This window comes from Mixophyes fleayi, chromosome 10, assembly GCF_038048845.1.
Source record: "Mixophyes fleayi isolate aMixFle1 chromosome 10, aMixFle1.hap1, whole genome shotgun sequence".
NCBI classification, from domain to species: domain Eukaryota; kingdom Metazoa; phylum Chordata; class Amphibia; order Anura; family Limnodynastidae; genus Mixophyes; species Mixophyes fleayi.
Genome location: NC_134411.1, coordinates 76,887,368 through 76,959,456, shown reverse-complemented (window position 1 = coordinate 76,959,456; position 72,089 = coordinate 76,887,368). Strand labels below are relative to the sequence as shown.

Sequence of the window (72,089 nt, the reverse complement as noted above, 5' to 3'; positions counted from 1 at the left end):
GCAATGTACGGCGCTGCAGAACCCTTGTGACGCCTAACATATAAAGTATAATAATAATAATAATAATTGGATGGAGTTTTAAAAATCAAACTGTTATTTATTAAGATGCGGTTTATGTAGCATCACATCAGATGTGTGGCGTTGTTAGCAAATGCAAAATTATTTGTTTACAGTAAACAATGGGTTTTAAAATCGTACCTGATGCCAAGACCGGTAGCGTCTGATGTAGGAGTTGAACATAAATGCATATGAGCCACGTAAAAATATGTCTCTTTCATACATTCTGGAAAATATATAGTTTTAAGGTCATGGAAAACAGATTAAACTTAAAAAAAAGTCTGGCTGGTGTTTGACACAATTATTTCATTTAAATGGATAGTATACCTACAGTAGTAGCTGAAACTAATCTAGACAGCTTTAAATTGATTGTATATATGTTGTAGTAGCTTCAGATTTATTGTTATAATAAGTCAACATTTTGCCTGCTATTGGTTTGCAATTCCCAAATCAATTATTTGCCGTTTCTCTCTTTTCTTTTCAGGATACCAGCCTGCAAAGCCTTACTTCCTATGTATGGTTCTACATGGTAAGGTCCACACCAAGACATGTCTGTCTTCGTCAACTATAGGCTATGTTCTTTTTCTTTGTTTTGTAGATAATGACATATTGTGCAATTAGTTATTATTGAAAAAGTTAATATGGGTTACCTATTCAAACCAATAGCTCATGCACAGAATATTCACAAGCCTCTTAGAAAGAAATATGCATTAAGTTTAGATGATTATAGATTTTAATCAAATATGAAATGTAGAGGAGAATATTTAAAATGACATCCCCTTAAGAGATAGAAATGCTTATGAAATGCTTGTAATTTTACTTCAGTATCCCATAGCAACATCTGACAAAATGGTCTAAAAACACTGAAGCAGCAAACTGTGAAAACCAATACTTGTGTCATTCTCAAAACTTTTGGCCATGACTGTACGCAAGTCAAGAGACGTCTGTGAGCTCTTCAGCTTTCGTGCTTCATGCTGTTTCCATCCCGTCTGAGAGTTGTAGCTGCAGACAGGACTTTTTTCCTACACCTCAAGATTTCATGGACCGGTTGGATTGCTGTTCCCCTGAGAGGACTTGCAATGGACAGTGAATCAACTTAACTGTGAGATGTTCCATGTGTAAAGTCTATATTGAGTAAAGTCAGTTAATGGGTACCTAGGTTGTTGAGTTGGGATGTAGGTGGTCTGGATATTTTCAAACACATAGTGCTGCCCCCCTTTGGAAGTCTAAGCATTATATTCTGTTCCTTATCTTGGGTGGACCAGTTGTTCCTAATGTGCTCTCCTGTTATGGACTTAATATCTAAATCCTATACTGGAGTTTCTTTAAATGAGGAGAGGCCTGTGCGTTAAGGCTTTTAAGGAGGTTCTCTTACGCCTCCTATTTCTTGTCTACTTACCACCGGGGATCTCTGTTCAGGGCCTCTGCAGTGTGTTCCTAATAGAGGTTCCTCCTGCATTTCCCCATAGGATTTATATTCCCCCCTTTTGTAAGATGTTTGGAGGTTAGGGGTTCTTAAAAGAGGTTAAAAGGTATAGGTATATCAAGTTGGGTATGAATATATGGGGTGGGTTGTGTGTTTATAGGAGGTAGTATTGTTTAATGTCTGAATAATTTTCTCTGATGGCAAATATATTTTTCATATTTGTACATGTATGGGTGTGTATTTGTACTTGGTCTCTATGGGCTGCAATATGCTACAATGGGTTTTCCATATTCAGATTTGTGTTTCTCTGCTAGGCAATGGACCGGGTGCCTGATGGGTGGGTGTATGCTAAGCCTACCTTCATATTAGTACTATTGTGTCTACAGTGTGATGGCTGGTGGCATTGTTGTAGCTGGTGGGCTTCATCTACTGATGTGGAATGTATGGGGACTTAATGATAAGATCAAGCAGTCTTTGGTTATGGCCCAAGTTAAAAAACATAATCCTGTTCCTGGTGGAAACTCACTTGGAAGGTTGTTGCAGTCTTGCTCTTAAGAGGCCATGGGTGAATTGGGCCTATCACTCCTCTCAATTTTCTAGCTCTAGAGGAATATCTATCTTAGTTAAGAAAAGCTAACACTTTCTTGTAGAACAGGTGCAGACTGACCCATATGGACGACTTCTCTTTCTGCATGCCACAACTGAAGCCTCACCCTTTAATATCCTTTATAGCCCTCTCTCCAGACACTCCAGTGTTCTGTGTGGGTGACTTTAATAATGTAATGGATACAAGGCTTGATAGGTGGCGGGAGATTGTTTCTGCTATGCCCACTTCCTCTGGGCCCATGGTATTTGCTAAATTGGTAGCTGATATTTTTCTGACTGATGTCTGAAGACTTAGATTTCCCCAGGCTTAACACATTTTCTGCCACTCAGCATCCCCATCATGCTCTGTCCCGGATTGATTTGGCCCTGGTCGCTCATACACTTCTTCCTTTAGTTGGGAAAGTCCAATATTTGTCTACGGGTATCTCAGATCATCCCCTCCCCCTTGTCTGTCACTCTCAGGCCCATTACTGGTACTAAGTTCTGGAAACTTAATCCTTTTTGGCTTACCCAGATGGACAAGGATAAGTCCAAAATGGATGTTACTTTTCTCCAGGCATTCTGTGTATGACTAGGGAGATAAGACTGGGAGTATGATGGCCTATTTAGCCAAACCTGATTTTGCTCCTAGGTTTATTACCAAAATATTTGATGGTCAGGGAGAGGCCCACACTCAAAGTGCAGGCATAGCCGAGGTGTTCCGCTTGTATTATGAACAATTATACTGCTCCCAGGTGTCTTGTTCCCCCCACCAGCATTGTGACTACATTTCCTGTGCTAATCTACCCAAGCTTTCTTTGGAGGCTGTAGATCTTTTGAAAGCTGCTATATCTTCTTTTCCCTTGGAAGTATATAAGACGTTTGGGTCCTTTTTCATTATGAAGCTCAAGGACACAAGGACACATTTGATAGTTTGTTTGAGGCAGGTGTTCTCCCACATCTATGTCTGAAGCCTTTGTTATACTTATTCCCAAATCAGGGAATAGACTCCTACTACTCTGCTCCAATGGCACGTAAGTGCTTTAATGGTTTCACCTCCGCTCCCTTTGCCCTGGGGAGAAGCACGAGACAGCGGTGTCCTCTTTCTCCTGCCAATTTTGCTCTTGCTATCAAGCCCTTGGCCTGTGTTGTTCACAGGCATCCATTGGTGTATGGTCTGCAGGTGGGGGATCCCATTGATGAAATTGGAGTATAGACGGATATTATTCTCCTTTTTCTGAGAGATGCTGATGCTTCTATCGGGAATTTGCTGGAGGTGGTGGATGACTTTTGGGCCTACTCTGGTCTCCAAATTAATTGGACCAAATCCAATGTATTCCCCGTTTGTTGCTGCTTACTTCGGGATGCTCATGCGCAATCCCTACTCCTTTGGATGGTGTATGCTATATATTAGCCCCATTATTGACTACATTAAATCTAAATTCCATACCTGGAAAAAATTGCCCTTGACTGTGACGGATTGGGTAAACTTAATAAAATTGGTTATTCAGCCTAAGCTCCTGTACATGTTACAACACACCTCTGTATGTATTCCAGGACAAGTTTTCTCCCAGATTAATAAATACCTTTCCTTTCTGGTCTGGGGGGACTAGAGGGCACATATACATTTGGATGCACTTTGCTGCTCCACTGCTTCCGGGGGCCTGGCCATCCCAAATTTTTCCTCATCCCCTTGATTAGAAAGATTGGAGCACTATGCTTGGTACTGCTAAGATTGCTACTTCATGCATCAGCTTCTGCCAGATCCAGCTGTATTTGTTGCATAGAGTTTATTACACTTCTGTGAGATTGTTGAACTTGGGTAGGAGACAAGTCTCCAGCTGCCCCAGATGTGGTGCAGTTCCAGATGATTTTTGGCGCCTCCGTTCATTCTGTCCAGGAGTTGGGGGCGGTGCTGGGCAGAGGTATGGGCGTGTTACAATTGTAACTTTTACAAGTACTCTGGGGAAGAGAGAAGTTAAGTACATTCGTTTAGACAAAATTTAGGAGAGCAATCTGAGTTGCTTCAAACACAGCTAGAAGAGTTGTGTGAATCAAATTTTCTTTCGGACCATAAATAAGCAACATAATGACAGTACTGCGAAAAAGGAGTAACATACTGGGCTTTTTTTCCAACTGGGCACAATGGGCATGTGCCCGGGGGCCCAGCGGACAAGGGGGCCCAAGCCAGGACTCCTATAAAAAAAAATAAAGAAAACAAAAACTGACCATTTAGGTCAGATGGCGATCCGGCTCACTTCCTGATCCCCTCTTCCGTGATGCGCTCGCAGTGAATGTCGGGCGTGATGACGCCCGACATTCACTGCGAGCACAGCACGGAGGAGTGCAGAACAGCGACAAAGAACAGAAGTTGATTCAACTCGAGAACAGGGCGATTGAAAAGCATGTTAAGGGGGATTTTAAAAAAAAAGTGATATATGTGTATATTTATATAATCACTTTTTCTTTCACACACACACACACACACACACACACACACACACACACACACACACACACACACACACACACACACACACACACACACACACACGAGCCCCGGTGCACTGATTTGCCCGGGGGCCCATAATGTTGTTAAGATGGCCCTGGTAACATACAACAGTTAAATGGAGACTCCACAAGTTTACATAATCAAATTGTACAGCTGAAAGCACAATTTGTGGGTGCAGAATGTAAGAGTGAAAATGATAAGCTGTTAATTGTGCATATGGCAAATTTAATGCAACTGACAGATAATGAAGTGAAGATAAAAGCAGCAGCAGGGCTGGAGACAACAGTTTCAAACATGACATTATCCAGGAAGAGAACAGACACCAACAAGACTATGTTAGGGAGTACTGTTCAAGTGTCAACAATTGAGTTACCTGGAACAGTTACAGACGTGCAAAATTCACAAGGTTCAAACAGAATAGAGACAACGGAATTTGGAGGATAATACCGCCAGATGGCAGAAGAATCACGATGTACTTGAAGACCCTGGTAAAGTTATGGATAAGGGACTTGGCATGGGTGACCTTGTCCCAGTGTCCCCAGAGGTTGTGAGCTGGGGAGGCTGTTTGGTGCTTGAAGGCTAAGTTGCTCTAATTTGCAACTTCTTTGTGCCCTGGAATTTGGGATTTGTCTTAACAAGATTTTAAAGATGTGCTATTAAACCCATCTGCAGCTCAGGAGGGAGCTCAGACTGCTCAAAGAGGAGCAGAGGAGGCAGCTCAGGAAGGAGCCAAGAAGATGGCTCAGCGAAGAGCTGAGAATACAGAGGGAACTCTGGAATCACTGTTGGAGCTGTGGTGTGCAGTGAAAGAGGTAGGAAAGCTGAGACAGAGGATAAGTTAGAGAAGTACCAGAGGCATGTCCAGGTGAACTTGATTCTGGCAGACAACAGCTCAGGAGAGTGCTGTGTTTCAGAAAGAGAGATCACAGTGACTGGCTGAGGAGGGGACCGTGGCAATACAAGAAGGACTGTGTATTTTGCCCCTTAAGTGAATGTGTTAAGCAGCCTATTTGTCCACTGGTCCTAGGAACAATTTTAGAGTAACTTGAGCCCTGGACTTATAGGTGAGTGAATTCATAGGAACATTTAGCAAGTTTCATAATGGAACAGATATCTAACGTTCCAGCGAAAAAATCTTCAAGTTTCCCATTTGCTTCACCATTTGTAAGTTCACTTTCTGCAAAATATGTAGTCTATGAATAGAATTGGTGCCAAGGAAGTAACAAATATGGTGGATGTTTCATGGTACTGTCCCATTCCTAGGTGCAGAATTAGGAAAGGGAGGCTCCCTCAAAATGTTGTGACCATGGGCCTAATTCATTAAGGAAAGTTAAGCAAAAAATTGAGTAAGTTTTCTTACTCAAGTTTTCTGGACAAAAGGGGTGCAAATTAGTTTCTTATTTTGCACATAAGGAAAATACTGTCTGTTTTTAATGTAGCACACAAATACTTGGTAGTTTATTTGTACACTGAAATTTAAAGTTTATCTAGGACATGCCCTACCCCAAATATAAATCTGCCAACGCATTTTAAATTTACACCCTCCTCCAATACAACATGGTTTTGCCTTATTTACTTACTTTTGCTTAACTTTCATTAATGAATCAAACCCATAGCCTTATTCAGGGGTATGTTTGATTGCAGTATTACAGTGGGGGAGGAATCTTATTGAAAAAGAGCAAAACTGCCTCCAGTCGAGTTAAAGGGGACTTAGACTCAGTGGCGGATCCAGGGGGGGGGGGCGATCGGGGCATTCGCCCCCCCTAGCAGCAAAAAGCTAGGTCCCAGCCGCCGATTAAAATGGGAGGGGCGGGGCTAAGCGCGAGCGGGGGGGGGGGGGCTAAATGGGGGTCAGCCAATCAGAGTGGTCCCAGCCGGCGACCACAACGGGAGGGGGCAGGGCCAATCGCGGTCGGAAGGCGGGGTTAATGCAGGCCAGCCAATCAGAGCAAAGGAGGGGCGTGATTATGCAAAATCTGCACCTACCACACCAGAAAAACCTTGACGATCCATTGTCACATGCAAATCACTACATGTTCATCTTAATACATGACAATCTCTTAGATCCAAGTTCACTTTATCTGTTCCAAGAATAATGTCAGGAAAACTTGCCAGCTAGTCCAATTTAACTCTGGGTTGCTGGTTTTAAGCAGTAGACCATTCATGATCAAACCATACCTGGAGTTTTTGTCCATTAATATATATATTGTGTATGTATTTGTACTAACTAATGCCATTCCTTACTGGTACACACCTATTTTAAATCATGAAACCACTGAAACCCAATTTTGCATTGTTCAGCTTCTCAGCTTGTCAGTCTCTCCATGTAAATTTTGACCAAATACTTTCCTCACTGCAGGAATGGAAAAACGAATTCATATCTTGGAATCCTGATAACTTTTGTGGAATTGAACAGGTATTTACAACAGCTGGAAATATTTGGAAACCAGACCTTTATATTTGGGAAATGTAAGTATAATATCCACATCAAATTTGAATTAATATGCAGTTAAAGGGCATCAATTAGAGTTATGAGCAGATCAAGCTAAAGGGTACAAAATTGCACCTTGGCAAAGCCACCTTGCACACCCAGGGGCAAATTTAATTAGACAGATTTTGAGTGGGGTGGGGGTATTTCCTAGCTGAAATCTAAATAACTCATTATATTGCAACATGGTTTTTGTAGAGGCCACAATAAAACTTAACTGTAAAAATGTAAAAACCTTGAATGTACTATAGGAAAAGAGGATCCTCTTTGCAGTTATGTCATACCTATTAACATGGTTAATAAATCCTCTTTGGCCATGCCACCTAGGGAGCATGATAAACTCGCATAGAGGTCATTATATAACATATTTGGCCCCCTGTAACACATTATTGCCCATCCCTCGCCTGTAATACCTCCTGCCTCCAACCATACCCTTCCTCTCCCCTTTCCTATCAGCTCTGTAGTAACATATTTCTTTCCTACTCCTCCCCTGTGACACCTCCCCATAGTAAAACATATCCCCCTCACCTCTGCTTAACACATTTCTTTCCCAGGTCCCCTGTAGCACATTACCCGCCTTGTAATAACACATTTCACTCCTCACCTTTGTATATATTACTTACCTGTTTTATGGTAAGTTGGCAGCCAGGCAGTGCAGCTTTGATTATGTTTTAGTCGGGAGATTAAGTACTGCAGTACAATAAAGTCTGGCAGTGAATCAGAGTGCATTCTGATTCACTGCCAGAGTTCACGGGTATTTGGTCAGGTCTCATGGCAGGTGTTGGAACTGGAAACATACCCAACCCCACAATGAGACCTGATACAAGAAAGATACAAGGGTTTTAGGACAAAAACAGAGAAAAAACAAGCCCGCTCTCGATATATCCCATATTATATATGGTACCAGCTGCTTGGCAATAAGCCCGCACTCGGTATATCCCATAGTGTATATGGTACCAGCTGCGTGCCAATATAAATGCCCATATATGGGCAGCACGGTGGCTAAGTGGTTAGTACCTCTGCCTTACAGCACTGGGGTCATGAGTTCAATTCCCAACCATGGCCTTATCTGTGAGGAGTTTGTATGTTCTCCCCCTGTTTGCGTGGGTTTTCTCCGGGTACTCCGGTTTCCTCCCACACTCCAAAAACATACTGGTAGGTTAATTGGCTGCTAACAAATTGACCCTAGTCTGTCTGTCTGTCTGTCTGTGTGTATGTGTGTTAGGGAATTTAGACTGTAGGCCCCAATGGGGCGGGGACTGATGTGAGTGAGTTCTCTGTACAGCGCTGCGGAATTAGTGGCGCTATATAAATGAATGGTGATCATGATGATGATGATATATGTATACAAAACAAAAAGACAGTTGTCAGCGTTTATCCTTAACACTGCATATCTGTGTGTCTAGTAAATGTAAAACATGAGGTATTAGTTCATATTTTGATCAAATACATTTAAGCCTGCATCCCAGCTTCAAAGGCACCTCATTATATGCAGGTCCTACACTGACCTATATGCTTTAAACACCATTAACATGCAGTTAAAATCAGATGCATTCACCTCCCAGGTATAGGGGTTTACATCTAGCAAGGGCTGGCTTGTAATCCACACCCAAATGTGCCTTAAATAGGCTTGATGGACAGCTGCTATGACAATATGGCAATATTTTAAAACAAAAACAGAGAAAAAACAAGCCCGCGCTCGGTATATCCCATATTGCAGTGTAAAGGATAAGCGCTTACAACTGTCTTTTTTGTTTTGTATACATATATGGACATTTATATTGCCACGCAGCTGATACAATATGGGATATACCGAGCATGGGCTTATTGCTATGCAGCTGGTATCATATATAATATGAGATATACCGATTGTTTTAGCTTTTCATTTAGATGTCTATTTATAAAATACAGAAAAATGGAGATTATCCTATTAATGTACGCTCATACCACCTACCAACTACAATATTAGAAGCAATTTGAAGCGGCGGAACTAACCTTCTTGGAGATAGGAGATATTATATATCAAAATGTAATCTGAACCATGGATATATCAATCAACAGTTATGTATTCTTATTAAGGGGTCAACAGGATCATAGTTTGAATGTATTCTCCTTAACAGTGTATCTACTTTATATTGTCTGTCTTATATTGTCTTATATTATCTTGGTCTGTCTACCCCTCCCTTTAGGTTGTACGCTCCTCTGAGCAGGGCCATCTCTCTTCCTGTTTTCACTACTTCTAACTCTGCTCTCCAGCTACCTAGCCCTCCTCCTCGAGGACCCTCTGCCCTCCGACCCCTCTCGCTTCTCTCCTCACCCCTCTGGGGGTCTTCCTGTCATCCGCGTCCTCAATAATGGGCTCCGGCATATGCGGATCTTCCCTCTCCCCCTCCCCCGCCCCTCTCTTTAGCTGTGCTTCGAGCTTACTGAGTTACTGTGCTTATTGTTTACCGTTCCGTGCCATCTCACCTCGTATTGTAATCGTTTGTCCCTGTACAGCGCTACGGACACCTAGTGGCACCCTATAAATAAATATTAATAATAATAATAATAATATTGATGAATTTATTTTGAAGTCTTAACAACATTGCAAGTTACCCCTATATATATATGTAACAAATCAGGGGTGGAATTAACCTGTTTTATCACATTGGTTATGATGTATTAAGGCATTATATATATGTAGAAACATACAAGTAAACATATGTTTTCTCTCTGTCAGGTAATAATTCTGATTATGGTTCAACTTCTCGTTTGAGAATCACTCCGATCATGGTCTAAATTAAATCCTCTGAACTAAGTGGATAAAGAGTACAGGTGGTCTATCCCCTGAAACACTATACCTTATACCGTTTAATATGAAATAGTTCCGGGTTACGATGTTTCATTTAATTACTTAACATCCTCTTATCCTATTGATGTTAATTACCCTGACGTTGAAATATAAACTATATAGAGATTACCTGGGAGTAGTGAGGGGGTTAGCAGTATTAGGCTGCTTTTTTAACTGTTTGATTTGTACTTTGGGAATCATATTCATTTTCAATTAGTTTTCTTTATATTTCGCTAGCTTTCTTCCTTATATTTTAATAGTATACCAATAAAATATTTAATTTTAAACCAACATTCACAAATATTGAGAATTGGTTCCTTGGAGTGCCCCATTTTGACATATTTCTTTGCTCTTCTTTTTCTCTTTGCTTCTTATTTCTCCCTCAGACTATGGGAGTCTATTTATGAAACGGTGAAAAGCCCAAAATCTGCATGTGCAGAGGAATCCTGTACTAGGTTGACAAGCGTAATGACTCCTTCTACTGCTGCCAGCCAGTATCACTGGTTAGCTGAGCACTGATTCTATGGGGCATATCTACTAAACTGCGGGTTTGAAAAAGTGGAGATGTTGTCTATAGCAACCAACCAGATTCTAGCTGTCATTTTGTAGAATGTACTAAATTAATGATAACTAGAATCTGGTTACAATAGGCAACATCTTCATTTTTTCAAACCCGGAGTTTAGGAAATATAACCCCATGTGTGTGCGCTGTACTAAAACTTTGGGTGCAAACATATGTGGACAAATTGTAGTGGAAACATTGTCTTGGGACTTACTCTACTAATAAAAATACCTTTCTGACCCAAACCCAGAAGCTAAGGTGGCTGCCCAATTCACCATTGCTTATATAGTCTGTACATAAATAACTTTTTGTGCCATATATATTTTATTATACAGGACAGAGACAGAAGATAAGAATCCTGTAATTCTCTACTACAATATTAACAGCAATGGAACCATCAAAGCTGCATACCCCATACGAATTGTTAGTTCTTGCAACCTAAATATGTTCATGTTCCCCTTTGACACCCAGCAATGCAATTTGACCTTTGATTCTTATATTCAACCAGGTATGTTTTTAAAATTCTAGCAATTCCAGAACCGGTTATTTATAAGTAAATAACATATATACATCCTTGAATTACTAGTTGATGTGGAATAACATGAAGCCCTCAGGCCCTTAACTGCAAAGCCCCTTCTATTCATTCCACATACAAGACACACAGCCCCCTTCAAACCCATCATTTTCCTAGCTGCAAGCTTCAATTTAAGCATACTTGCCTACTTTTGCCTGGCTCCCTCCAGGAGTTCCCTAAAGAGGGGTGTGGGGGAGTAGGGCGGAAGGGGGTGGGGCTTCACATACCTCGTCATTTTTGGCCCTGCCCCCAGTGACAAATGCCTGTTTTGGGTCTTTTTACAGTGGTAAAAAGACCCAAAACAGACATTACGTCATTGGGGCGGGGCCAAAATGCAGCGATTCGATAATCCCCGCCCCCTCCAACCATACACCCCTCCATGCCTGCTCTGAAGTGGGCAGATGCAGGAGAATTGTCAGCTCTCCCGGGATTCCGGGAGATCTACCCGGAATTCAAGTGTCTCACAGTCATTCCGGGCAGGGGCAGATCTAGAAATTTTTTGTACCCCGGGCGATATAGGGGGGGGCGATTTAAGCCTGCCCCCTTTCTAACTTCTACGGCTGCCGGCGGCTGCACAGTATGTGCAGGTCTGTTCGGCAGTGATAATGTGCTGTCCCGCTGCTCTGATTGTGTTTAAAACACAATCAGAGCAGCCGGGCAGCACATTATCACTGCCGAACGGACCTGCACAGTGTGCAGCCACCGGCAGTAAGCCCCGATCGTCCCCCCCCCCCCCATCCCCCCCCCCCGAATCCGCCACTGATTCCGGGGGAGAGTTGGCATGTATGATTATTCAAGTGATGTTTGAAAATATGTGTTTCTATGACTGGAAAGACAACAGGCAAGTAACTCACATGCTCATTACATGTCTGTGGTGGATGGCTCATGAGAAGTACTGGAAGTTGGGACTATCATGTGGTTAAGAGGAGCAAATGTTGGTTGTCTGTTATAGGTGAATTAGAGGTTTCTGTGGGCAGAGGAAATCTCACCCCTTAGAAGTAAAAAAATAAGGAGAAAGAAATTATATTCATCTTTTTCACTTTACCTATAAAACTTATAGTACATAATAAAGGGGGAATGAGATCTGGGTAACACAGGGATATATGAAAATCTATCTTCCTGCCAAGGGAGGAAACTGCAAAAAGTAGTAACAGAAATGTCATTGAAATAATTGCCATACATTTTTCAAATATTAAGTATTTGTAATAGGCACAAATTAAAAATAAAGCTTTGCCTAGTTAAAGGAAAGACATAGTATATTATTTATATACAGAAGGATTTAAATTGGATCAGAGCAGTTTACATCACATGTATGGACATGCATATTGGTTGTGATATGGATTCATTTTAAACTCTTAGGATTAGCAATGCAAATCTCCTAGAGAGTCGTTTAATTAACAATAATACCTTAAGTTCCATTTTAGGACTAACAAATTATTAATTTCCTGCACTAAAGGTATAATTTGCTACAGAGAGATACAAGTATGGTAAACCGTTGTCAACTATTAAATAAGAGATTTCATTGAAAATAAAATATATGTGGTCGTGAATGATACTTTACATTATGCTCTTTTACAGATTCAGACGTTTATATGACAACAAAAATCGATTCCGCTCAGGTGTATAGCAAATCGAAGAAACAATTTCTCAGCATAGGAGAATGGAAACTAGTAAACATCACTGTGGATAGACCGGACAAAGGAGTGACATACACGGTAAGAGCGGATATAGATATACAGGTTTATATCACTTACCAGTGTTGTGCTACCAATAGCATTTTCATCTATTCCAAGTTCTGTTTACCAAGATACAAAAATATATAAATAAGTTTGAGCACAAGTAAAGGAAATATGAAAGTATAAAAATAAACAAACATTCTAACAACAGAGCAAGAAAGATGAAGAAAACTAAGCATGAATGGAAGAGTAGGAAAGCTAGCTTTAGTAATGTGCTAACAAAATAGTTTAGGAATAGGAGCATAATTATCACTACAGCAACCCATTTCGGCAGCTATGGGGGCCCAGCAATGAGGGGGGACCTGGCGATGAGTGCTCAGCCTCTCTGGAGACCTTTGCTCCATGAAGGGGCCAGCGAATGTGAGAGATGGAGCCCTGTTTATGCTGTCAATTCCACTGAGCTGTAACTGAATGCCCAAACAGGCAGTACATACTTTCTATATTCCAACACAGTCCACTTACAAAGCACCACAATGTCCAATATGCATTGACTGCACCATTTGTACCCAACTTTACACCACAATAGAGTACCCAGGGTTATTGTGGGGCGATCCAGCATGTCCTCCTCATTTAGGGGTTGCAGGATCATGCCAAATACTTAAAAAAATTATTTTATCTCTCAGAGTAAACCAAGAACAACAGAAATTGAAGTTTAGTGGCAGAAAGCCCTTGGTCTATCATTATCTGTTAAATGTCTACTGATTCCTCTGCTGTCCATCTAATGAGCTCTGATACTGCTGTCCCTGTCCAATGCGTCACTGTTATCCCTGTCCAATGTGTCACTGGTGTCCCTGTCCAATGCATCACCAGTGTCCCTGTCCAATGCATCATTGGTGTCCCTCTCCAGTGCGTCGTTGGTGTCCCTCTCCAGTGCGTCGCTGGTGTCCCTTTCCAGTGCGTCGCTGGTGTCCCTCTCCAGTGCTTCGCTGGTGTCCCTCTCCAGTGTGTTGCTGGTGTCCCTCTCCAATGCGTTGCTGCTGTCCCTCTCCAGTGCATCGCTGGTGTCCCTTTCCAGTGCATCGCTGGTGTCCCTCTTCAGTGCGTCGCTGATGTCCCTCTCCAGTGCGTTGCTGGTGTCCCTCTCCAGTGCTTCGCTGGTGTCCCTCTCCAGTGCTTCGCTGGTGTCCCTCTCCAATGCGTTGCTGCTGTCCCTCTTCAATGCGTTGCTGCTGTCCCTCTCCAATATGTCACACATGCTGCCTTACAGTTACCTATTTAAAGTTTCTTCTTTTGTAAGACAAAAATTTAATTAATGTAGACCTCTTTTATGAGGATGATTATGAGGGTGATGCCATTGTCATTTGTCACCATTGAGGAAGATGTTCACTGTTAGCCAAATGCCCATACATTAGTAATTTGTTAAAATTCCTTTCAATTCACCAGTTCAACAACCAACAGACATAATGTTGGTTTTGTGGGGGCTCAAACAAACCAAGCACTTCAGTCACAAAAGTGGCACTCCCTGTCGCTGAAGTGCTTGGTTTGTTTAACTATGCGCATGTACTTTTCAACATATGGGTGGGTGATTGGTTTACACTACCTATTGAAAGGAAGTCAATTAGGAAGTGGGATACATGATCAAAACAATGGATGTCAGTGACCTGCATATCTTAAGCATGTCTCCTCAACCTAATTACCTCCTACTGGGCTAATTGTTTCTTTTTTACAAACATTTGGTCAAACATTTATCTGAGTTGAAAATCAGGTTTCCTTCTATGTATCAATGGATTAATTTGATATAACATATTTACACTGCAGTTATGATTTATCTCCTATAAATAACTGTAAGTTCTCTATGTTCACGACAGTCCAGCATCAAATTTTTTTTAATTTATTCGACTCCCAACAAGCATCCTTGAGTGCTACAGGCACTGCTGGGTGTGATACTTCTTTACATAAGGGGACCAAGAAGAGTAAGCAAGCATAGATTTAAACAACAACTGTCTGAGAATCAAGCATTTGCAGGAGGAACCAATTCTCTTGGGCTCTTTGGAGAGTAGGTTACCCTCCTGAATCCCATCTCTCTTTCTTGTAAAAAAGGACAGGGCTTTGATGACACGATTTGTATCATCACATCCCCCGCACTTGCCCTTTGGACTCTGGTAGATGCCAGAGGGGAGATCCAAAAAGCAGGCAAGTATGTCTTACACACTGTTTTTATACAACTTTTTTAATCCCCTTGGTGCTCTTTTTCACTGTCCCACCTTGTCCTCCTTAGTCAACTCTTTCCACAGGATGTTTAAAATCTCCATAAGAAATTCTGTCTTTAAAATAGTGTTGGAGTGCCATTTGCATCCAGTGGGTGGTTATTGGACATTGGCTTTTAGACTATTCATTTATACTATACAATTGTTATGTGTGATTTTAATCTGTATTTATGCATTTGAGAAGAATGTACAGTAATATGCATTTTTGTTTGCCAAAAGGCAAGGCCATCATTTCAATACAAAGACATGCTGCATATGTTATGTTCCAATTATCGTTCCTCTTATTGTTAATATTTATTATTGCTATTATTATTCATTTATTCATCCTATTTAAAACCCATTTTTATTTTCACATTCACATGTTGTGTATACTGATTCTATTTCTTATTTTATAGATTACCATACAAAGGAACCCTGTAATTCAGATTATTGCGTTTATCATCCCAATGTGCTTCTTGGTTCTCCTGGATATAATTGGTGTCTTCATATATCTTGAGAATAGACTTATGTTCAAAGTCTCTGTCGTTTTGGGCTTCTCTGTGCTTCTCATCGTTCTGAACCAAATACTCCCTACATCTGACATTGCTCCATTGTTAAGTAAGTTATCTATCAACTGTTATAGTTGAGATCTGATACAATCAGAAATTGACTTTGTCCATTCTTCCTGGACTTGTCACCCATTGTTCGACCTTAACAAACTTCTGTATTTCTGAAAATATTTACTAAGTATCTCCTAAGATCTAGTATTTAACAATGCCGTTCCTAATGTTTACAAGTGTTTGCACACTGCTTCGTTGCTGTGTCTTTGCAAAATGTATTCTTTTCTGCTACTGTAGATATCTTTTAAATGAATCTGTTTGAGGCACATCTGAAAGCATGCACAACATATATTAGCAAACACTGACATATCCATAGTATAAAATTAATGTTAGATGTGTTTAACACTATCTAGTAAAATTCAAAGCCATATTAAATTAATCAAGGCTGTCCCGTTCCTCTCTTATCTACCTCCACTTATCCACCATGTCTGCTTCTATCCCTTTATTTCTCCCAAGTCCTTACATTTCTCCCTTATGCTTCCTCTGTCATATATCATTCAACCAATCAAAATTTAACTGCATTGACATTGGGGTGTCTTAGAACCTCAAAAGCTTTAGATAATGTTAGCACTGTTTAAAATGAAGGCTTTTTTAACATGTCCTCATATTGATTGATTTAGCCTGGGGAATGAGACTCAGCAGCCTATTAGGGACATTTTAAAGAAAAAAAATGTAGGTAGCTCAGTTACCCAGCCTAATGTAGCCCACTATGGGGGGCAGTGCCTGTGCTTTGTCTGTGGTCCATTGTCTGCGGTCAGTGGTCCATTCTCCCCTCCTACAGGGGCTCATGCAGTGTTGGATGTAAGTTCAATGCTTTTCCAACGTATGTGTATAAAATGGTGTATGTCTGTATGCAGACATAGACGTATCGGCCCATAGTTCCTCAAGGATTAGAGAGGTGGAAAGGGATGGCTCTCATAGTCTGAGTACAGTAAGGGCATTACACGTACCTTACTACTTACAGTATGTAGTTGGCATATTTGTTGAAACTGCTTCCCCCGTGGTACAAGATCCAACTTTAGTGTATCAATTTATCATTTTTGCATATTGCACTACTGATCCCAAAATGCCCTGTCTGCCATAAAGTATATGGGTATGCTGGTTCTTATAGTACTACAAATGCCAGCATATCCAAGTCCCACTGGGACCTGTAGTGCACCTTGAAAAAAATGTAAATAAAAAGAGCCACAGATACTGTTAAAAAAACCTCTTCATTCTAAATAAAGACACCCCATTAACCACTTTACTTCCTCTCCTAAGTACCGGCTTCTAGGCTGGCACCTCCAGAATCTATTGATGGCAATCCCAGTCTTGGCAAAAAAATAAACACTCATGCCCTGACCTCAGAGCATCAGAATTTCCCCAGGTTGTACATATTACGGCACGGCTTCTGAGGGTTTATATTTTTGCCAAGTTCGGGATTGCCATCAGAAAATTCCAGAGGTGCCAGTCTTGAACCCTGTACTTAGATGAGGAATTAAAGTCGTTTAATATGGGATGTGTGTGTGGGGTTCTTTTTTACAATAAAGGTTTTTTTTTAATCTACAGTAAAAAAAAAATTGTGTTTATACATTTAAAGCATATCATATGCTTTTATCGTATGATGCGCTTTAATGGAAGGAATTTAAACCTACGCTTTCGTAAATTGTGTTCAACTCTGCATAAGCCCCATGATGTCTTTTCATTGCTTCTTTTCCTTTGTATTGTCCATTCTCTACCCCAGGGGTGTCCAACCTTTTAGCTTCCCTGGGCCACATTGGAAGATGACGAGTTGGTTTGGGCCGCACATAAAATACACTAACCCTAACGATAGCTGATCATCGAAAAAAACATAGAAAACATAGTTAACATATCAAACTTACTTGGAAATGAAGTTAGTAAGAGTTAGGAAACCTGTTGCAGAATCCTGATTAAAGCAGTATTCCCATTACCAGCTACAATTTAACTTACCTGCATCTGTCCCTTAGTGGGGTTCGGGGAATTAAATGCCAAAAACTTTTTTTTCCTCTCTTTCTGCACCCATGAATCATTTTTTTTATTGACCAGTTTGAAATGGTCACCGATATAGGTAGCATCAGGAGGACTAATAGAAATCTACAGAGATTTAAAGATAGGGTGGCGGGAAAAATGGCTCATGGAGCAGCCTCCGATGAGGGTAACAGTGGGTGATATTTTCACCCTACACAGCACTGCACATTTAAAATGGTTTAAAATACTAAAAATACAATCATCTCTTAATATTTATATTAGATACATACAGAGAACACAGCTAGTTCATAACTGCATGGTGCAGAAAGCCAAATTCAGAGTAACAACAATAAGATACTGGATAATCTTTCACTGCTGCTGATAGTTTGCGCGGGTGACTCCTCTGTGCTGCACTACGCAATGGATGTCGGGTGTGATGACGTCACCCCCGACATTCACTGCGAGCGCCACACGGAGGATGAGACCAGGGAGGGAGCCGGAGCGCCAGCTAACGTGACCGCAAGGTAAGTATTTTCTTTTTTTTTTTTTTTTTGCAGGATTTTTTTTTCAGTGCTGCCCCTTGCCACAACCAAAACTCCTGCTGGACCACATTTACAGGCATGCTGGGCCGCAGGTTGGACAACCATGCTCTACCCTCTCTTGCCATGGCTCCAATTCTGTTGTGACTTGTCTGCTGCTCACTTACCCCCTCTCCCTAGTTGTTCTTTGCATTAGCCCCCCTTTTCTTGTCCATTTTTAGTGGTCAATGATTCATTCTCCCCTTACAATGAGGCTGATTCACCTTCAGACGCAACCAGCACGCAACTTGCGTTTAAAAAAATGGGCGTGGAGCTTGAGCATAGTCCTATCAGGACACATGCTCAAAAAATATTTTATAAAATAAATAACCAACTCTTGATCTTATAATCATCAATAAAATATTTGTAAGAAATTTCATTTTTTTTAATAGTAAATACATAAATCAGGATTTTCTTAATGCATACGGTATAAGCAATGCGTTTTTACAGTCTACCTTACTTGCATACACAGGTTCTGTGCTAGCTAGTGACACACATTATTTAGTTTTTAAAACAAAAACTATGCCGTGCTAGCCATCACTATCAGTCGGCACCTACACCTGCCCTGTAGCTGGTGCAAGTGATACAGCTGAAATCTGGTGTACTTATAAGAAACCCAGGACTTGATCAGCTGAATCTGTGTTGACACACCCTTACTATACATTGCCAACGTTCATCCGTCCCTTCTCTCCACCGTTCTGCCCTTCAAGTCGTAGGCAGATATAAGTGTTATTTGCGTTCATTGGTGTAAGTTCCACTTCTCAGCATATGCAGAGCTATTTCATGTAAGATATGGCACCCAAAGTGACTTACATGCGAAGATGATCAGGCCTAGAGTGTCTTTTCATTGCTCACCTTTCCTGTACTTTGTCCATTCTTCAATTCTACCGTCTGGGTCTGGTCCCCATTCCTGCTTGTGCCTGCTGCTCACTCACCCCATCTCTTTTGTTGGTTCAGAGTAGAGATGCTCAGGCTCGGTTTTCAGAAAACCGAGCCCACCCGAACTTAGGGGATCCAAGTAGGCTCACGAGCCGGCTCGTTACTTGTGCGCGTCCCCGGATCTGAATTGAGGTAAAACATCATAGTTGCGTTGTCGGATGTCGCTGGTTTTGGATTCCATAAGTACCTCCCTCCCCAGGAGATCCAGCACCATTGCCCACACAGAACCAGGGGTAGCAGTGCTCTTGTCATTCTCCAGTCTCCAGTGCCATTGCTCAGTGCCATTGCTTACACAGAACCAGGGGTAGCAGTGTTCTTATCATTCTCCAGTCTACAGTGACATTGCTCAGTGCCTTTGCTTACACAGAAATAGGGGTAGCAGTGTTCTTGTCACTCTCCAGTCTCAAGTGACATTGCTCAGTGCCATTGCTCATACAGAATCAGGGGTAGCAGTGTTCTTGTCACTCTCCAGTCTCAAGTGACATTGCTCAGTGCCATTGCTCATACAGAATCAGGGGTAGCAGTGTTCTTGTCACTCTCCAGTCGACAGTGACATTGCTCAGTGCCATTGCCCATACAGAATCAGGGGTAGCAGTGTTCTTGTCACTCTCCAGTCTCCAGTGCCATTGCTCAGTGCCATTGCTTACACAGAAATAGGGGTAGCAGTGTTCTTGTCACTCTCCAGTCTCAAGTGACATTGCTCTGTGCCATTGCTCATACAGAATCAGGGGTAGCAGTGTTCTTGTCACTCTCCAGTCTCAAGTGACATTGCTCAGTGCCATTGCTCATACAGAATCAGGGGTAGCAGTGTTCTTGTCACTCTCCATTCTCCAGTGACATTGCTCAGTGCCATTGCTCATACAGAAACAGGAAGTGTAGCAGTGTTCTTGTCACTTGATAAAAATTGACTGGAAATGATTGGAAATTAATGTTATTGAGGTTAATAATAATGTAGGGATTAAAAAAAGAGCCAAATTATGTGATATTAGCAAAAAAAAAGAAGGGAATTTTAGAAAAAACATCGGGATCCGAAACCAAAACACGCGAGGGTGGTTTTGCCAAAACCAAAAGACGAAGTAAATCCAGATCCAAAACCAAAACCAACACACGGGGGTCAGTGAACATTTTCTAGTTCAGAGTAGGTAACAGGAAGGGCACCTTTATTTTTCTGGTTTAGGTATAACTGTATTTTTACAGTAATTAAGTATCACCAATAAGCACACATTCATGTCATTTATTTTATAGGTATATTCTGTTGTGCAATTATGGCCAATATGGTGGTCAGTATATTGGGTACCATCACAGCCTCCTACATGTTAACACTTTCCGAAACAAACTCGGAGGTCCCACATTGGATAAAAGTCTTGGTTATAAAGTGTTTGGCACGTGTGTTGTGCTTCAAATTACATTCCTCGAAACAAGATCTGAGCAACGTGATGGTAGCAGAAAACGGTGAGTACCCACAATGATGCAAGTTAAAAGGAAACAAGCAGGAAAAGTGTGTCTAAGGATCACAAATGGTAAGGTGGCCTCACATGGCACATGTTCATTGTTCATAGGGCAACATATTCAGTAAATAAAAATGTTTCCAGCCATGGCTAAGTAAGATGTGTATATAAATATGATGTGTGAGATCATCATCATCATCTTTTTTGTAATGTGCCACTAATTCCACAGCGCTGTACAGAGAACTCACTCACATCAGTCCCTGCCCCATTGGAGCTTACAGTCTAAATTCCCTAACACACACATACAGACTACTAATGATTTTTGCCCCGCATATTCTGGATTTCCTATAACTATTTTGTCTGGAAATATTTTACTTGCAATGCTAATTGTCCTAGAATTCAGGCTGATTTTTTTTTTTATTTAAAGCGATTCATAAATTAAATGTACTGCATATAATGTATCTTGCAAAAGGAAATAAAGAATGAATTTTATAGACTTGGTAAACTTTCAGCCTCAAGAATGTCTTGGTTGAATAATGGAAATCCTAAAATGGCATAATCATCCCTCTTTATCTGCCATCTTTTATTCAATCTTTAGGGGCTACTAATAAAACAAAAACCAGATTGAATGCTAAGGGGAAAGGTACCGTCCTATCTACAGGCGTCAGAAATGCCACAGAGACACATTTGTTGAAGATGCTTTTGTTTGAAGTTCAAAAGATCCACCGGAATATCATCCACTCTAAGAATCAAGATGAAGACAAAGCAGATTGGCACATTGTGGCTCTGGTGGTTGATCGACTATTCCTGATTTTGTACCTTATTGTTGTAATCATTTTATTTGGTTATGTGTTTGCTGCTTGGGCTAGTGATTACTAATCAAATACCAGTAGTGAAGATCCATAATTATGCAATGTAATGCATGTAGGATAAGGTGATTTTTTTAAATAGTAGGACATTAACAGACAAGGAAACATTTGACATGGTTGTTTGGTGGGGGGGTGGATGTTATCTATACTGTTGCGCTTTCTTATGGGATCTAATCATAATAGGACTGTTTAAAAAATTTAAACTTTAAATTAAATAACTCTAGGGTCTCAGTAATTAATACCCTATCTGAATGACGGCTACCCCAAACACAGATATTGCCCAGATGTGTTGACCAAAAACAGCCAGTGATCCAAATTATAATCTGAGTGGGATCAATTAGATTCTGATTGGGTATCCTATATAATGTAGTGGGCTGGTGATGGCTTTGATTATGTGCGTATGGTCTTTGGACAACCACACAAATCGGGATCTATTTGATCCTGTAGTTTGGTCTGATCTCCTACATTGATCAGGATCTGACTACTCATATTCTGAGTGCCAAACTACTGTATATGCCCCAGTCAAAGGATAAGTACATAGGGTCTGATTCATTAAAGATCTTAACTTGAGAAACTTCTTATTTCAGTCTCCTGGACAAAACCATGTTACAATGCAAGGGGTGCAAATTAGTATTCTGTTTTGCACATAAGTTAAATACTGACTGTTTTTCATGTAGCACACAAATATCAACTTTAAATTTCAGTGTACAATTAAGCTATCAAGTATTTGTGTGCTACATGAAAAAACAGTCAGTATTTAACTTATGTGCAAAACAGAATACTAATTTGCACCCCTTGCATTGTTACATGGTTTTATCCAGGAGACTGAAATTAGAAGTTTCTCAAGTTAAGATCCTTAATGAATCAGGCCCATAGTCCTTAACCTTTGCATGCATAGGATCATTAAAGAAGGGTATGTCTGTGCAGACTATTAATTTAAACTGTGTATTGGGGAAACCTGAAGAAGACGGGCTAACATTTCGCAATTATTCATACCGACATAGTTTGGACTACAAAAAAGACATTTGAGGAAAACCATGACATCAGTGCTATCAAAATGAAGTATAGCTATTAAATGTTATTCTTCTAATAAACTAATAATAACAATGGACCTAAAAGTAGACCTTTCCTGTGAGATGCCTTATTAAAATCAAGCCCACCAATATATTCGCTGATATCTTTAACCCTTTTGAGTATAATTTGAGATCATTTTGATAAAAGGTTATTATTTGTAACTAAATCGTAGTATAGTTAAATTTTGATGTGTCAGTTATTAAATATTTTCTCCTTCATTGTTATGTGTTCAGGTGCTATGGATGCAAGCCTCTGTTAGAGCACTTTATCAGTGGGAGAGATTTGTGTTTTTTTACACAATATAATGTTACAAGTCACAAATCGCAGAAATCCGCAAAAAATGTTGTGAAGTTATGATATAATATCAATATATAATTGAAAGCATTAATTACGCAATAGTGTGATGCCTAAATAGAATCGATAGACACCCTTGTAGTAATAAATGACATCCAAATGAATTAGCTACAAAGAAATAGACTAAAAAACTTAAATACTCAAATCAAGCATTCTGTTGAGGCCTCTAGATATACAACATTAATGCTGTCACACATATTGCTTTCCAAATACAGAAATAATGTACCCATACTAGGACGTTGAATAGTTTCACCTTTAATAATTTAATAACAACAAGGGCATAATAATATTGGCAATGCACATTTTTTACTAGTTGCTAATAAAGTTTGTTTTCTTTAACATCAGCCTTAGCAACAATTGTTGATATTTTTAGCACTTTTAAATGCAATTCAAGGCTTCTTGGTGAAAACTTTGCCATGAATTGAATCATTAATCTTTTCGCTGGTAGAGTTGTTTGTTAAAATACAAGTGTAACACCCTGGAGGAATAGATTGACTACAATGCAGTTACTTAATTATTTTTCTTCAATGCTGTTATTCCTCCTTCCTCACAATTCAGATTCAGTTGATGGGTGACAGAGGGGCAATGGTAGTAGTAGGCGTTACTTGCTCCCAACTCAATAACTGACAGCAGAACCTTTAACCTTTTATTTCTGGATCAAAGCGGTCAAGGTGGAAAAAGGGAACTTGGAAATAATACATTCGATACACATTGGTTAGACATTGAATTTAGCATAGACAATTCCCTAAGCAGTTTGTTGGATAATTAGACACTTCAAATAACAGGTAAACAATTACTTCAATAAACAGATAGCATACCGATCAAACTACATAAATCACTGAGCGTAATAGCAATGTGTAAATCTTGTTTCTAGTGCGTCTAATAGTACTGCATTACTGCTTGTGCGGTTGTTTCTCTTGTGAGGTATATAAAAAGCTTAATTACTAGGTGCTTTTATATCCTGAAGCTGGCTGTGACTTGTAGTGCTACACTGTTGCACAGACTCTATAATACTGAGACTCACTCTCTCTTCCTCTGATTAATATTACAAGTGTTCCAACTATAGTCTGGGGATTTGTACTTAGAGCTGTACTCTTGTTTCTCACTACTGTTATGTCTCAAGTGGTAAACAAGTCCCACACTTACAGGGTATTGTCTATAGACTTACTCCAGCACACTGGGCTGCTGATGTCTCTGTTGCTGCCTTGACTTTCAGAGAAAACTTGTCAGTATAGCTGCTATTAAACCCCAACTAGACTTTTTCTTGCCTGTTATTCTTTTTCAGTTTTCTTCACACAGCACCTCACACCACACTTTACCACCTTTCCTTTTAGCAAAAGTTTCTTGGAAAACACCCACCCCCAAATCTTGCAGGATTTTGGCTGTGATCTCTCTCTCAGTCTGTCCCTCCTTGGTTTACAGCTGCACTAACCAGTGAGCAGCAGGAGCAGCAAAACTCCTAAGTACTATGCTTCTTGAGCTTGCACAGACCATACACATATATCAAACTCTGGGGTTCTACACAAGGAATGCATACTTTATTTTTCTTACTAATTCTAAGATGTTCCTTAATTCAGATCATTTATCATGTCATAATGTATTTAGGCGGTTGTCACAAAGTGACTGTGGGTGTCATGATGTTTCTTGGAGGTGTCATAATGTTTTGGAGGGTGTCATAATATGTCTGGAGGAGAAATTATGTGTCTGGGGGGTGTCATGATGTGTCTGGGGGGTGTCATCAGAGCCAGATTAAGGGCCACATAAAGGGCCTTGTGTGAGAAGTGCCATCCCACCAGAGGTGTGGCCACTGATGTGTGGGTGTGTCCAGCTGTGTGTGGGCATGACCAGCAGTATGGGAGGGCATAGCTTGCACTTTCCTCCTACCACCCAGATCCCCTTTCTTCTTCCCTTATACAAAGAGTGCTATACTAACTGGTTCATACAGCATGTATGTAAAATGAAGAGTGGAAATACGTTCCACCTGTCCCTCATGCCATGACAAGCTCCTGGTTAATCAGGATAGTCCCTTAAATAAGGACTATCCTGATGGACAGTTGACAGATAAAATATATTATAAAGTATATTATTTTATTGACCACTGAAGACAAAAATACAAACAATGGTTGATTATTTTTATTTATACAGTGCTTTAACAGAATCATACATGCAAATTGATCATTATCAGGTTTTTCACATTGAACAAAGTACAAGGTGCTGAAAATTTGAGATAAATAAATATATATATATATATATATATATATATATATATATATATATATACACTGTCTATTGTATGTATCTATATTGATTCTAATATATAAACATTCACTGTCCACTTTATTAGGTATATCTGAACACCAACTAGTTAATGCAAATATCTAATCAGCCAATCATATGGCAGAAACTCAATGCATAAAAGCATGCAGACATCAGGGGCTGACTGGGTTGGGGGCAGGGGGGGCACCTGCCCCCCGGGCCGGTTCCATCGTGGGCTGCCTTGTGCTGGGTCACCTGCATTTTTTCCCTTTAAAATGTTCCTAAAAGGTTGCTGAGTCGAGTCTTGCCCCCCAGGCTAAAATTTGACATGGTCAAAAACTGCAGTTGTAATTCAAACCAAACACCAGAATGGAGAAGAAATGTGATCTATGTGACTATTACTGTGGAATGTCATACGGGTTGTTTGAGTATCTCAGAAACTACTGATTTCTTGGGATTTTTAGTCTCTAGAGTTTACATAAAACTGTGCTCAAAACCAGAGTGGTAATTCTGTGGGTTGAAATGCCTTGTTAATGAGAGATGTCAGAAGAGAATGGTCAGCCTGATTCAAGCTGACAGGAAGGTGACAGTAACTCAATTAACCATGGATGGTATGCAGAAGAGCATCTCTGAATGTACAGCACATCCACCCTTGAAATGGATGTGGATATGAATAAACATTTGGATATGAATAAAAAAGACCATGTAATAAAGGATATACAAAGAATAAATGCAATACAGTTATAAAAACAAATGGGATGAAATTACAGAAAATAAAACTTACGTATCACAATCTGTATGCCAGGGGCTAAGGCAAAAATAAATGGACAGTCCTTCAATTAGATTGAGATCCCAAGAGCTGACAATCTGCTCGTTCACACATGGTATTTAAGCAGGATTAACTGGGACGCCATTCAGCGGGGCAGTGTATATGCTAATGTGGTGGAGGAAATGTCTCATGAGTGCCAATTACACTTTTTCCAAAAATAGTCCAAATCTTTACACCTTTCATAACTTTTCTCATACATATTCCAAAAACATAATTCCCCCTTCAATAAACCCATCCTAACCTCCCACACATTTACATATCAAATATGATGAACTACAACAATATCAAATATCATTTCAAAAGATATGTGACTACTGTGATTTTCCTCTACAGTTGATATTTATACTTCTCAACCCTTCTGCGGTGATTACCCCTAAGTACAGAGTGACGCACTGATTTCCCAAAATATGAAATATGAAGGCATGTTCTTTGAAGTTAATATTTCTTATACACAGGCATAGGAAGCTTTTATCTTTTTGCATTTGCCTAAAACATTTCACTGACAGATGCCTTAATTATACAGTCCATTCTAAGTAGGAAGAGGGCATGCATGATCAAAGGGGGTGCATGGCTGTAATCTGCATATGTTAAGTTAGCTTCTTGAAAGAATGTCCAAACTTAACCTATTTACCTCCCGCTGGGCTTACTGATCAAATCTTTTTAAAACACTTTTGTCTAAGGGGAAATCATGTACTATTACGATCTGCCTCCAGCTGCACTGTATCATCTTCCATGGGTATGCAGCTTGCATCCTGCAGCTCCTGTCTGCTAAGAACTATGCTTGCACTTTGCCTTTATGTGAGTCTGGCCTGCAGTACCTCCCAACCACCAGAGGTGCTGCTGTCCTACCATTCTACATTCCACCTCAATAGCAAGAGTTAACCTCCCTCCTTAATCAGCACCCACACCTGTTCACTGCCTTTATAAGACTGACCCTCCTAGTAATCTGTGGCAGTTCATTGTTGTTTTTACCTGCTGCTGCAGATTCTCCAGAGTATCCTCTGTCCCGTTCCAGTCTGACCGGTATTGACCCCTGCTTGTTCTTCAGCTTCACAGTTTATCTTCTGACCCAGACCCAGTCTCCGTTCTCGACTATGCTCCAGCTCATTCCTTGGTACCTTCATGGCTCTCCTGGCTTTTGCCGTTATCATTTACTGCACCATTCTCTGCCTGTGAATCTCTGCCTAATTAAGAAACTTTACTCTTAAATTATCAATCTCTCTGGAGTTCATGCTAGGAATCCTGACATATACATTTTTATTTATCAATTAAATATTTAATTAGTGCCCTCTCCCTGACATTCAATATTTTACTTAGGCCATCACCCTGACATGGAGGCCAAGAAAGCACAAGCAAACCATCAGTTCCAGCCAAAACAACAAATAAACCATTGGGGGCAGCCCTACACCCCTGGTGCTACCAGAAACTGAAGAACCCACTCTCATTGGCTCAGTTCTGGACACCCCACAAGAGTGGGTCACAACACAAAGGTGGTGTCACAACCAAATTAGTATTCCGTTTTGCACATAAGTTAAATACTGACTGTTTTTTCATGTAACACACAAATATCCACTTTAAATTTCAGTGTACAAATAAGCTATCAAGTATTTGTGTGCTACATGAAAAAACAGTCAGTATTTAACTTATGTGCAAAACAGAATACTAATTTGCACCCCTTGCATTGTAACATGGTTTTGTCCAGGAGACTTAAATAAGAAGTTTCTCAAGTTATGATCCTTAATGAATCAGGCCCCTTGTTATTAAGTGCATGGTGCCATGAATGTTCGTAAGATGGTCATGATTGCAATTGAAAAAAGTCTGCCTGGGTGGTTTGAGGTAGTTGTGGACAAAGCCGGTTCTTTTCTAAACCAGATAAGGCGAAAATCTGCATTTATGAACCTTGCGTATAAGCCTTCTTCAGTACATTTTTACATAGATGCGGGGTTCCATGGATACAGAGCCGGTGCTAGCATGTCGGGTGCCCCCCTTTAAAAAATAAATTTGCATCCTCCTCGTTTATAAATTATTTGTTCATTCAATAATGCTTTTTCTTTTAATACAAATCATATAATACACTTTATTAAAGAGAGTAATAGAAATAAATACATTAAACAGCAAACATGAATTGCAATATGAATAATATAAATGTACAGTATTATTTGTAACAAGATTTAACATTTTTGGCTAATTAGTTTGGTTGTGCCACCTTCTTGATCACACTGTGCCCTCTTTTAACCCCACTGTGCCCTTCGTCATCACACTGGGCACCCTTATCACACTATGCCTTCTCCTACATCACACTGTGCCCTCTCTTCCTCCATCACCACTGCTGCTCTCTGCTCCTCCATCATCACTGCTGCCCTCTCCGTTATTTGCTTACCTTTCCATGATCTTCTTTTCTTCTGTTCTTCTGTCTTCTTATCTTCAGTCTTTTCATGTTCTCGTCCTCTTCTGTTGGTGTGCTGCTCCTCACTGAGTGTCATTCAGTGTGAACGAAGCAGAGGGGTAGAGAGCGCCGCACCGCATACAGGTTTTTTTTTTGCCCCGTCGGACAAGTGGGGATAGCAGGCGGATGGGAGCGCCCCTCAGTCTTGGCGCTCCCCCTGATTTGCTTACCCTGCTTATCGCGTTCCACCAGCCGTGTGTGGATACTGGTCTGGTTTATAGGTGTGGGAACCTAGCACTTTTTTCATCATAAGTGGATAAGGTGGACGGTATTTGAACCCGATGGTTATATAGATTAGAGCTCCGTACGTATGAAACATTCATCATCATGTATATATGCCCACTTAGGATGATACAGTATAAACACCACTGAAACTGATTGGTGCTTTTTCATTGCTTGAGCATATATTATCATTTTGTCAGAATGTGATTTTAGCAAGATTTTCTTTTGGTTCGTACACAAGGAAAAAGGTGATACTGGCTGTATTTTAAAGTTCTTTTTAATTCTATGCCAACCCTAGAGTGAATGCATACTTCGCTATCAAAACAAATGTTGTAAGTGTATCTGGTGTATGCCTGGTGTAAACCTTGTGCATATTCTACTAGAGCACACATCTTGCAATTTTTTTTCAACTTTGCATATGGACACAGTTGCATTTTGTGGATGCATTTTACATCTGCCAATTTGGATGCAATTGCATTCAAACTCAGCATGAGCCCTGTAATATATTTGGGTATGTCACAGTAACAAATAAAAGAAACTCTTTATCTTACTCCGGTAGACAGATTCCGATGGCTGGAAGCAGACTGACCATCATCATCACCATTTATTTATATAGCGCTACTAATTCCGCAGCACTGAACAGAGAACTCATTCACATCAGTCCCTGCTCCATTGGGGCGTACAGTCTAAAATCCCTAACTCACAAATACAGACAGAGAGAGAGACACAGACAGACACAGACTAGGGTCAATTTGTTAGCAGCCAATTAACCTACCAGTATGGTTTTTGGAGTGTGGGAGGGAACCGGAGCACCCGGAGGAAACCCACGCAAACACGGGGAAGAACATACAAACTCCTCACAGATAAGGCCATGGTCGGGAATTGAACTCATCACCCCAGTGCTGCAAGGCAGAAGTGCTAACCACTACGCCACCATGCTGCCCCTGACCAGAGAGGAGTTCCTGATGAAACTGGCTGGGAAGTGATCCAAGAAGCTGCTGAGACGGTGTTACGGCTTCCCCTGAATCCTGTATGAGCTCTTGGAACATGGCAACAGTCAGAGATATTAACCTACAGCAGCCGTAGAGATAGATAATCTCACTAGTACTTGAATGCCTCCAGCTCTTATACTCAGAGTAGTAGCTAAGCCCTCCCTGCCATTAAAACAAGTGAGGACCAATCAAGGAAAGGATAGGAGGCATGCCCCCAGCACCACAATAGGTGGTTGCAGTCATATATAGTTTAAAAGAAAAATAAAAAAAAATTAAGTAATTAGTGGTGCTATATAAATAAATAAATCATGATGATATCTCCACCTGTACATGTATTCTTTGCCAGAGCCAAATTCTGTCCTCTCATTTTCTAGGAATATGGAGTTTTAATCACATTGCTAAGACAGATGGTTTTGGCAACCAAAGCTGCATCACTGTGAGTACTATACATACTTGTGTAGGAAGCCCAACTATTGAACTATCTGATCTGTCTGTTTTACATATTTTTTAATGCTGGTGCCATTTTCTACTTTATAAGATGACTGCAGAACAAAGTTACTTCTAGTTTTTGTATTCAACTACTTTCTTGAGCTTTATCATCCATTATTCGTTTAATTGAAGTAGTAAGGTTCTTTTTTAAATTCTTTTTAAACATGGCTTTGCCAGGGTGCAAAGTTACTCTTTTTTTTTTTGCTTTCCTTTCCTTAATGAATCAGGCCCAGTTTGTTTAACGCATGACATATCATTTCAGGTGATTTATTCAATATGCATTTCTCTTTAGCTTTCTCACAATTTACCTTCCGATGGGGCAATGGAGAATCTGCAGTCCTTGCAGGTTTTATATGACTGCTTAAAGCACATCCATTTCAACTTTAAATGGTGTCCTCTGACTCTTTAGGTCTATTTCTACTGCCGGGGTATATGTCAGCTTTATATATCTTACCTTTGCCAATGTCAGGAGATTCTCTTTTGCTATTAACATTGGTAACAGAGCTCTGGCAAGTTTTCAAAATGTTTGCTTTGCAAGTCACTACATTACTTTTATCTACATAATTGTTTTTATGAGATGACGGTTCGTCATTGTAATTTTCTCTTAAACTATTCCTTGCCCTTGCAGAAGCTTTCATTTTTTGGTTTGTTGGGCATGTAATGACAATCTTCATCTTCTCGGCAGTACCAGTCCATGAAAAAATCAACTGGCTTTTGTTTTGTTTCAATTACAGCCTGACGTACTAACAGAAACAGAAACAGCTACTTGAGGACAAGTTGGTGGACTTTTATTAGGAGATAAAGCAATTTTAGCCGGCTGTTCTGCTTTTGTCGTTTCTAATTGATTTGCAAACATTTTCTTTATGTTGGTACATTTAAAAAAAGGAAAAGGGTGACTTTTGAACTATAGCCATATTGAGCATGTCAAAAACAGGGAAGTATCACATTTCTAAAAGTTAACAAAACACTTGAATGTCAGCACTATCTTGGGAAACAATGCATACAGTTTCTTGAGAAAAAAAAGTAAAAAAAAATAGCAAACATACAGATAACAGAAATACACTGGGCCTGATTCATAAAGGAAAGTAAGTAAAAAAAAAATGAGTATGTTTTCTCCTGGACAAAACCATGTTACAATGCAAGGGGTGCAAATTAGTTTTTGCACATCAGTTAAATACTGGCTGTTTTTTCATGTAGCACACAAATACTTGATAGATTTATTTGTATACTGAAATTAAAAGTTGATCTAGAACATGCCTTACCCCAACTATAAATCTGTCATCACATTTTCAGTTTACACCCACTCCAATGCAACATGGTTTTGTCAAGGTGCAAAGTTACTAAATTTTTTTGTTTTACTTTCCTTAAGGAATCAGACCCAGTATGTTCAACGCATGACATAGAGCTTAAAATAAAACGAATACTTTATTTTACTTAACATTTCTCATTATTTTATTGCATGACGTTAAGTTTCTACCAGTTTGTCAAAGTTGAAGTGCCCACATTACCAGGTAGCCTCTCAGAACACCTCCACCTTAACTCCCCTGGCCGCACATAGTTCCCAACAAAAGACACACCACATTGGACTTTCCACCCCCCCATAGCAAAGAGTATGTACAGTGGAAAGTGAGCACAATCCCTGTGTGGTCTCCAGGGCTGCCAAGAAGAATTCAGGGCCCGGGTACAACAAATTCATGGGGCCCCCCTCATATTCAAGTAAGCCCCAAAATTTTTTTGCGCCGCCTTACGGCGGCGCAAAACAATTTAGGTGTATGGTCATACATTCAGGGGCGTGGCTAGCCAAACGGCGGTGCAAAAATTTTGGGAGGTGTGGTCATGCATTTGGGGCGTGGAAAACGTGCCATTGGGGCGTGGCTAACATAAAAACCACTAGGCTCTCAATTCGCCGGAGCGTCACATATGTTCAAGCACTCCTGACTTTCAGGACATCTACCACCACAGTGTAGTATACAAACAATGCAGTGTGTACACAAACAGTTCAGTCTTGGCCTACACCTTACATTGGGCACAACATTCACCAAAAATTGGTATTGTCCCTACTAGAATCACAACATTTCACACACTGTGCTGCTCTCTCCTACCTGTTCTTCTCACTTTCTCCACCTGTGGCTGCTGGTTTCTTTAGTTGTGGCTTGTCCGGATCCAGGAATGTTGAAGGACCTATTTTGAAAAAAAAAAATGGCTACATTTAGAAAATTACAGCCAGCCCCGGCCTTAAATCAATAGCACTCACGATTAATAATTAGGCCTTCCTCCAGCCCCAACATTAAAATAATAGTATTCACATTTAATAAATAAACCTATTTCACTTCCTGCAAACAGCCCCAGCAATACCTATTTCCCGCAACCATCACTGCTATTAAATAATTCATAGTCACATTTAATAAATAGACCTCATTCTCCCTAAACTCATCCCAAGATTCAATAGCCCCCAAACCACCCCATCTTAAATTAATAGTCCCTACTATTAAATTGCCTCACCATCACCCTACAAACAAAATAGCGCCCATTAATTAGCCGCCACCTACCTCACACACACTACATTGCAACAAGCCCCCTGTGCCATCACACACATTACTGTGCCCCTTCATCACAACTACACTGTACCCCCTTATGCTCACACTGCGACCTCCATGCTGCTTTTCCCCCTTCTTTTTTACTTTGTGCCTCTCTCCCACTTTTTTTATTCCTCTGTTCCTCTCTCCCACTTTTTTTCCTCCTCTGTTCCTCTCTCCCACTTTTTTTTCCTCCTCTGTTCCTCTCTCCCACTTTTTTTTCCTCCTCTGTTCCTCTCTCCCACTTTTTTTCCCTCCTCTGTTCCTCTCTCCCCAATTTTTTTTTATTCCTCTGTGGCTCTCTCCTTTTTTTCCTCCTCTGTTTCTCTGTCCCCTTTCTTTATAGTACTGTCCCTCTCTGTTTTCCTCCCCTTGCCTCTCCGTTTCTTTACTTACCTTTTGTCAACTTCTTTCTTTTCTTTTCTGCTCTTCTGTCTCCTCTTCTGTCTTCTTTCTTCCTGCTGGCTGCGGCGCTCCTCACTGACTGACAGGCGTGACTTGATGACGTCACGCCCGGCAGTCAGTGTGAATGGAGGAGAGGAGGGACACGGCGCCGCGCGATCACGTGAGTATTTTTTTTTTTTTTAATTAATTTCTTCTTACAGCTCCCAAGAAACCCAAGACCACCCCTTCCCCCCCCCCCCCCCGCGGGAAAAAAAATAAAAAAAGTTAAAAAAAAAAAAAGCGCAAGAGAGAAAAATAAAATAAAAAAATAAATAAATTTAATTAGCAGCGAGGGCCCGGCCCGGGCCCCCTGGCATGGCCGGGCCTGGGTAAACTGTACCCGCTCCCCCCCCCTCTCGGCGGCCCTGGTGGTCTCTTGGACTGTGGGAACGGACTGATCTCCTGCTGCATAGCTCATCATCATTTATTTATATAGCGCCACTAATTCCGCAGCCCTGTACAGAGAACTCACTCACATCTGTCCCTGCCCCATTGGGACTTACAGTCTAAATTCCCTAACACACACACACACAGACAGACAGAGAGACAGACTAGGGTCAATTTTAATAGCAGCCAATTAATCTACCAGTATGTTTTTGGAGTGTGGGAGGAAACCCACGCAAACACAGGGAGAACATACAAACTCCACACAGATAAGGCCATGCTTGGGAATTGAACTCATGACCCCAGCACTGTGAGGCAGAAGTGCTAACCACTAAGCCACCGTGCTGCCCGTATAGCTCATGCCTTCAGTCAGAGAATTAAACCTGTAAGGATTCAGGAGCCATGTCACTACAATTCGGCCTTACATGCCAGCATCAGGACCACCCTGCTAACTCCAGATAAAGGACCGCCCTCCATTCTGAGGCCTCTATTCCTGCCTCCAAGAGCGGGAGTGTAGGCAGGTGACGCTTCTATCAATACAGTTTCTTACATCAACTGTAATCAGATTTCCCTTGAATTTAAGGCCCATGTGACCGAAGAGCAGATGGGATTCTTTGTCCTCTTTATTTAAGTACAAAATCAATCAAGACCAAAATCTACTTTAAAAAAAAGGAGACTGTATCAGCTGCAAGCAAACACCACAAGAGATGGATCTGTAACATTCCTCTAGGACAGTTTAGACGCCTGAAACAGATGCCCAATCTGGAACAGACTGACCTTCTGAAAGACAGAAAGAGGAAATCCGGTTTATCACACAGTTCAGCACAGTTAAATATGGACTTGGAAAGAATCATCAAACAGCACTGACCAATTCTTTTAAAGGACTCTGATGTGAAACTGAATGTAATTCTTGGAATGTCGGTAAGAGTTCTTTTAGTTCAAACTGAAAAACTACTCACTTCAAGATTAAGGAAAGAATGACATGTGCCACAAAGGGGTCATTATTATTAATTATTATTATTATTATTATTATTATTATCATTATCCTTTATTTGTTGGGCACCACAAGGGTTCCGCAGCCCCGTACACTGCACAAACAGTAGACTATACAGGGTAAGACATTACTAAACAATAAATTCCAAAACTTCAGAAGCTCAAGGCAGGCTAATGCAGTAAGGACAAAGCAGAAGAACAGGTATGGATACAGGAGGGAAGAGGGAAGAGGGCCCTGCTCAAATGAGCTTACATCCTAAGGGAGGGTGAACAAGACTCAGGCACAAACGGAGTCAGTTGATGTATATGGAAGGGAGAAGGGAATGGGAGAATAGAGGGGATAATGGGTTAGGTGGAAGGATGGTAGGCTTTAAAGAAGGAGGTGTGTTTTAAGTGCCCGTTTAAAGGAGCTAAGATTGGGAGAGAGACGGATGGAGCTAGGGAGGTCGTTCCAGTAAAGGGGGTCATCTACTCAGAAATCAGGTACAGAACCATAGTATGTCAGAGCATTTTAGAATGACAGATGGCCATGACATAACTCAACTCTAGTTCATGGATATTAAACAAGTCTGGAAACCATGGGTAGGATGTGACCCATGTCTTGTATATCACAAGAAGAAACATGATGGATATACCAGCTGGGAACCCCTACACACTTACTGTGGACTGAGCTGGGAAAATTTCCTTAAAGACTAACACAAAGTATGTTTTTGTCAGAATTGGGGTCTTTGAACTCGCTCAGAAGTAGTCCTTCACCTCATTATTTATGTATTTACTACAGAGCCATCAAGGAGGAATAAAGAGATACAAAACACTCCTACAAACCATTTTATAACAGCCTGAGAGTCCGTCAACCACCTCCAGAGGAGAGTGAAAGCACATCAACATCCCAGGTTAAGATAATTTAAGAGAGTTAGCTTGATGGGTTGCAAGCCAAATTCTCCACAAGCTTAAATACTAGAGGAGAAGGTTATCTAATTAGACCTTATCTTGAGGACCCAATAAGTTTTCTATATACATGCACTTAGTTTCCCACACAAGAGCCAGAGGGTATGGGCCTTTCTACGTCCTTATGAACACCTGAGTATATCTATAAACACTACATAGCCCTATACATTATTCTACTATAGGGTCAGGTTGTCACTAAGAGAAACTGATTATGGGAAATTACAGCCACTACTTGGCATTATAACAATATAGTATGCAAGACATCACATTTATGAGTTACGAACTGAAATCTCACAACACAACCTCAATATCTTATACCTACACCTAAGACCTCTTTTCTTGTGATCCTCTCTCTCTCTTCATCAATACTAGGGCACTGAGCTATGCACTAAAACCAATGAAGACTAGATAACACCATCTCTTTAGCAACCCATCCTCCTCTCTAAATAATACTGGGATACCTAGCTTTACACAGAATTAGATTATGCCTTCTCTTTGGCAATCCATTCTAGACTAGTCAGGCTTTAGACAGACTTTTTACCTGCATCCCAGTAACAGTTTTACAAAGTTTACTTGATGTTAGGACATTTATGAACCAATCTCATTTTTACCTTCTGGTAACATCTCTAATGACTGAACAACTTGTGCGTTGGAAGTAACAACCAGGCTTGTGACGTTGAACAGAACAATTATGTATCTATGTGATTTCTCTTTTGACTGCTGATTTTATTGTATGCTACATTTAGGATCAGGCAATGATACTTTATATTTTTAGTTTTTAATACATTTATACCTGCTACATTTGCAGTTGTTTTCCAATTTGTCTCTTACCTACTGCATTTTAACCATGCGCTATCAAATTGAGGCTTATTTGCATGTTGCCCTACCTTCCCCGAACCTAAACCACTAGGGCTACCAGGTCATTTGTATTACACTTAATTCCCCGAGGATGTCTAGCAAAGGGGCTAAATGAAACACAGTGGAAAAGACCATACTGCATTAATTACTACCTGGACTATTTCTATTCATCTCTACTTGAATGATCTGAGATCCACAGGTGGAGTCTAAATAATCGGCTATTGAAATCCCATTGGAACATAGTCATAACGCAAAGGAACGGAATGCTCCTCCAGTAGGCACCACCTCAGAGGAGGGTGCAGAGAGACGGCAGGCTTTCAGACACCCAATGCTTCTAATTACACGTACCTTTGAGATGGCCAAAGCTTGAATCTGATGTTACTGCATGTGCTTCAGCTTGGCACACCCTTACTGTACTTTGACTACGTACATACGCTCATTCCCCTCCCTGTTCCGCCCCTGAAATCATAGGCTGTAGTAAGGGTCCTTTGGGCTTGAAGATGAATTGCTAATTTCTGCGTTCTCTGGTCCGGGTCTGGGCATGCGCAGAGTAATTGTGCACAAAATACGCCACATATCGCCATTTACTGAGAACATTCAAGAAGCAATCTCCAATTACTTTTTCCTGAATGTCAAGGGGTAGTCAAATGCTCTACTCTGGAATAGCTGCCACCACCCTAAAAAGCTGTGTAACCCCGGTGGCATGCTGCTGTTGGACTTGAGCACCCAGGGACTACTAATCACAATTGTATCAGTAAGAAAAGAGATGGACATTGTTATTTACCAGTCCAGGGGGTAAATGTATCATACTCCGATTTGTACAAGTCGCCGGAAATCGGCGAGTTGACAGCTAAATTTAAAGCGGCGCTGCCTTGTAAAGGGAAACTCGCCTTTACAAGGCAGCACCGCTTTAAATTTTAGCTGTCAACTCGCCGATTTCTGGCGACTTGTACAAATCGGAGTATGACACATTTACCCCCAAGACTGAGAAACCACAGAGCAGGGGAGGTGGGAGAGAGAAGAGCACAATGAGAGAGACCGAGTTGTGTGACCAGTCCAGATAAGGTGACCCTAGGCAGAAGGGCACCAAATTGGTGGTCTGAGCAGAGAGAACAGACAATCTTGAGAGATATCAGAGCAGAGGAGAGTAGTGAACAGAACCTGCTGGGAAGTCACAGTTTGATGCTGTAGGAGGAGGTTTACATGCACTTCTGAAGAAGGACATTTTTCAAGTTATCCATTTTGGGGAAATCAAGTTCAGACCTGTGACACACACTGGTGCAGAAAAGTAACTTGTTAATTTACCTATCTGTTATTATTCAAGTGGGGTTTGGACTATATCTTGCCATGAAGAGTCAAGAATAGATGGGTGAGCAGGTAAATGTGCACCAAGTGTTTGTTTAATCAGCATTTGAGCTTATACCCCAAGGTGATCCCTTTGGTGTTAAAATAAAGTTGTGGAACTACAAGTCCCAGGATACAAATAAGAAAGGATACAAGCTGAGGATTTTACAATTGTTGCTACAGGAATGTTTGCATACTGTGACTGTTGTACCTTGCTGCAAGTGTTTACCCCCCTTATGTGTTCAAACTCATTTGGCATGACACTTAGGGGTATATTAACTAAGCTGCAGATTTGAAAAAATAGAGATGTTGCCTATAGCAACCAATCAGATTCTGGGGCCTGATTCATTAAGGATCTTATCTTAAGAAACTTCTTATTTGAGTCTCCTGGACAAATCCATGTTACAATGCAAGGGGTGCAAATTAGTATTCTGTTTTGCACATAAGTTAAATACTGACTGTTTTTCCATGTAGCACACAAATACTTGATAGCTTATTTGTACACTGAAATTTAAAGTTGATATTTGTGTGATACATGAAAAAACAGTCCAGGAGGACTCCCAGAAACTCCTGATCTTTCCAAAATTGGATCCAAGAAAATAAGTGCACATGCTCACTTTTGTTTCCTTGATTGTTGCAGCAATTAGATTGACAAGAACTAGAACACCATTATTAAACCAGCCTGAATTCCTGTTAATTCTCCTGTCACTGTACCACTGCTTCATGAAAAAACTCTCACAGTATCCTGGTCATAAAGTCCTCTCCAGGGCCCATTTCTTCATCGCTGCAGGCAGGGGCGGTCATAGGAGTTCCGGTGCCCCCTGGCCGAGTTAGCACATGCGCCATGAAGCCTATTTTCCACTCTATGACTCATGCATGAAAATGGCCCATGCTAGTTCTGATTCCCTGCTCTGTTATATACACAACACGGAAATATATAGTGGTATGTCATCTGCTCCAAAAAAAAAAAAGGGACAACTATATTTTGCCCAGATACGAATCACCATCATGGTAATGGAAACTGTGGATAGCAGAAATTTTCTTTTATTTGGCGAGACGTTAAGTAATTCCTGCAAGGACCATTGGTACAAGACCTCATGGACAATCAATATACCCCATCCTGGAGCCCTTTTGTGGATGTCCCAGTGGTTGCATCGTGGTCAGGTAAGATCTGTGTACGTCTGGTAGTTTCTCCACAGGTGCTAAATGTAAATTAAATGTAGAAACTATAGTTACCAAGGTTTATCTAACCGTCAAACTCTCTGGGGGGTATTCAATTGTTTGTTTTAACGCGCTAAAACCAAAAAAAACGAGCGCTCTAAAAATATTACCGTTAATACGGTAATTACTCGCTAAATTCCATCTCGCAGCTCCCTGAGCAGCGAGCTGAAATTCAGCCCGCTGGCAGCGAGTAAGTACCGTATTAACTGTTTACCGTATAATATGAAGTTTTTTTTAGAGCGCTCTTTTTTTTTGGTTTTAGCGCGTTAAAACAAACAATTGAATACCCCCCTCTGGCTTAAACAGCCTTATTTTATGTCGAGGAAACACACACAAAAACATTATGCCCCTGTATTGACTATATCAAAGTAAATAAACTATTCAAAGCAAATGATCCCTGAGTACAGTACTTGCAACTGAGAGGCTTTTTCTGAGGCGCAAAGTTATGCTTATTTGCTTATTATCTGATTTTAAATCAGTTTTCAAAAGTTATGCTGGCTTGGCAAAATCTATATCTTAAACACGTTTATCCACAAATCATTCTTTCATTTTTGTAGTCTAAGCCTGTCCCACCTTAACTGCCTTTAAAAAACTTAGAGCAATGAGCCAGATTCACAATCTCATCTGACCATGTCTCCACACAGCATGCTGCTCAGTGTCTTCTTCTTGATAGGTAAGTAATTGCACTGAAACTGGAAGGAAGTAGGTTGAGAGGGAATTTGGAGAAAGACTACTTCACAGAAAGGGTAGTGGATAAGTGGAATAGCCTCCCATCAGAGGTGGTAGAGGCTAATACAGTAGAGCAAGTTAAACATGCTTGGGATAGACATAAGGATATCCTTACAAAGGTGAAAGGACCAAATAGGGTTTGAAGTTACCATAGGTTAATAAAGAAAAGTGGGCAGACTAGATGGGCCAAGCGGTTCTCATCTGCAGTCAAATTCTATGTTACTATATTAAACAGCTTGTAACCAGTGGTTGAAGTGGAAATTGGAATTACTGGTATGAAACTTTTTGATTTGAAATAAACGGCCGAGGGCCACCTAGGTCCCCAGAAGGTTTAGGGATTTTGAAAGAGTGAAATTAATTTTCGATGCATTTTAACACTATATAGTATAATATAAAACATATTACATTATGCAAGACTATCCATCCTGTGTCTCCTACCTCTTTTGTCCTCCTTTGTGTACTTACATTTCCAATTTTTTCAAAATATCTTCCTTATATCTTCCATGTTACCTTTTATCTTTTCCTTATCTGTTTTTGCTTTCTCTGTTCCTATGTGCCCCTATCTTCATTGCAGATATCCCTCTCACTCCCTCCCTACCTGTTCTCCCAGTGTCCCACATCCTACTTTTCTCGCTCCTCCCTTACTCTTTGATCCTCTCTATCTATCCCTGTTCCTGCTCCCCTGCTCCTATTATTCCCTCTCACTAGTGAATTCACATGTTTGTCCCTTAATCATCACAGTGTACCCCTAATTAATCACACTGTGCTCCATCACTCTGTGCCCCTTCCTTCATTACACTGTGCCCCTTCCTTCATCACACGGTGCCCGCAATTCATCACATTGTGCCCCCTCCTCCATCACACTGTGCCCCACCATTCATTACATTGTGCTCCGTCCTCCGTCACACTGTGCCCTTTCATTCATCACACCTTGACCCTCATTCATCACACTGTGCTCCCTCATGCATCACACTGTGGCCCTTACGTCATCACGGTGCCCCCCCCTTCATCCACTTTTGACCTCTCCTTCATCACACTTTTGCCTCTTCCTAAATCACACTGTGCCCCTTTCATGACTGTGCGATCTTCATTACACTGTTGCCCCCTTCTTTACTGTGCCACCTTAATTACACTGCTGTCCCCTTCAACACTGCTGCTCACTTCATCACTGCTGCCCATTCTTTACTGTGCCCCTTTTTTACTATTCCTTCTTCATTACACTGCTGCCCTCTTCATCACTGTGCTCCCTTTATCACTGTGCCCCTTTCAATACACTGCTGCCCCCTTCTTTACTGTGCCCCTTACATTACATGGTTGCCCTGATAATAACTGTGCCACCTTCATTACACAGCTGCCCCCTTCCTCATTGTGCCACCTTAATTACAATACTGCCCCTTTAACACTGCTGCCCGCTTCATCACTACTGCCCCCTTCTTTACAGAGCCCCCTTCATGACACTGCTGCCCCCTTCTTTACTGTGTCCCCTTCATTACACTATCACTATACATTTAATTCTTCAGCTTTAAATCTAAAAAGAATAATCATGCATATAATTCATGCACTTTATATACATGCATGTGAAATGTTGCTGTGAAAAAGATGTTATAGCTCTTTTTGAGATGTTCTGTGGGGATAAAGCATGTGTGTGGTCACTGGATATCTTGTTTGCAACTGGGACAATTTGGACTTGAAATATGCTTCTGAATAAGAGTGGTAAATCTTACCCTTTCCAATATCCCTGGTGCCCCTCTCCTCCTTCAAGCGGCAACTAAGAACGCTGTGGATACTGCACCTTGTAGCCTGGACTGCAACAAGGAGGAGAGTTGCACCAGGGATAAAGGATTGGTTTAGTGACAAATGCATGATTTATAGATGGGGCATTTCCAAATGCTTCCATTGGGAATCCTATTTAACAAGTAACAAAACATTTCTGCTACATAATCTTTGCACCATATAGCATTTTTTTTAATGTATTTTATGCTTCTACATTAATACGCTACTACTGGGTATTACGTCTACCAGAGATAGGGATGGTATATTTGAACAAGTCTGTTTGGCAACAATGCCTGAGAAACCCACCTAGCTGAGGGGAAGACAATGTGAGAGGAGAAAGAGAGGGTGGTAGCACACTCACCTAACACTTTTAACATCCAGGGATGAAGGCAAAGCCTGTCATCTTCATCCTGTCTTGGTCCAAGGTAATCCATATGGGAATAAGGCGTTCTGTGACTGGCTGAATGGTGTTAGAGACTGCTCCTGATTGGGCAACATTATTTATATGGTTTTTTTTGCAAAGCCACAATTTAATAATTCTCCCCCAATGTCTCACATGTTTACACTAAGACAAACACATATTTATAAAAACTTGAATTCCTGCATGCTTCACACTGGGTAATGACAGGACCATTGTTGCCCATTATAAATTAATATATATTTATGGGCAGTAACTGTTCTTTTGGTTTGCTCATTAATCTATCTACATTAGAGAACAGTACAGTAGTCCATGGTACAGTTCTGTATGGAATCTGTATGTTCTGCCTTATGTTCACATTGGTTTCCTCTCGTTGTCCAGAGTCAGAGTGGTAGGTTAATAGCCTTCTGTATAATGTTTTGCCTAGTATGCATGTGTGTTCCTGTGGTGGAGGAATTAATTTGGAGGCTACACTTGGGCAGTGCGTGAATAAAATTATATGAAAATTTTGCACTAAGGAATGATAAAGAAATATATCAGACCAGTCTGTCATTTTTCACGTTAGTTCTTGAATCAACAAAAGCAACACAGGCCAACAAAAAGGTCCACATAAAGTAGAGGCATTAAACCATGCATTTCCAATCAAAAATCTTAAACTATCAGGAACAGCAGCCTAGCTAAACTCCCCACCCTTAGTCCTCTTGGGTGTTACATGTAGCTACATTGATTCCTTTTTAATGTATTATATTATTTAATGATAGTTGATGTAATGGATACTGTGGTGGTGACATAACGTTGAATGCAATTTACACTTACAACTTTATACTTCACTTTGTATGCCAAGGCACATGTATCTTAAGATATGTGCGATTTGGAATAGAGCACACAATGTGTATAATCATCATTAGCATGAATCTTACACCAGGGGTAAAGCATCTGCAATAGATACAGCTCTTGGAGATATTTCTGTGGCTACTTCCCCCTCAATATACTAAGTAAGGAGTGTTAACAATCCCTTACTGCACTATACCTACACCTGCACGCCCAATACCTCCCACATGCCACCTCTCTAACTGTAGAGAGGCACAAGGGGGAGCTATGTCTGAGAGCAGACTGAGATCCCACTGCCTCCCACATGCCACCTCTCTAACTGTAGAGAGGCACAAGGGGGAGCTATGTCTGAGAGCAGACTGAGATCCCACTGCCTCCCACATGCCACCTCTCTAACTGTAGAGAGGCACAAGGAGGAGCTATGTCTGAGAGCAGACTGAGATGGAAGTGTTTCTACTGCGCTTACAAGTCAGACTTACTTCTGACTCTACATGAGCCCCAGTATGTATAGTTTCATAACTACACTATAGCGATTTTATGAGACATTAAGCTTAATCTTGTTCAGGAAAAGCCATGCAGTCAGTTCATACTTGTTCTTAGCAGGTTACATTTTTTGTATGCATACATTTTTAACTCAACTTCAAGTGATGCAATCTATTAAGCATAATTGAGAGAGGTGCAACACTTCTTACATATAGTGGATTATTGTTCATATAACTTCAACGTGCTTTATTCCTGTTTTAGGTATGTCTTCTTGTAAGACTTGCCATTTTGGTGATCTCCGACAGAACTTGTCCCTTGAGAATGGCAACGTACGCCCAGTTAAAGACTGGAGAACTGTTACTAATATCACTGTTGATTTAATTCTGCTCAGTATCGTCAGTTTGGTGAGAATTTCATATTCTTTTAACATTTTATAACTCTATTTTCTTTCTTTCATATAATTATCATAGCTTTCCATACTTACCTATTTTTTTTAGACTAGAGGGGAGTTCCAAGGAGCAAAAGTGGGGTCCATGATGACGTGGTATGTATCATCCCACCCCGCCCACTGCTGCACAATTATATGAATCTCAGTGGGGGTGGAGACTCGCCTTGCCCTGCCCACTTCACAAGGATGAAAGTGGCCTACTCTCCCAGAAGTTCAGGGGGGAACTCCCAAATATTCAGGAGTCTTCCACACATTCTGGTAGAGTAGGCAGGTATATATCCTTCCCACCAGAGGGAGCTGCAGACTTTGGTATCAAGCCTCATATCTAAAGTTATAAACCACTTATCGGTTGACATCTTTTACCATGGTTACCTCTACAAGAGTTAACTTACCAACATAAAATAAAGACACAGAGACTTGTTTTGGCGAAATGAAAGGTCAGCAATTTATTGAAAGATAAATATGCTGAAAAGAGGTGGCAAATATAAGCAGACCAATCAGCCCCCAGGCCACACCTGTAAATTGTAATCTCTGTCCAAACTCATTTGGACAAGTCTAGGCGTTAAATGCCAATCATCCCCATTTGGCACATTAGCTGAGGCCCGCCTGCCTAACCGGAGCCCCATAACCCTGAAGAGTTAATCTAACTAATTGCCCAATCCCTTTAGGGGAGAGTGCCCACCACGCCTTGAATGTAACCAAATTGGGTACTGATTGGGCTGCTTACCGCCACAGCTAGGGTCCCGAAACCAGAAACCTAAGCCCGCCGCCAACTGACCTCTCATAGCCAAACAATAGAGCTAAAAATCTGCTTGACAAAATAAACCATATCAATCTCAAGTGTACAAGTGTACCCCATCTGATCTATAAAACTGTGTAAAACGAGCTTTGATTGATGGATAGCTGATAAACTCTCCTCATACTTCCATGAAAATTTTTCTCACTGCCCTGTTAACCTTCCCGCGGGCTTTTCCAATATGAGCCGGTCTATCCGCTCCCCTCCAATTAATTCTAGGGATGATGTCTGACCAAATGAGGTGACTGCTGATCAATGTAATTTAATTGCTCCAACCTTTGATTTGATACTATCAATGAGTTCCAAATTATGAGCAGGGCCACTTTTACTGGTCCAAAAAACAAATGAATGACCAACCAACCAAATTTTCTTGCCATCCTGCCATGAACCTGCAACATGGAGTGTAATGCACATGAAATACGACCATGACAAAATACATAGGAAATTAATAAATAAATAATAAATAATAAAGAACACCACTACAGTCGTGTGCAACACAGGGTGGCCCATGCGGAGGTAAAACCGGAAACCCCGGGGTGCCATAAGCCAATCAGGCCCCCGAGGAAAATAAATGGAAAATCCCTCCGCGCCTCCTTTTAACAAGGCATGCAACGCACATCATGGGTCAGCCTAACCAATTTGCATCAAATACGCCTAGAGCGCTATAGATGGCCGAACATAACACCCTCCTCAGCCGCTACTGTAGCAGCTCCTTTTCTAAATGAATTAGTCCCATAATCTGCCTTATTCAGGCCGAGCCTAGCAACACAATTCTTAAAGACAGCGGAAAACTTGAACTTCATAAGAGGGTATCCATCACTGTGCCTAAGCCAATTACCACCAGGGCAGGGACCATATCTCTATACAACCTTGTTAGCTCAACTGGGCAATACTGCAATATCCTGATTGCGATGCACCTAATCCGCCCCCTTCTACCAAACGGGTCAGTCTAAGATCTATGAATCTTACCAGCTATGCTATGGATCTCAACCATAACATCCTCGTGAAGTAACCCAGAACCACTTGCAAATTTAGAAGAAGCCACCAACTCACTTATTCTGAAAGCTCCGACAAAAAAGGCCATTGCAAAAGCCACTCGAAACAAAGCAGCCTCAAACGCATCGTTAGCAACTACCGAAATAATATTTTAAAGACCAACTAACAATCCCTTATCAATAGGCCTACGTCTATCTTCAACCACAGGGGAAGCCTAGCCCATCCCCTTAAAGCCCCACGAACCAAAACATGCTTAGTAACATCACGACTACCATTAAGCTGCAGAAAAAAGGAAATGCCTGCAGAGACGATACCAAATATGGCTTTGATATACCCGAATGAAAACAATGCCACACAAACGATAGGATCAGTCTTACCTCCAGCCTCCCTTGATGAACAAAGCCCTTTCCAGGACAACCAAGTCTCCTGATATTTCTTCAAGGTGCCCTTCGCTACCGAATGTTTTGCAAGCTCCTCTATACCAGCCTTATAATCTGCCAGCCCAAATCAGGGCATGAAACACCAACATCATTAGCATCAGGGGCTAGTGAACAAAACTTCTGCCAATCAAATCTAGACAAAGCATCCGCAATTCCATTAGCAGACCCAGGCACATGCCTTGCCCGAAAGATAATGTTAAACGATAAGCATTTAAGAACCAAATGTCTCGATAAACTCAAAGCAGGCAGTGGGGGGTGGGGGGGGGGAGGGGATAGCCTTTTGACTATGTATAGCATGCACAACCCACATATTATCACACCAAAAAATTATGCTTCATTTGCTAAGGCAATCACCCCACAATTCCATTGCCACAATAATTGGGAACACTTCCAACAACAAAAGATTCCTTGGGAGACCCTCTTGCCACCAAGAAAAGGGGCCACGATGCCGCACACCACTCCCTGTCCAGATAAGCACCAAACCCAGAAGAGCCAACCGCATCCGTAAACAGTTGAAGCCCAACATTATTGGCGGCATTCTCCAAGAACAGGAGCCACATAATCAAAATCATCCCTAATCTCCTTGGATATACGTACAAAATGACGGGCTTTCATAGCATCAACAGTAGCTCTCACCAACTTCCGATAAAAAATCTATCCATCGGGATAACACAACAAGCAAAATTAAGCAGACCAAGCAGCGATTGAACTTGCTTTAACTGCACCTTACACTCACCCTAAAACGAGTCAATCACACCCCTTAACTTAGCCACTTACTCATAGGAAGCCAGAACACCCTGCTCTAGTGTCAATTTAAATTCCCAAGTATGACTATTTCTCGGTGGACCTTCTTACTTGTCCGCCGTCACTGGAACTCCCATGACTCTAAACAATGACTGAGTGGAAAACAGCAAATCCTGGTATATCATGGAACCACTTGTCCCAATGAACAAGAAATCATCTAGGTAATGGGCCACACCCCGATGCCCTGACCCAGCAACAATACACCAATGAAGAAAAGTGCTAAAACACTCAAGAAAGTACAAAACACCGAACAGCCCATAGGCACACATTAATCCACCCGGCAAACGAAACCCCATGTACCTAAAGGAAGATGGATCCAAAGGCAAAATTTTGCCAGCAACGCACCAGCCCCGCAACGCTGCACTGTTCATAAACCTTCTTCAAAGGACTGATACGCCACCGAGCACTCAGATTCAACCATCGTATCATTCACAGACATACCATGCGGGAGAGACAGATGCTGAATCAGCCTAAATTTACCCACTTCCTGCTTCGGTACCACACCCACTGGGGAAATAACCCAAACCTGAATCGGAGGGACAGAAAAAGGAGCCATACATTCTACTCAACAACACTTCCTTACTCACTTTCTCCTGAACAATCAATGGCAACTCCAGAGCTAATTTCAAATTTCTGGGAGAACCAAACTGCACTGTTTCAATTACCAGCAATTTAACCCATACATAAAACTGTCCCATAGAAATTCTGAGGCCGACCTATTGGGGTACCAACTCAACCCTCTGCTTAGCTCCGACAAACCAATAGGTGAAACAAAGACATTAACAAGCAGGAGCTCCTGTGGTGGGTCTGTCAGTGGTAATCAGACCGCTCCTCCTAAGGCAATCTTTTCTGGGATGCCCTCCTCCACACGCGGCACAGGCATGCTTAAACCTATAGGCCACACATCTGTCACCATGACCTCCGTTGTAGGCAAAACATTTACCTCGAAAGGGCTGACCATATCTATTCGGGAGTTGTTTCTGACTCAACCCACTCACATCACTCACTCCTGACCTAGGCTGAGTAACCTCTAGCCACACCTCCATGTCCTTACAACCCAGATTTATCACCACTGACCATCCTTCCTTCTGCGAAATGCCTCATCACATCGCCTCCACATGTTGCCTCTAGAGCGAATATACATCCCCTGAATCAAGTATTTATATTTGATAACATTCATGTGCTCCTCTTCAGCTAACCAGCCTCCAACACCAGGAAGCCCTCCAACCAATTGGAAAACCTTCTCACCCATGCCAGAGCGTGACCTTGCAGCTGCCAAAGCACCCTTTGCCTTGCTAGTGATGGCACACATATCCACAAATCGTCCTGTGCGCATCTTACCAAACACATTGCCTCTCATGTACCGCAGGACGGGTGTATTGAAACAGTGCACCACTATCATCACCCGGTATCCTGCCCTTGGAGCTGTCACTTTCACTCCCTGTCCCATGGCGGGTACCACACAACTTCCTCTCCAGCAACCTTCATAACCTTGTGTCCGAACTTCTGGACCCAGTTGGAACCTCACTCTCAGAGGAAGAAGAGTCTGAATCAGAGCTAACACCAGACACCCTACTGGCATGCTCACCGCCTGATTCATGTCCACCACCATCCACTCGTGATGATGGCTCCGCATCGCCGTAGATGTGGCTTCTGCATAAGAAGCGCTCCCTCGAAAGGCATCCTCACCGATACCAGAGCATGACTTTGAGTCAACCGTGCAGGCAGTGCCTCGAGAACCTCCTAGAGAGGACACTTGACCCTGCCCTGAACCTGCCACCTGCTGCACGGCGCAAGTGTTCCATGGCGCTGAAGGGGTTAACGCAGATGCCTGTGTGCATTCAGACACCCTTAAAAATAAAGAAGCGTAGCTGCTGAATGAAACTTGTGGTTAATGCTAAAGTACTGGACAGGTAGGGACAGCAAAATAGGGCCATAGGCAGAGAGGGGGGTCAATAGATGCAGCAAGCGGAGAGTCCTGGACCTGGAGTCGCCGCTTAGAAACACATGGAGGGTCCTGTGAAGCCTCTAGGAGGCGATGTGGGGTGGGATCCTCTTGGAGTGTACTCAAGCAGATAGGAGGGGGGGCGCTGCTGAAAGGGGTAGAAAGAAAGGTGAGGAAAATGAAAAAGGGTTGAGGAGTTAAGAAGCGGGATGAATGGCAAAAAAGGGGGGAGATATGAAATTGAGGGAGGATGAAAGGAGGGGGGGAGGGATTTTGAGAGAAATGGGGAGAGGGGGTTGAAAGGAATGGAGATGAAAACAGAAAAAAGAAACAGAAAACTAAGAGCAAGGAAAAACCGAGTATGAGAGGAAAAGAAAACAGCACAATTAAGATACCGTTTAATATACTATATATACTGACCGGCCTGACAGAGCAGGTTATACTTACCAGAAACTCTCCAGACGGCAAGAGGAAGTTAACTGCTCTTCCCATACTTCATAAGCCTTCCTGAAATATAAGCCTTCCCCCTACATCCCTTCTGATTGGCTGATTCACTTCCCACTACACCCAGCTAAATTAACTCTTGCTATACCTTATACTTTTCATCTACATGTACCCTCAGCGTTTATATCACTTCGGGCTAATTCCAGTCCTCTGTTATTCATATGTCAAGGGCATCAATAATAAGCATCAATAATAAACCAATAATGGTAACATAAACGAAGTTATTACATATTATACCACCCATAATACCGTACTATGTAACCATAAAAGTTATTTTCATATCTAAGCACAATAGTCCCCATATTCATTGGACAGGCTACGCTTTAAACTGTCTTAGAAAAAATAGCATAGTAATGTACTCAGTAATAAGTTCAGAGGAGCAAATTGACAACAATATGCCCCTCAGCAGTAATGCCCACTATCATTACGATTCACAAATCACTAATATATACCCTTCAGAAGTAATATGCTACTAATATACCAATCTGTAATAAGTAAAAGCACACAATATTAACATCACTCTTCAATTTTTGTCCCAGCCATTGTTGCCGCCACGTCTTTATAGTGCCCCTGGGGTGTTTGTAGTGAAGGGGAGGACATTGGAACTGTTTGGTGAGTGGAGGGAGGGAATGGCAACTGTAACAGTGTATTGTGGTAAAAAAGTCAGACCCGACATGTTGCTCTGCGTAATTCTACATGCTCTCTTTTAGAGTTAGGAAGGAGTGCACCCTAGCTCCACTCCAAATTGTAGTTTACAAGTAATGTTGGCCAGTATGTGTGTGCTACATGCAGATAAAGCCAGTATTTTCCCTGGGGAAGGAACACCATTTGCTAGTATTATCTAGGGAATACTGACCGTGGTGAATGTGACCACCTTAATCTCCTCTGGCTACCCATTGGGAGAGATCCCGCGGAGCAGGTGAATTGGTCATGAGAAATTATACATGGTAAACAAAAGGGACAATTATTGGAAAGTATTTGAGAAGGATAATGGGTTCTACTAACCTCAAGTTTAATACGTTAGTGTAAAATAGCCCTCCTCCCTCCCTGGCCACCAGGGAATTCACACTTTTCCACCTCCATCATCACAATGCAGCTTTCTTCATCACACTATTCCCCCTCCTTCATCACACTGTGTCCCCTTCTTTAGCACATTGGAGCCTCCTTTATCACACAATGCCCCCTCCCTTATCACACTGTGCCCCCTCTTTTATCACAGAGTATTCCCTCCTTTATTACACTACTGTTCCCTCCATTCTTTACTTGTCTTTTCATGACCTTCTTTTCTTCTGTCTTCTTCTCTTCCTCTTTTGTTTTTTCTTCGATATTCTGGCTCCTCTCTGCGCTGCTGTCACACAGATCAGGAGGCCAGAATATGGTGAAACACACAATGTTTATTGCCGGAAGGTACAAACCGGATGGTGTAGGAATGAGGATTGCAGGGAGATGCAGAAAGCAAATACCAGGAACACAGCTGGTGCAGGTAAACAGGTAATATGAAGAAATCCCAGGTAACGGGTGAACCAGGAGCATAGCAGGGAACAACACAGCAACATGGAACAATACAGCAACATGGAACACCAACAGCAACAACAATGACCAGCAAGGAATGCAAGGAGTGGCAGGTAAAAATAGGAAACACCCAGATGCAGTAGAAAATTGGTGCAGCAAGGTAACTCCTAAAAGACAGAAAACCAAAGCACATTAGTAGCATCTCTGGTGGATCAGAGGTACTGCCGATAACTCATTCACTGAAACACAATAATAAAGTCCAATCCAATACCAGAGGCAGGAGCAGCTGAGATGAAGCAACATCCTGACACGATGCTGGAGGGAAAGAGAGGCAGATCCTGACAGTCGCTTCTCACTGACAGTGTCGGGACGCGATGACATCATCAACTATTTTTTTTACCGGCCAATGATGTACCGCCCCACTTCAAGCACTGAGTCAAATTATACTGGTAATAGGTAAAAGGGAGTAACCTTTATTAACAGAGCCTGGTACCTACTTCATGCCACATGATGATTTTTTTATTAATTGTCTAATGGGCTTTAACCTTTCATGAAAGTTGCCTTTTATTTTACTATACTACTTTCAAGCTGTTTACTGTTACAATAAATAGAAATAAATGTCAATGCAATCATGATTCTTAGATTTCCATAATACCTTGCATAACTGTTTTTTTAATTTGTTTGATTGTTTTTACTCTCTCTTCAGGATACAAATTTGCAGTCTCTTACTACTATTTCAGGATTCGATATGGTAAGATTAAATTTAGTAGTAGTTTACAGTAATCTTCTGTAGGCTTCACATTTATCTTATGATCTTCTACACTTCTACCTTTTATGGCTAGGACCCAAATTATGCATTGTTGGTTTTTGCTGTTGTTTTAATTGCTTATTGTTGTCAACAAGTTAAGTATATTAATATCAGTGACAACAAGTGACTTTGTAGAAAATGTTAAAACATGATTAATTATCCAACAGGTTTGTAAAGATTAGATAACAAGGACTCATAGTTTGGGGTCCAACTCATAGCTTAAAAAACTCTGTTCTTGATACATATTATTGCATGTCGAATTCTATATCACTCAAAATACCATAATAAAATCAGCAAAAAATAAATATTCGATACACCTTCTGTCTAGAAGACCACAACCCCTTTGTTTCCATACCCACTATCAGAAGTGATAGTGGGTATGGAATTAATTAAATACAGTTATTATCCTAACTTGACAGCAACGAGGAGTACATGATACTCATTGTGTCCTAACAACATTCTTAAACGTATGATTTTATTTTATTATTTTTGATGCTAACATTTTATTAAAGTCATTGAGAAATGACACTATATATTAAAACTTAGAAGAACTAAATTGCAAAATATTTTTTATATAGCAATTTGTGTGTTTCTATTTTAGACTTGATTCCACGTGTTCCATGGGCCCCCGGCTGCCAGGACATGCTGGATCTTGTAGTTTTATGAATGGCAGCATGGTCTCACAGCTATTGGCCAGCATGTCCAAGCACTTAATGGCTGTCAGAACTTGCTGGGAATTCAAGTTCACCCACTTAAGTAATGTTTATCTGTCTTTGACACATTGCTCCGGCCTCCACTGAATTAGCAACATCACGAAACAGCAAGAAATCATATCAATGACTTTTGCAATGCGCGTTAACAGTTCCCCAAGCCAACATTACTGGTAATACAAGGAAAGAGTATTTTGCAATGGAGGACGATAAATAATCACGTTATTACGCTGGGACATGGTAACAGATGAATAGTACGATACGTTAATATTATGACGAGTCAAGGTTAAACTTACTATATCTGTATTACAACAAAGTGCATTGGAGATGCAATCATGTTAGAACCAGGCAAGCCAATTTATGTGTATGCTGCAGCTCTGTGCTTCATGTTATCACCAATCACCAAAACATCTGCACTCAGACCTCCACTCCTAGAACAGAAATTATGTTATTTGGTATACTTTGTTGATTTTTTTTTTACATTTTAAAATTTCCTATATAGCCTATTGTTTCCCATAATAAGTTTTGATCCTTTCACCAGGACAATATGCTATTTTGTTAGATTGTGTTTACTAAACTAATTTCTTAGAATTAACCTTTTCTTTCTGCAGACATGGAATAATGAATACATATCATGGAATCCAGATTCATTTTGTGGGATCCAGAACATTTATATAACAGGTGAAAAATTGTGGAAACCAGACCTCTACGTCTATGAAATGTAAGTCTAAAATAAATAGCAGTAGAATTATTTGCATATTGCATTTGTTATTAAAGAAAAGCAAATGCAGTATCAAATGAAGGTATTTTGAGGTCCGCTGCATTAATTAATAAAAAAAAGAGAGTGTGAAGTACTCCATAAATGTGGAGTGAACACTAATGCCACAGTAATGGCAGTGCAGTGTAACTGAATGAAATATTGGGCACCAGGCCATCTCAGTTCAAATACAAAATAACTTTATTCAGACTCCTTCTCCTCCAGCACATAAGGATATTGGTTACAATATAGTTATATTCCATATCACAAAATCCTCCAGAACATGCTTCGTAGAAATAAGACAATATTGGCAGTTCACATACCCAGTGTCACGAACACGCTCCCAGCTGCCGTGACTTTGGGCTGTTTGCTGTATGAGGTTACACACAATTCCAGCCCGCAGTCTCTCTCTACCTATCACATAGGTTCTAGACCTGCTGAATCACTTCACAACAGCACTCTCACACATCCACACACTCCAGGTTTGCAACCACCTATTGAATATGGGCAATAGGATCCCAATATACTGTCCCACCCTGGCACACAAGGCTTCTGGCTACCCACCGGCTAGCAAGACCCACATCAGCAGACAAAGGGTGAACTCTTCACACCTCCAGACTGTTACACAAATGTAAATGCAAGCACACACAAGGTTTGTTAGTCAAATGTATCAACAAATCACACACCAGTATTCAAAGGGTTAACTTGGTCAAGTTATATTCCTTTTAACAGGCTAATAGATTCGTTAGAGTATCAAGAACGCCACATTAATTTTATAGATTTAATATACAAAGGTACAGGGCATTCAGATATAAAAAACAATTAATAAACAATTGACATAGCATACACAAGCAATGCAGATTAAAATAAAAGGGGTTACATTCAGAGTATAATTTACATGAGTTGTATAATCTGTGCAAGAGGGCTTGGAAGATGGACAGCTTATCAATGTGGATTGATTTTCCCAATTTGCCAATTTTGCCAATTTCCCAATTTGACAATTTGCCCGTTCCCAACACAGGTTTTTTTTAAGCAAAATGAAATGGGACGTTCTTCACATTGGCGTGTTAAAGCTAATAGGGGGGCAGGGATGTCCCCTGGGTGTCACTATAGTTTGCTCACAAATATTCCCAAAGTTTTGACCATTGAGTACTTTTTCACAGATCATTCTTTCAGTGTTAATTTCTCTGAATCCACCTCTGCCCCGCTTCCTCAGTGCTAGGTCCTCTTCTCTTCTCTATACTGCTTCTCTTGGAAATCTAATAAGCTCCTTTGGATTTCAGTATCATCTCTATTCGGATGATACCCAAATTTATCTATCCTCTCCTGATCTCTTGACATCTTTTTTGTCCCGTGTTACGGACTGTCTTTCTGCCATTTCATCTTGGATGTCTTCTCGCCAACTCAAACTCAACCTTTCTAAAACAGACTTAATAATATTCCCACCCACTAACAAGATCATACCTGACATTTCTTTCTCTGTTGATAATATGACCTTAAACCCCACCTCTCAAGCTTGCTGCCTAGGTGTGATCTTTGACTCAGAACTATCCTTTGTTCCCCACACCGACTCTTTATCTAAATTATGTTACGTACATCTAAAAAACATTTCCATAATACGCACATATCTTACACAAGACACTGCAAAAACCTTAATTCATTCACTTATCATCTCCCACATTGACTATTGCAATCCCCACCTTACTGGTCTTCCCCAAAATAGACTCAAACCCCTACATTCTATTTTGCGCACAACGGCTAGATTGATTTTCCTTGCAAATGGTTATTCCTCTGCTAAATAAGTTGCTGAATCCAATATAAAATACTTTTACTAACCTACAAGGCCATCAGCAAAGCTGCACCAACATACTTCTCCTATCTTATCTCAAAATATCTCCCAACTCGGCAACTCCGTTCTGCACAAGATCTGCGTCTATTATCCACCCTAATTACATCCTCCCATTCCCTGTTACAGGACTTTTTGCGGGGCTGCACCCACTCTATGGAATTCACTCCCTCGCACAATAAGACTCTCCTCTGGTCTACAAACTTTCAAACGTTCTCTGAAAACCCACCTCCTCAGACAAGCTTATAATATTCCTCAACCACCCTCTTAACCTCACTACATTACCCTATTACCAGCCGTTACACAATTCACAAAAGACAACAATCCCCTGACCAACATTGCTGTGTGACGAGATCATTTAGCTTACAAATCACTTTTTACCTTTGCAGTCTGGCTGGACCGAAATGCAAAATGTAGACTTAACCTCATGTATCAAACTCCCATTGTCTCATAGATTGTAAGCTTGCAAGCAGGGCCTTCTCACCTCTTTGTCTGTTTTACCCAGTTTGTTTATTACTTTACAGTGTTTGTCCCCAATTGTAAAGCGCTACGGAATATGTCGGCGCTATATAAACAAATGATGATGATGACAATGATGATGGGTGTAGTAGTTCCATAGCAGCCAGACAGAATAAATCACGCATACAGGCAAACAGTAGGCAAGCTTCTTGCACTCTTTTCATATAAGCCAAATATCCAAAGACTCTCCTCCTTCGTGCACTCCATCCCCTACACCAGGTAACCTCCTATACAACTTTTAACTAGAGATGCTCAGGCTCGGTTCCCCGAGAACTGAACCCACCCGAATTTAGCAGATCGGAGCCGTCTCGGTACTTTTGCGCATCCTCGGAATTGAAAATGAGACAAAACGTCATCTTTACAATGTTGGATCTCGCGAGTTTTGGATTCTATAAGTACCGCCCTCAATGGCGATCCAGCGCCATTTCACAGAGAGACACAGAAAGGGTAGCACGGTTCTTGGCAGTCTCAAGTGCAGTTGGGCAGCGTCATAGCTAGAAAAGAAAGAGTAGCAGTGTCCTTCAAAGTCTCTAGTGACATTCTACTGAGTTATAGCTCACACAGAAACAGGACAGCTCCATTGCTAACTGTCATTGCTGAAATAGAAATAATAGGCCTGGCAGTATTGTTCTAAATCTGCAGTCACATTGTACTGTGTTATCAAAATGGTTTCACACAGTAGACCAGGAGCACCAAGCAGCTGCTGGCACCAGTCATGACGATAGCAATCTCTCTACGTCATCTGCTAAAGTCTATGTTAAAGTGCATAGTACTTTTAAGTCAGGGGAAAAAATGTAACAAAGCACCTTTTACCTGGGTAAAAAAAAAAAGAACTGTAATCCAGGCAAATTAATCTGCAGAAAAAAATAAAATTGCCAACATGCCATTCTACACATGCAGTGGCAAGGAAAGAATGAAGCTTTCACTGTGAGTGCTAGTTCTGCAACTGTCATTGAGGCATCTTCTTGGTAGGTCAGTCATGACCAAGTAAGACCTTGTCATTCTGATTCCAAAAGTGGTGTCCAAATACTTTTACGTGTAAAAGCCGAACTGGAAGAAAACAGTAAGGCATTAGAGGAAAATCTATTTTCAGATTCAGAAAAGACAGAAATCCCTGAGGAGAGTCTATCCACGAGTGCTATGTGTAAGCCTGACCTTTCTGATAGTGTACCCATAAAGAAGGCCCTTTTCAGCATTTCTGCAGATGTGTGCATGTGTGTAGCCGGTGATACACAAATTGAGGATGCCACTTTGGAATTGCAACAGGATGAGGGGGATATTTGTGTAGCTAATGAGGGCAATAATGAGGATGTTGATGAGGATGATATTGTTTGTGTAAGTCCTGCACCAGTGAAAGCAGTTCTTGCACGTGATAAGAAGAAGGCCATTTTTATGCCTGGGCATAAGACCAAAAAATCCACCTATTATATGTGGAATTATTTCTACCCAAATCCTGACAACAGTTGTCTAGTCATTCGTAGCATTTATAAAGCCACAGTCAGTAGAGGTAGGGACCTTAACCATCTCGGAACCTCATCCAAGTTACGCCATTTGAAGCGAGTTCATGGCAAGCTGTTGGGAAAATCAGAAACTTATGCTAAAAAAAATAACAAGCAGTCCAGCATCAACTAGGTCCCTTGTCTCAGCTAGATCCCCCCACAACACCTTCCTCACCAGTATCCTCAGTAGCGATCGGAGTTATTCCTGAATCCAAGTTGCTAAGGCTAGATGACTCCTCCACTATCCTGAATTCCTCAGAAGAATTCTTGAGCATTAGTGCCACTGCTGCTGCTGCTGCTGGGGGTGAATCTTCATCCCAGAAGTAGAACAAGAAGAAGACTACTAGTAGTTTATAACAATTGACTGTTAAACAATCCTTTGCAAGAGGAAGCAAGTATGAAAGCTGTCACCCAGTTGCAAAGCGGATCACAGACACCATGGCGACTATGATAGTATTAGATCTCCATCCAATATTCATTATTAATGCAGCTTGTTTTAGACAGTTACTTGAGGTCTTGTGTCCCCTTTACCAAATTCCATTACGACACCATTTTACTAGGAAAGCTACTCTTCACTTCTACCAGAAGGTTCGTAAAAATTTAATTATTGGGCTACAAAACGCCATTCTACCCACTATACACTTAACCACAGATATGTGGACAAGCGGAACTGGGCAAACTAAAGATTATATGACTGTGACAGCCCACTGGGTTGGTGATTCGCCTTCACCAGCAGGAACAGCAGCATCATGCACCCAAGAACGTCACATTTTTCAGAGGCAAGCTACTCTGTGTATCACCAGCTTCACTAAGAGGCATACAGCTGACAATCTGTTACAAAAACTAAGGGATGTCATTGCAACATGGCTTATCCCACTTGGACTCTCCTCAGGATATGTCATTTCTGATAACGCCACCAATATTGTGAGAGCATTACAGCTGGGTGAATTCCATCACATTCCCTGTTTTGCTCACACAATATACTTGGTGGTGCAGAGCTTTTTTTAAAAATGACAGGGACGTGCAGGAGATGCTATCTTTGGCCCGTAAAATATCTGGACGTTTACAGCATTCGGCAACAGCATGTAGGAGATTGCAGCAGCTGCAAGAGCAATTTAATTTGCCCTGCCACCAAATTATGCAAGAGTTGGTGGCAAGGTGGAATTCCACCCTGTATATGCTTCTGAGGATGGATGAACAGCAAAAAGCCATCCACGCTTACTCCACAAGCCATGGCATTGGAAAAGGAGGGGGATGTATTTTACTCAAACGCAGTGGATTTACCCTTCTGAAGTTTGTTTTCAATCATCCTTTCAATTGCTTGTCTCTCATAGGTGTTACCACATACTTTGTTGTTCACTGGGTTCACCATTTCCAACCTGCCGGGGCACCCTGGATTGGTCTTGGTCTGATAAATGCACGCAACCGGGGAGGGGGGGGATGCAGCGCTCGTCGCCATGTATTAGCTGTAGAATTACCACAGTTATCCAAGGAACGGGTGGAGCGATAAAATTAACCATAACTGATTTCATGAGCCATTCAGTTTTACTGTACCGGCCGTGAGCTCAGAGTGTCGGCGATCTCCTCGTCTTCATCTTCCAAAGCTTTGTCTGCAGGGGCCAGTGACACACCCATTTATTTTCTCAGGTCTCTTAGTTGTTCTTTAAACTGGACATATTTATCGTCCTGCCTCAGGGCCTCCACTATATTATTCTTCTGAAGCACAGTGTATCTCTCGTGTACAAGCTCTCTTAAATCTGGGATCTCATCCGATGGGTCACGTTTTAAATTAAGTACGGTCTCATCAACTGCGTCTGTATATTTCTTTAAATCTCTGTTCAATGCAGAGTTTTCCAACATGACAGATTCCATGCTGTCTGAAGCACATCTCATGTCACTCTAGTTGTAATATCCATTCCTGTGTCTACATAAGTTGTGTTACAATGTTTCCTAGATGTGCTATGAACTGCCGTGTGTTTGTGTCGTTGCTCTGTCGCTTAGCATCCAGCCAGGTCGCTGCAGTCTTTGTCCGAAAGTGTATGAAAATAATATTGTGACTTGTGAGGTGGTCAAAATTGACTGCAAATTATTTGAAATTAGTGTTATTGAGATTAATAATAATGTAGGAACAAAAAAAGAGCAAAATTATGTGATTTCAGCATATTTTAGCAATTTTTCTAAAAAAATACAGATCCAAAACAAAACCAAAACCAAAACACGAAGTTAATCCAGATCCAAAAGCAAAACCAAAACCATAACCAGAACACGGGGGTCAGTGAACATCTCTACTTTTAACCACTCTGACTTCATGCAGCGACCTCCATCTCATGGTGTGGGAGTACTTTCCAAGGGAGCTCTCCTGCTGCTCTACAGTTTGTATCCCAAATAACCAGTTATTTATTAAATAACCATTCTTTTGTACATTATTACATCTTCCTCTTAAAGGGCACAATATTACTCAGTTCCCACACGGCAACTGATCATGAAACCTCTCCCAGGGGGCTGACACTTTTTTGTCACAATATTCTCCAGTCATAGCCGACACGCACTCACCCCTTTCTGGTGGTTTCTCTTTGAGGATACTTTCCTCTCACCATTTTGTTGTGTCTCTTCTATGGATCCCTCTCTGTCTCGTCCCTCTCAGGGGCTATTCATTTTCTGTAGCATATCACCGGGTGCCACGCACCCCCCTTCTTTCAGTGGTGCTATCCTTATGGTAACTCTTTTCTCTCCATGGTCTTCATATAATTCAGATCTCTATACTACCTGCCATACACCCGCCCCCCCGACACGCCAGAGAAGCCTGGGATCTTCTCCTCTCCCATCCCGGGTCCCCACCAAGATAGGCGCCTCTTCCAAAAGTAAAGGAAACCAGAGTCTTTACAGAACCTGGTCCTCCAGGTGTCTTCCATATACCCGGCACTAGACTGGAAATCAGGATTACATGACGATAACTAGGTACCAGGAGCATGGGTATACTAGGCCTCTAGAACATAAGGTATAAAGTACACTCATGGCCAAAAGTTTTGAGAATGACACAAGTATTGGTTCAATCAACTTCTGGGCCACATACTGACTGATAGCCACGCATTCTTGCCTAATCAAAAGTTTGTCAGAATTTGTTTGTTTTTGTTTGTCCACCCGCCTCTTGAGGATTGACCACAAGTTCTCAATAGGATTAAGGTCTGGGGAGTTTCCTGGCCATGGACCCAAAATTTTGATGTTTTGATCCCTGATCCACTTAGCTATCACTTTTGACTTATGGCAAGGTGCTCCATCATGCTGGAAAAGGCATTGTTAGTCACCAAACTGTTCTTGGATGGTTGGGAGAAGTTGCTCTTGGAGGATGTTTTGATACCATTCTTTATTCGTGGCTGTGTTCTTAGGCAAAATTGTGAGTGAGCCCACTCCCTTGGCTGAGAATCAACCCCACACATGAATGGTCTCAGAATGCCGTACAGTTGGCATGACACAAGACTGATGGTAGCGCTCACCTTTCCTTTTCTGGACAAGAGTTTTTCCAGATGCCCCAAGCAATCTGAAAGGGTGTTCATCAGAGAAAATGACTTTACCCCAGTCCTCAGCAGTCCAATCCCTGTACCTTTTGCAGAATATCAGTCTGTCCCTGACGTTTTTCCTCGAGAAAAGTGGCTTCTTTGCTGGCCTTCTTGACACCAGGCCATCCTCTAAAAGCCTTTGCCTCACAGTGCGTGCAGATGCACTCACACCTGCCTGCTGCCATTCCTGAGCAAGCTCTGCACTGGTGGTGCCCCGATCCCACAGCTGAATCAACTTTAGGAGACGGTCTTGGAGCTTGCTGGACGTTCTTGGGTGCCCTGCAGCCTTTTTCCCAACTATTGAACCTATTGGATCTTGATCCAATAAATGGTTGATATAGGTGCAATCTTACTAACAGCAATATCCTTGCCTGTGAAGCCCTGTGTCTGCAAAGCAATGAGGACTGCACATGTTTCCTTGCAGATAACCATGGTTAACAGAGGAAGAACAATGATTTCAAGCACCACCCTCCTTTTAAAGCTTCCAGTCTGTTATTCTATCTCAATCAGCATGACAGAGTGATCTCCAGCCTTGTCCTCGTCAACACACTCACCTGTGTTAACAAGAGAATCACTGACCTGATGTCAGCTGGTCCTTTTGTGGCAGGGCTGAAATGCAGTGTAAATGTTTTTTTGGTATAAAGTTGATTGTAATGGCAAAGAGGGACTTTGAAATTAATTGCAATTCATCTGATCACTCTTCATGACATTTTTGAGTATATGCAAATTGCCATCATAATAACTGAGGCAGCAGACTTTGTAAAAAATATTATTTGTTTCATTCTCAAAACTTTTGGCCCTGACTGTACAGTCTGTAAAGCAAAAGGTTAGGCACAGAATCTGAAACAAAGTGTTCTGAAGTAAAGGTTAACATAGGGATATCAAAAGTCTCTGGAAAGCAAGATTGCACAAAGATAACTAGGTACCTGGAGCAAGTTACATCATTTTCAGCAGTCGGGAACAGATGGGGTCGGGAAGTTACTTTGTCAGTGTAATGGTAAGTTGCTGTTTCTGTCCTGTTGGGGTGTTAGTCTTCACATTTTAAATGTCAGTGTACTCACTGTTAGTGTACTGACTATTGTGAAGTGAGTACCACCGAAAGAGATATGACCACTTCCTTTTACTACTTATTTTGAACCTTTCCTCAGGTTCTATCAACATATGTATCTGCTTACGTGGAGTGTATTTCCACAGCCTTCTCCAAGACAATCTCAAAAAGGCAAATATAACATGTTTGCTATGTATGACGAGGCCGCTCATTTGTTAGGTTTCTTTTCTAGAGAAAACTTGCCTTCCACATACACCCTGCTATTTACAGCCTCGGGTGTTACTGTGATGTATCATTCTTATGAAATAGCCTATATTCCCCTGTTTCTTTTTTAAGAAAACAGGGAATACTTAAGTATGCCTTGCAAATATTTGAAAATGTTTATTGCAAATGTTTTAAATACTCACCGTTTTCCTGCCGTCATTCAGTCTGGTCAGACTGAGTTATTTTCTTAAGACCATTGATATTCACCTAAGCGGTGTCTCAAGTACCTTTGATTCATTGAAGTGATGGTAGCTCTCATGGGAGGGCTGGCAAATTATAGTCTGGAGGGCAAGTCTCAACACAGCAGCCTATTTTAAAGGAAAAAATGCAGGTGGCCCAGTGACCCAGCCCAAAGTAGCCCACTGTGAAACCGGCTCGGGGGGCAGATGCCCGCATGCCCCTCAGCCCAGCCTGCCCCTGGCAGCTCTGAAGAGATTTGACCAGAATGTCCAAATTATTTTCAGAATACCCCATCCCTTATTTGTGAGGAGAATTGATGGTAAACAAAATGCACACAAAAGTATGCCACACTGGTCAAAAATAGAGGACCACTAGTTATATAATATATAACTAGTGGTAATATATATAATATATATTATATAGTAATATATATGCAAATCTTTATTAAATCACCCAAAAAATATATGTACTGTTGCAGAAGCACTGGGAAAGTTTCAAATGGTAGGTATATAAGTCCCAGGCTGTCTGGTTTATATGCTTTTATACCCCAGGAAGGTTGCTTGTGTTTGGGAAAAGCTTCCCAAAGAGTGTCTTCAACTGTTGAAAAAACTGGTAAGGGTCCCTGGGGTATGAATGGAGAGAAAAAGGTGGGCTCCATTCATAGGGCCTATTTCTATTTTTTCAAATTACCTATATCAGTGCTGGGTAATCAGAAGTTGCACCTGTGTGGTGCCAGTAATAATCTGCAAGGCAGCTCAATCAGTCTCTCAGATCTGGGGAGAAGGTTGGATGCCTCCTGAGAGAACTAAGTTCTGTATTTTCTGTATGTGTGGGACACAAGGTCCTTCACATGAGAGAGGGTGTTCCTGTGTGTTAAGTTAGAAGCCCAATAAGTTAGGAATTTTGCTTCTGTGTCTTTGTTTTTATGCCTGGAGAATAAATCTAGCTGAGATTAGTTGAATCAAGACACTGTACTGGTGTAATTTATCCGCTGAAGTGTGTGAAGTGCAGCTGTCTAACCCCAGGAGTCAGTACCCCTTATCCGATCTTATGACAGTACAAATATAACACTATCACAGAAAAATTTGGTCACACAAAGTGCACAGAGAATTTGTAACAATATTTATAAATCCTGTACTTTACTTTTTATGGAGACAACTGCACTTAATTTAAAGACATCTGTGTTGATTGAGCTGTATAGTCATTTATGATTTATTTATTATTTTTTTATTCATGTAGGATTCAAACCGAGGACAAGTCTCAAGTGACCCCTTTCTTCATTCTGAATAACAATGGAGACATCACCTATTTTAAAGCAATGCGGATTGTTAGTTCTTGCAAAATCCACATCTACAAGTTCCCTTTTGACAGACAAGACTGTAATCTGTCCTTTAGTTCTTATATTTATCCAGGTATGTATTTTAAACCAGTTCTCAAGAACTTGTAATAGGTCTTTATGGACAAGCCAGGGGCAAACGCAGGATTTGTAGTGGTGAGTTTCCACTCCACGCCCCCAGTGAGTGTGGCCAGCATGCATGTGGCCGTGGCTATAATTTTAGACAGTGCTTGGCTGCTTTCCAACTCTTCCTATCCCCATAATCCATAATATACATGGGCAAAGCTGCGTGCACTACTGTTAGGTGCACGCAGCTCTCCCCTTTCAAGCAGAGCTGGGGGAAGCGGGAGCAGGGTCCAGCCACCTCAATTATACAGTGCCCCAGGCTTGGAGGTGGGTTTCCAGGCAGTAGGAAGCCCCCGTTATTTCGCCTATGCAAGCATATGATTTTCATTGGAGGGATTCCACCAAATTAAAGGAGAATTTCATCCAGAACTAAAATGAGTCAATATAACTATCAAATTGACAGAGATCTGCGAGTAAATGTATCTAGCTGCGAGTTTTTTGGTGGGTTTGAAAAGTGGAGATGTTGCCTATAGCAACCAATCAGATTCTAGCTGTCATTTTATAGAATGTTATAAAAAGTTGTATGTTAAGGTGAAGGTTAAGTAAAAATTGATATAGTATAAATACAATTAGAGTTCTTATTTATTAAAATTAGACTTTTCACAACGATAACAATTACTTTACAGTGCAATTTAAAAATATCCATGAATACTGGGCTGCCACAGCGATCCAGAGCTCTACTGAGCGCGTGCCAGAAGCCCACATGCCGGGATCTGGAAAACCAAGTTTCAGCTTCCACCAGTTCCATTGCCATTACTAACAAATCAAATATATATGTTATATTATATCTACCCCCCCCCCATCACCACCACCAAAAAAAATATGTTTTTATATCCCATGCAAATACAGAAATACTTACCACCAGTGGAGTTCCCGCTGGCGATAACTGGCTGCATTTGGCCGTGACCCCCTTAAAAAGAAAATGTATGGTGAAGTGAAAACAAGTCATATTGCCAGTGTATTTTCCTTTTGGATGAATTGACCGCTGTGTGTGTGATACTTATTGTAAATGTAATATATTTATTTGGAAGATCATAAGAAATAAAATAGTTAATTAGCTATAATATAGTTGTGTAGTATAGGATTAATGGATCAATTTATCAAACCTTGTGTTTGTGTTGCCCATAGCAGATTATGGCTGTGATTTAACTAGTACATTCTAGAAAATGATATATATATATATTGTATTTTGGCAACACATTCACCAGTCAACAGAATGGTATTTGTTAGTTCGCAAGTAGAGCAAATCTGAGGTGGAACTAGTGAGCTGTCAACCCCGGTGCATCGAAGTGAGGAGGAGGGAATCGGGACCCACAGCAGTGGGGCCCCATTATCTCCTTGGGCCCGGGTGCCCCGCACCTGCTGTACCAATGGTAGTTCCACCACTGGAGCAAATACAGCATATATCAACGAAAATGTGATCACATCATCTGCCTTCATATATCTGCTACCCACTACACTCAGGGGGTAAATAATCAAGCTATGGGTTTGACAAAGTGGAGATGTTGCCTATAGCAACCAATCAGATTCTAGCTGAGATGTTGCCTATAACAGCCAATCATATTCTAGCTGTCATTTTGTAGAATGTAGTAAATAAATGATAACTAGAATCTGATTGGTTGCTATAGGCAACTTCTCCACTTTTTCAATCCCTAAGTTTGATACATTTACCCCTCAGTCTCTCAGGGCTTAGGAAAAATTGACACATGTTTTTATTTCCTCCTGTGTGATGCCATGAACCTTCTTTTGCACATGGGTATATGATCTTGGTTGTAGGGGGAGGGCACATTTTTGGTCGTTAATAAACTGAGTAAGCACGACACTTATTTCACAAATAAATACACTTTATGCAGCTTTGTCTCGATCAGTGGGAAAGTTGGGGAAGATTCTGTGCACTGCTGTTCTGCAGCGGTGAATGGGTGCCGTGCTCACTGGTGCACACTGCAATGAAGGGTTGTGGAGGGGAGGAGAGAAAGGGGCAGCCTAAAGTTTAAAAAGTGCTAGGCACCCCACCCCAGCGTGCCATTGCCTCGTCCCCCACCCATCCCACTGCCGGAGAGACCAATTTTGGGAGGTATAGGGTTGGTATTCAACAACTGTTTGAAAGATGCCTTTTTACGCGTTGTAGGCCCATTTTATAGAGTAAGTACATCAATAAGTGCCTACAGAAAGCATTCTGTTTTTCTGCAGATCATGAAATAGTTATGCAGCCTAAATACAACTCCTCAACAGTCCTTGAATATTCAAAGAGTTCATTTTACAATATAGGAAACTGGAAACTTGTAAACATCACAGTGCACGAGAAAAATGAAGAGGCAAGTGGAGCAAATTACAGCACAGTTTTTTACACGGTAATGAGACTGCAGAGGTTATTGCTTACTTCTCACAAATGTCCAAAAGTCATACTGTAAATCTGAAATCCGGTTATTGTTTAATGAAATCAATAATTCCATAGTCATGCTTGATCAAGAAAGATTATTCAAAACAGATAAAATAACAATATTATTGGAAAAGCATGTTATTTTTTGATCCTGGACCACTTGAATCACAAAGGCGTTTTCCTTCATAGGAAATAATATCTACTGTATATAGACAGGAAACAAGTCATTATATTTTTGAAAGTTTTCATAATGAATTCATACTTGCCAACTCTCCCGGAATGTCTGGGAGACTCCCGAAATTCGGGTATATCTCCCGGAGCAGGCAAATATCCCGCAAACATCCTCTTGCTTTTAAAATGACGTGATTTGCAGGAAATCGCGTCATTTTGGCCCCGCCCCCGCAACAAAAACAGCATTTTATCATGGGGGACGGGACCAAAATGACACGATTCACCGAGCCCCGCCCTCCAACCACACCCCCCTGCCTGGGATCTCCCGGAAAGAACTTTAAAAAGGTTGGCAAGTATGAATGAATTGTGTAATACACAGCATATGCTCAGTACACATATGTGACACAAAGCAGCACAGATAATACACAGCTGGTGTTCACTTGTGAGCAGGGCCGTTCTTTACTTCTGCTGTCAACTTACAAAGTTTCTACATTTTTCCTTCAATAACTGTTATTAACTCCACTACAAAACACTTTTCAAATGAATGATTGACACAAGTGTGTCGGTAGGTTTAAGTACAGACAGGCAAACAAAACAAACAAGGCCCGCAATCCCCATACCATTTCTAATTAGAAAACCAGGACAAATTAGGCCACACCCATGATCTGGTCAAACCACTCCCAATCCACCCACACCAAACCAAACCCACTTACCATAAGGTTCCTTTCTAGCAGGCTATGCCCTTATCCGCTATTATCTCACTGGTTTAACTATACCAGTTTGCATTGGGCAATTATTTGTAGAACCGGAATATGATTTGTATTTATTTTTTATATAGAACAAAAGTGCTTGTATTTCTGTTTTATGTATACTTTTATAGCCTGGTTTAGGGTACATAGCAAGGGGACATACAGCTGGTCTTCACTTTTCACTTGCTTCTATCTTGTTTAGAATTTAGGAGACAGAATAGTAACAAAGTCAGCTAATGTTGATTTCATACTTCACAACTCTCCCGGAATGTCTGGGAGACTCCAGAAATCCGGGTAGGTCTCCCAGACTCCTGGGAGAGGAGGCAAGTCTCCCGCATCCTGCAAATTGCTAGCCAAAATGACCGTCATTTTGACCCTGACAGCCCCCCACGCGTGGCAAAATGACTTTCCCATCACAGAGGCGGGGTCTAAATGATGCAATTGACCACGCCCCACCCCCTCCCACCCTCCAGCCACTCTCCCTGCCCGGGATCTCCTGGACTTCACTATTTAAAAGTTGGCAAGTATGGTTTATTTGTACTGGTATGATATATGAAGTGTTTTGGAATTGGTTCTTTATCAAAGGAACATTTCACCGACATCTAAACATGTAACTTTTGAGAAAAAAATTGGGGGCATATTCAATTAGCTTCTGGGATCGCAGGGGTGCGAAGGGAAGTCTGTGGTGTAGGGAAGGAGGTGGTCGCGCCTGGCCTTGATCCCAGAAGCTAATTGAATATGCCCCTAGGTGTATATGATACATCATTTGCTCCTCCTGTTGTGCAGGTTCTGCGAATCCTCTAACAATGGGCAGGAGATTTATTCTGCTGCTCGAGGTGGAGTTATTTTCAAACTACTAGCAACATTGTCAGGCCCCTTCCTCTTTAACTTCCCATTTAGAAGGTCAAGGGTCCATAGGAATACAGCTAGCAGTTTAAAGAAGAACGCCCCAAGCAGGAACGAGGATTTTCTGCTTGGACCATTAGAGTTATCATGAGACGTGCTGGATTAGTGGATTATGGTGGTGAAAATTCTTATTTAACATATCTCACCTAATTCCAGTCCAAAATAAGTTTTTTTGGGTAAAATTATCCTATAAATAAAGGGGTCATGTAAGCTTACTTGCCCATTGCACAACCATTCAAAATAAACAATAAATGTAAGCAGAAAAGGAATTGAATTTATTCTCTGTATGATACTAATGATTTCTCTTCCATATTCTAGATTACAATAGCGAGAGTGCCTGACATTTATGTGGTGACCCTCATCATGCCAGTCTGCTTCATGGTATTGATGGATATTGTCAGTATGTTTATTCAGGTGGATAAAGGAGACCGACTGGGCTTTAAAATCATCATTGTGTTGGGATTCTCTATGCTTCTCTTGATCCTAAATGATATGTTACCTTTATCGGATACACCACCATTATTAGGTATGTCTATTAACTCTCAAAATACATTTTGCATTAATAAAAAGGTGCTACTTTTTATAAAAACAAATTTGTGTTTTATTGGTGTTTTGTTTTTCTTGCTAACATTAATTGCTTTTTGAAATCTTCTCTTGGTAAGAACACAATGGGATATATTTACTAAACTGTGGGTTTGAAAAGGCGTAAATGTTGCCTATAGCAACCAATCAGATTCTAGTTATCATTTTTTTTCAAACCCGCAGTTTAGTAAATATACCTCAATATCTAGAAAATCTGGAACAATTGTCCAACCAAGCTAGTCATGTTTTTAATAGACCACTAAACTAGACCACACATATGGATATGTGTGTGCGACCTGTGTTTGACTGGGTGGGTGTTAGTGTGTTAGGAATAATTCCTACCTTGTTGCACTTTTGGGTCAACCAGTAAACATGGGTCCTGCAGCATGCAGGTTTAGGAACAGTACAGTAGATGTAGCCCAGATGCAGCAATTGTAGTGGTGTACAGTTATCAGCGATGAAAGAATAGGCACCAGGCCATCTTGATTGAATAAAATAAATGTGTCTTATTTTATGTACAGTCATTCTGTGCATAATTAAATGTGTTGTCTGCATGACTGTATACAACCCCATGATCTGAGGCTGCTTACTGGATCTACTGGCCCATATGAACAGTCATAAAGTAGACATCACTAGTAGACTTTGTGTCGTCAAGCGACAAACTTAACAAGGTGACTCCCGGCGTCCGGCACTGTCCGGTCTTCTTCTCCCCGGTGTTGTCCATTTTTGGATCTTATATAGATGTGGTCACATAACCGTTCAGGCCTTCTCCCCAACCAATGTGTATTCTGGCACAGTATTTAAAATTGCTCTGTGCTCCTCAGTTAGTATTATCACTAGTTACCACTAGTTTTGATTTTCTGGCTCCCCTAAGATGGTAATTTATGTCAACAACAGGGGTCCACTGTTGTCCATGTCTGCTACTGCTTCACTGTTGTCTATGTCTGCCACTGAGTCAGGCTGTGAAATTTATAGTAGATCAGAGGGAGGATTAGGAGGAGGTGGAGATGCAAAGATGGCCACCTCAGACTGACATCTTATAAAGAATCTATTAGAGGAGCCCATCACAGTATGAACTCACGGTAGCATCAGACTGGGGTATGCTGGGTCCACCACAATATACAGCAATAACAAAAGTTGGATGTATGGACTTTGTTTTATAGACACACTTAGACATTGATATTGGATACACAATGGATTAGTCCACATTCAAATGTTCCTACACTTTACTTACATTGCTCTACTTGGCAACAGATACACTAAATTAAAATGTTTAACGGTTGATAACATAACCATAGACCTGCAGTCTCAACCTTAACACTTAAGTTATGCAATAAATGACACCACACTGACTTGATGGCAATTAACTCTTCTTTATTGAAATTGTTGTTTTCTGGTATGGTGGCCGGAGAACACTGTACTCAGTCTTGTCTATAACTCAAGGGCACCCTTGTAGTTTAACCTTAACTGGGTCAACAATCCCCAGGCATTCCGATACCAGAACACCTTTTGGCTGATCATAACGCACACATGTCAGCCCAAAGGGGCTGTACTTGTACCGAACCTAATCTGGCTATTTGAAGGGAACGGGTTCCAGACACCTCACTACCATCAATGTGCACTTCACCAACCTTACATATCCTGTACAATGTTCTCCTGCCATGCTAAAGGCTGAACCAGCTGCAGGACCCAAGTTCTGACAGTGAGCCTGCACACCAACTGGTTCCAAATACCTCGGGGACTGAACCAGCACACCTGTACCATACCACAAGCCCATGAACCAAGTGGCTCCAAATACCTCTGGGGCTGAACCAGCACACCCGTAGTATACCACGACCTGCGCACTAAGTGGCCCAACATACCTCTGGGGCTGAACCATCCCACTTGTGTCATACCATCAAGTGGCCTGTGCACCAAGTGGTCTAACATACCTCCAGGGCTGAACCAGCACACCCATACTTTACAAGGAGCCCGCACACCAACTGGCTCATCATACCTCCGGGCCTCATACTTGGAGAAACGAGTGGCCCATCCACGACTTGGGAATATTACTCTTACCACAGGGTACATCAGCAGAAACGTTGCACACCACAACCAGATAGTGAACACTGGATCCAGGAGTCGGGAATGGGAGGAAGGGATGCTTTCCAGGAGCCAAGAAAGCTAACTGATTCCTCCTCGATCTTTTATAACCTGTTGCCTTGTTCCCACCTCCTTATGACACTTTCGTAGACTTTACCACACCTTTCCTGCTTTGTTAAACCTTAGTGATCCAAATAGTTATGTACACAAACCTCAGCTTTTAATCTCAATCGGGCTTAGTCCATCCCTCAGTTCTAATTCCTGCACATCTGTGTGCCTTGTACTTTGAATAATGAATACAATAGGTACACTGACCTTAATCAATTTGTTTAATGTCCGGTCTTTGTATTCTTTTGTTTTTCATATATTATATTGTGTTAAGGATTGTTGCTGTCTGTTTATTGTATACTACTGTAAATGTCATGTATATTGTTGTGGACCTTTTGTGGTGCAATATAGATAAAAGATTATAATAATAATAAAAAAATCATGTCGTTATATAGTAGTGTATCCGTTTGTGCCTTGTCTCAGTGCTTATCATAGGTAAAGTTTTATAATAATTACACAATTTTTACGTTTTATGGTTGTTCCACTACTTCTGGGTCCAAATTAAATTGACATTGTGAGAAATTAAAGATCTTGTATCCCAATCATATGTGTCCCTACTTTACGTGACTAAATCTGGCTAAACGGCGATGCTCACATTTATCAAAATTATACTTTCCCCTTAAAGTCTTCTTTCTGTGCGTGATATAAAATGCAGAAACCCATAGTAACTGATACATCAATCTGTTTTAAAACACTGTTGCTAATCAAGGATTTTACTTGTTTTACAGGTATATTTTGCTGTGCTTGCATGGCTACCATGGTACTCAGTATATTTGGATCACTAGCGACATCCTACATCCTAATGTTGTCTGAAAAGCAAACAAGTGTCCCGATTTGGGTAAAGATCATATTCGTTAAATATCTGTCATGTGTCCTGATTTTCAAAAGAAAACCACCTTTAACTTCAGTCAATACACCAGCCCTGAAAAATGGTGAGTACTAGAGGAAATGAGTAAATCCCAATAAGGGTTTGTTGACGACCATCTTATTGTAGACTCTATTCTAGATGGCAATGTTGATAAAGGAAACTTCGAGCTTCTGGAGAAAAAAATTGGCTCATCAAGTGAAGTGGAATTTACTCTAGAGGTAAAGCTGTTAAAGAGGATACTATTAACAGTTCTAAAGATCCAAAAATTTTTGACCGTCACTAAAGAGCAAGATGTTGCCAAGTTCGAATGGTACCTGATCGCCCTAGTGGTGGACCGGCTGACATTAATAATCTATTTACTTATCATGTCAATTTTACTTCCCTTTGTGATCATTAATTGGTGTACTTAGGTCTTGTAAATGAATAAGAAGTAAAAGTTATCCACTGTCCTACTATGGATCAGTCTGCATATGTCCGGTTTCTATGGTTTAAACATGTAACCCCTTTCATATCAGTGCGTGCTGTAAACGCTTCCACGCATGCACCTAGGTCTTGCTCCGGTTTCCCCAGGCTAGCTAAGTCTCTCTATATCCCCAAGTTTATAGAAAACCGGGTTGGCTGTTGGATATCTCATTTGTAATGATACAATTTATATCACAGATCTTTTTCTTAAATACCACATTACAAACATGCTGTACAAGGATATATAGATATAAGGGTATATTTACTAAACTGCGGGTTTGAAAAAGTGGAGATGTTGCCTATAGCAACCAATCAGATTCTAGCTGTCATTTTGTAGAATGTACTAAATAAATGACATCTAGAATCTGATTGGTTGCTATATGCAACATCTCCACTTTTTCAAACCCGCAGTTTAGTAAATCTAGCCCATAGTCTTTGAATGGGATTATGTTTTATTGTTATTATGATCTGTGACTTGAACAGTGACTTATCAGTGTTCTGGTCTCCGAGTATTTTAATCTTCATCTTCACATCTGTCATACTTGTCATTTTAAATATAGGTGTTCAAATTCCCAGAATACATTACTTGTTATCTCAACTGGTATATTTGTACAATGCACTGACAAACTGAAGCAAACAAC

The 72,089-nt window shown here is 41.1% G+C and overlaps 1 protein-coding gene across 1 annotated transcript; it reads left to right on the top strand.

Annotated features, from left to right (window-relative positions):
• Positions 1 to 50,573: 50,573 nt before the first annotated feature.
• Positions 50,574 to 71,396, top strand: LOC142104052 (5-hydroxytryptamine receptor 3A-like). Its single transcript, XM_075188502.1, has 8 exons — positions 50,574 to 50,603; positions 51,197 to 51,241; positions 52,620 to 52,729; positions 62,918 to 63,090; positions 65,331 to 65,455; positions 67,665 to 67,872; positions 70,847 to 71,050; positions 71,125 to 71,396. Exons 1-8 carry the CDS (start codon positions 50,574 to 50,576, stop codon positions 71,394 to 71,396), a joined length of 1,167 nt encoding a protein of 388 aa, XP_075044603.1.
• Positions 71,397 to 72,089: the final 693 nt, after the last annotated feature.

Excerpts from the sequence above, each read along its gene's own strand:
- LOC142104052 (XM_075188502.1), top strand. The coding sequence starts at position 50,574 with ATGACCAGCAAGGAATGCAAGGAGTGGCAG. Across the intron at positions 65,456-67,664 it reads TGCACGAGAAAAATGAAGAG|ATTACAATAGCGAGAGTGCC; the intron begins GCAAGTGGAGCA and ends TCCATATTCTAG. Across the intron at positions 71,051-71,124 it reads TACACCAGCCCTGAAAAATG|ATGGCAATGTTGATAAAGGA; the intron begins GTGAGTACTAGA and ends ACTCTATTCTAG.